Consider the following 68,133-nt stretch of genomic DNA (forward strand, 5'->3'; position numbering starts at 1 on the left):
AATAACCAAGTTAGCTGCAAATAGGGGCCCTTATTCCCCTCTTCAGAAAGTAATTACAGGGATAATAAATTACTGCTATTCTTTGACTCTTTGAAGGGGAGGAACAAGGGGTTTCTTCCGGAGGGAAGTGAGACAGAAAAGGAAGGAAGTCTTTACAGGGTATGTTAGTAAGCAGGTTACTTCTGTGAGTACCTGGGGCTCAGTCTTGCAGGGACCCTCCAAGAGACAGTGAATAAGGTACCCCAGAGTTTGCCCCCTCACCCCTCCAGGTTTCCCATGAGTTTTGAGTTTTAAGCTTAGAAGATGGACATATCACACACCAAACAGTGGCCCCGCTTCTACTTGACCTGGAAGGCAGCATCAGGACGCCTTGGTGATTGGAAGGAAAGGACCTTCCCAAACAGCCATGCTAGGCAGAGGGGTGTCCTCAGGGACCATGGGCTAAATCTTTGTGCATTCCATCCTTAGCTTCTTGAGAATAATTCCTGGAAATGACGCCGCTGGATCTGATCATGCATATGTTTTGAATTTTCCTCTTTGACTTAACAAACAAGTCATCAGTGTTCATAGGAGAAAATTTAAAAATCATAGACCACCACCAAACCCATCTTGCAGAAATAATCAGCTCCTACATTTTGGAGTATTTTCCATAAATACTATTTATTTGTTTGTTTGTTTGTTATATTTCAGTTTTCTCCAATATTTTATTTGGAAAAATTTTCAAACCTACAGAGCAATGGAAGGAAATACACAATCAACACCCAAGTGCCCTTACTGGATCCATCCCTTGTTCACACTGTGTCCTGTTTATGTCCTTCAAATACCTAGGTCTCCATCTATACCCATGTTTATATCTTCTATCATGCTGCTATAACCAAATACCATAGGCTGGGTGGCTTAGACGACAGATATATATTTTCTCACATTCTGGAGACTGGGAAGTCCAAGATCAAGGCTCTGGCAGATTCAGTTCCTGACGAGGACCCTTTTCCTGGCTTGCAGACGGCCGCCTTCTCACTGTGTCCTCACAAGGCAAAGAGAGAGAGCGAGCCCTAGTGTCTCTTCCTCTTCTTATAAGGACACTAATCCCATCATGGAGTCCCTGTCCCCAAGACCTCATCTAAACCTAATTACCTCCCAAAGACCCCACTTTCAAACACCATCACATTGGGGGTAAGGCCTTCAACATATGGATTCGGGGGGGCACACAAACATTTTAGTCCATAACAGTTTACATCTATATCTTTGTCTCTATATATACACAGATTTTCTTGCTGAATCATTTGAAAGTAATTTGCAGATGCCATGGCACTTTGTCCTTAAATTTTTTTGTGTGTGGCCATGCTGTGCGGCTTGCGGGATCTTAGTTCCCCGACCAGGGATCGAACCTGAGCCCTCGGCAGTGAAAACGCCAAGTCCTAACCACTGGAATGCCAGGGAATTCCCCATCCTTAAAAACTGAAGCAAGTGTCTTCTAAGAATAAGGACCTTCTCCCACATAATCCACAAACCACTATACACTAAGAAAATGATTAATAATTTCATAATGTCATTTAAGAAACTGCTTCTTTTCAAATTTCTCCAACAATGTCAAAATGTCTTCTGTAGATTTTTTTTCCCCTCCAATCCAGGATCCAATCATCATCCACAAGTTATATTTTATAGTCACATCTCTTTAATCTTTAAAAAGCTAAGACAGTTCCTTAGCTCTCTTGGATTTTTATAACTTTGGGTTTTTGGAACTTCCAGCTCAGTTGCCCTGTAGCAAATGACCCACACTCTGGACCATAATTAGATTCAGAGTGAACATTTTCAGCGGGAAAACGGTGTGTGTGGTGCTGTGTCTTTCCCTTGGCAACTCCATCAGGACACGATGTCGGTGTGTCCCGTTTCTGATGATGGTGAGTTTGATCACTTGGTTCAGGTGATGACCACCAGGTCTGCCACTGGAAAAGTGCCCTTTGCCCTTTTGTAATTGGTCAGTAGTTTATTCATTGATTGATTCATTCATTCATTCATTTATGTTTTTAGCAAATATTCCATGAATATCATCTCTGTGCTAGGCAGGGCTGTGCTGGGAACACAGTGGTGACCAAGACACTCTGGATCCTGCCTTCTCGGGACTCCCAGGTCACGAGGGAGACAGTCCATCCACAGATAGTGACGACCCACAGTGCGTGGACCTGGGATGGGGGAACCTGCATAACTCGTGATGGACCCAGCCTGGGGGGTCACGAAGGACTCCCAACAGGAGGAGGCATCTGAAAATTCAGGGTGGGTGTGGAGAGGAGTGAGTGTTGCGGGCAGAGGGAATAGCATATGCAAAGGCCCAGGGGTGGGAGAGAGCAGAGGGGTCTGGGCACTGAATGAACAGTTGGAAACTCCCCATCAACCATGGGGTAGATCCCATTGGGCCTTGTGGCCATTTTAAGGAGTCAGGACTTTTTCTGTGAGCAAGTAGAGGCCACTGCAGTAGGGTTTTCGTCAGGAGAGGGCTGTGGCTTCGGTGCATTTTTATTTTCTGGGACCATCACTCCGTGGGGAGCGTGGATTGAGAGGACGGTGCTGAACTAGTGCAGGCTGGGGAGCTGCAGGGGGCGCCGAGGGGCAGAGACTGGGATTCATCCGATCCGGCGACCAATCAGGTGAGGCGAGGGGCAAGGATCCAAGGTAACAGTGCTCAGGTCCCACGAGTACTGTGTCTGTGCGTGTTCACGTGTGTAATTACACTAAATGTTTATTTTTATGCTCAGTTTAAAGAACAAAACATTCTCTAAGGCTTATCATGCAAAGGAGCAATTCCCAGCCCCACGCTGCCCACTCTGTACCCTTTCTCCTGCCACAAACTCTTTCAGTCCTTTTTCTCTGTTTCTAAGTAGGTGCTTATCCTGCCTTACCTCGAATTTTTTTGTCAAAGCAGCTTTAAGTGAGGTATAAGCTTTAAGTGAGAGGTATAAGTGACACACAATACAATGCACGTATATAAAGTGTATAATTTGATGGTTTAAATTTTTTTTAAATTTTATTCAAGTGCAGTTGATTTACAATATCTAAATATCTATTTTTTCTACCTATAAAATACCTCTTTTATGCAAAGTAGTGTGTATTAGTTGATGTTTTGACATACGTACGCATCCGTGAAACCGCCACCACATTGAAGATAGTAGACACATCTCATCACTCCCCAGTCTCCTCAAGCCCCTCCCCCTGCCCCCCTCCCCTCTCCCCTCCCCCAAGCAACCTCTGAGCAGCCGCCTCTGGCTGCAGATCACAAACGTCAGGTTGCACTCACAGGAAACAAACTGTGGTTACCAAAGGGGAAAGGGGGAGAGGGATACATCTGGAGTTTGGGATTAACAGATACACACTGCTGTATATAAAATAGATAAACAGGAAGGTCCTACTGTACAGCACAGGGAACTGCATTCAATATCTTGTAATAACCTGTAATGGAAGAGAATCTGAAAAAGATACACATGTATAACTGAATCACTTTGCTGTACACCTGAAAGTATCACAACATTGTAAATCAACTATACTTCAATTAAAAAAATTAAAACGTGTCAAGTTACAGGGCCCATGGAGGAAGCAGGATCCTTCCTCCACGGCAGTTTCTCTTTGGCTTCTTGCAGCGAGGGCAGCTCAGGCAGTGGTAGGAGCCGAAGCTGTGGCCGAGGGTGCCCCTTGTGTGGAGTTTTGCAGTTTTGTTTTTTGTTTTTTAATTGGTGTAAAATTCACATAACATAGAATTAACCATTTTATAGTGAATAATTAAGTGGCATGTGTACATTCACCACACTGTACAACCATCACCTCTATCGAATTCCAAAACATTTTCATGACCCCCAGAATAAGAGTTGGTACCCATTAAGTGGCTACTCTCCACCCCCTCCCCCTCCAACTCCTGGCCACCAGCAATCTGATTTCTATCTCTATGGATTTGCCTGTTCTGGACGTTTCTTATCAGTGGAATCATACAATCAGAACTTTCGTGTCTGGCTTCCTTCAACTTAGCAACATGTGTTCAAGGTTCATCCATGTCGCAGCAGGTATTAGTACCCCAGTTCTTCTTTTTATGGCTGGATAATATCCATTGTACGGATAGACCACGGTTTGTTTATCTGTACATCTGCCAATGAACATTTAGGTTGTTTCTCCTTTTGGCTACTGTGAATAGTGCTGTGTGAAAAATGGATGTAACTGGCAGTCATTTCTAGGCTTCGAGAATCTGTCTGGAGGGCAGTGGAGCATCGTGGAGGAGAGTGTGAGCTCTGACACTGAAATTCCTGGACTCAAGCCCTAGATCCACCTCATACTATTGGGATGAGCTGGAGTTCACCGGATGTCTTTGTGCTTGACAACAGAACTTCCTCTGTGGGATTATTACGACATCGAAACGGTTAACACATGTAAAACACTTAGGGAGGTGCCTAGCTCAGAGGAAATACTAGCAAAGCATTGAATTTTTGTCATCATCAGTGAACACTCTGCATTGCCAGCGACAGAAACCATCCTGGGCCAACGGAAGCAGAAAAAGAATGTATTGGAAGGATATATTGGAGACCAAGGCTAGGAAAACCAGCAGGAATCTTGGAGGTCTATAGTTCAGGACACCAGTGTTGTCACCAAGAGACCCGAAATGTGTAATGGCACCTAGAACAGGGGTTTATTTCTTGCTTGTACAGCAGTTCTTGCAGGGGAGTCATGTGGCAGGACAGCCCTCTTCCTCTGCTCAGTCATTCAAGGACCCAGGCTGATGCAGTCCCACCATCTTCTTGTGCCTTTCAAGGTCACCCTGGGGGTCATGTCCACTCCAGCCAGAGGTCAGTAAAGAGCATGAAGGAAGAGGGCACAGGTTTTATGGACCAGGACTGGAAGTGGCACTCTATTCACTTCACCTCAATTCCCCTTGCCGGGACTTAATGCCCTGGCCACACCTAACCCCAAGGGGCACTGGGAATTGTAGTCCCTGGCTGGACCAACACCTGGCAGCAAGGCGTCTACCCCAGGTTGCCATGAGCACGAGACACTGGTGGACTCCTGAGGTCAGAGGACTGACAGCGCCGTGGGTACCACCCCACATCCGCCCTTCACCTGCCATCCTCCCTCCTGCATGACTCCTAGGCACTTCTGGCATCCTTGATACCTTGCTCAAGATTTCAGGTCCAGGGACTTCCCTGGAGGCACAGTGGTTAAGAAGCCACCTGCCAATGCAGGGGACACGGGTTCGAGCCCTGGTCTGGGAAGATCCCGCAGGCCGTGGAGCAACTAAGCCCTTGCGCCACAGCTACTGAGCCTATGCTCTAGGGCCCATGTGCCACAACTACTGAAGCCCACATGCCTAGAGCCGCAACAAGAGAAGCCACCGCAATGAGAAGCCCGCACATTTGCACAGCAGCATTTGCTAATTTCAGCGGGAGAGACTCTACTTTTTGCTTGCTTGTTTGTTTGTTTAAACAGCTTTGTTGAGGTATAACCTACATGCCATAAAATCCACCTGTCTTGAGTGGACAATTTATTTTTAGTAAATTTACGTAGTCGTGCAATTGTTACCACAGTCATTTTAGAACATTTCCATCACTGAAAAGATCCCTCAAGTCCATTAGCAGCCTCTCCCCATTCTCCCCTCCCCCAGCCCCTGGCAAACACTAACCTGCTTTCTGTCTCTATGAATTTACCTATTCTGGACATTTCATATAAAAGAATCACACACTACGTGGCCTTCTGTGTCTGGCTTCCTTCACTGCGCATAATGTTTTCAAGATTCATCCCTGTCGTAACATGTATCAGTACTTGATTCCTTTTTATGTATTAATAATACTCCACTGTATGAATATACCAGATTCTGTTATCCATTCACAAATTGATGGACTTTGGGGTTGTTTCCCCTTTTTGGCTGTTGAGCACATGTGTGCGACTGGCCGTTGTTTTGAATACAGCTATTCTAGTGGGTGTGAAATGGAATCTCATTGTGGTTTTGATTGGTATTTCTCTGCTGACTTTTTTTTTTTTTTGGCTGCGCCATGTGGCTTGTGGTGATCTTAGTTCCCCGACCAAGGATTGAACCGGGTGCCCCTGCAGTGGAAGCACCGAGTCCTAACTACTGGACTGCCAGGGAATTCCCAGCTATTGTTGAGTTTTTTTGTTGTTGTTGTTTGTTTGTTTGTTTTTGCGATACGCTGGCCTCTCACTGTTGTGGCCCCTCCCGTTGCGGAGCGACAGGCTCCGGACGCGCAGGCTCAGCGGCCATGGCTCACGGGCCCAGCCGCTCCGCGGCATGTGGGATCTTCCCGGACCGGGGCACGAACCCATGTCCCCTGCATCGGCAGGCGGACTCTCAACCACTGCACCACGAGGGAAGCCCCTATTGTTGAGTTTTAAGAGCTCTTTATATGTTCTGCAACAAGTCCTTTATCAGATGTATGATTTGCAAATATTTTCTCCTAGTCTGTGGCTTGACTTCTCACTTTCTTAATCTTATAAAATTCCTTTTTATTTAACAACTTTTTTTGAGGTATGACTTACATGCAATAAACTGTACTTATTTTAAGGGTTCACTTTGATGGGTTTTATCACAGGTATTTGCCATGAAACCACCACCATAGTTAAAAATATTTCCTTCACCCCCCAAATTTCCCTGTGTTCCTTTGCAGTCCATCTCTCCCGCCATACCTGACCTCAGGGAAGCACTGACCTGATTTCTATCACTGTGCATTCATCAAAATCCTTTTTTCTCCAAATGGCCAAAAAATATAATTGTTATTCTTCTTGAACTAATTTTTTACTTTTAATTGTGAAATATTGCAGACATAGAGAAAATACTATAACAAACACCCATGGACCTACCACTTAGAATTAATAGGTATTAACACTTTGCTCTATTTGCTTTGAGTTTTATTCCCTTTTTTAGGGACTAAAGCTAAAAAGCCTCACCCCATTCTCACTCCTTCCTCCTTCATCTGTCCTGAAGTTGCTATTAGTCCATGTGAGACTTTATACTTTTCCTGAATATATATGTGTGTCCATAGTGCACGTTCTTGTTTTTATCATGCTGTTTGTATCTTTTGGACCTAGTATTTCTTCTCGTTATGTTTGGGATATTTTTCTGTGTTGAAATATAAAAAACTCATTCGTTCTTTTAATTTTTTCCTTTGCAAATCGTGAGATTTATTAGTAGCAAAATATTTCAGAAGCGTTGGTAAGTTGGCAAAAGCGTGCCTGGGGATATGACACTGCTAGGGAAGCAAACGAGTAATTTCACCATTTTTGCTTTGTTTTGTTTTAACTACTGTGCTCGGCAAGCATAGCTTCATTTGTAGGTTGTGACATAAAATCCTCCTCAATTTCAGGCTGAGATTCCCTTTTGAGCCTTTACCTTTAAGAAACTGTCTAGATTTATGGAGGTAATTGACAGATGGATTCAAATTTTGGTTTTTAAACAAAAAGGAATGTGAGGAATTCCCTGTCCGTCCATTGGTTTAGACTCCACGCTTCCACTGCAGGTGGCGTGGGTTCAATCCCTGGTTGGGGAACCAAGATCTTGCAGGCCCCGCAGCGCAGCCAAAAAATATATATACATTTTCTAAAAATTAAAAAAAAAGAAAGGAATGTGCTGTCATCATGTCTTTGAGTCCCTTTAACACAGGCCGTGGTTGTGCCCGTCCCCCTCCCATTTTGAGTGGGGGCCTGGACTTTCTCAGTCCTGGATTCTGAATCCATTTTGCCTTTTCACAGACCCTCAGGGAGAATAGAGAGTTCAAGGTTCTATCACGACCCTGCTTCCTGCACCCAGGCAGGAGCCTGGGGGACATCATAAGACTGGGACTCCTTTTGGGAGGGGCCAGTGTAATTTCCCAACAGGAAGAGTGTTAAATAGGCAGTCAGGACACCTTGAAGTTAGATGTCTCAGGCTCGTCTGACAGGTGGCCAAGGCCAAGTCTGGCTCCCCATGGGCAACAGGGAGGAAACAGACTGACCAAGGGCATGGCACCAGACAGTGGCATTTCTCTGGGCCTCACCAGAGGCTGCAAGTGAAAGTCACTTGGAAGAGATCAGGAAGGTGGCTGGACAACTCTCGTTCATTTGGGTCATGAAAACTTTTTTTTTTTTTTGGCTGCGTTGGGTCTTTGTTGCTGTGCGCGGGCTTTCTCTAGTTGCGGCGAGCAGGGGGTATTCTTCGTTGCGGTGCGCGGGCTTCTCATTGTGGTGGCTTCTTTTGTTGCAGAGCATGTGCTCTAGGGCACAGGCTCAGTAGTTGTGGCGCTCGGGCTTAGTTGCTGCGTGGCATGTGGGATCTTCCCAGACCAGGGCTCGAACCCGTGTCCGCTGCGTTGGCAGGCGGATGCTTAACCACTGCACCACCACGGAAGCCCTGGGTTATGAAAACTTTTAACTGCATTACAGTATACCTAAAGCAAAGTGTACAAATCCTAAGTGTATAGTTTGATAAACTCACAGAAGGAACAGAAAACAGAATATAACCAGTCCTCCAGAAACCCTACCATGCCCCCCTTCTAGTCACTATGCCTCCCAAGCGTAACCACCATCCTGACTTGTAACCCTGTGGATTGAATTTGCCTCTTTGGGGACTTTATATCAATGGAATCACACAGCATGTATGCTTGTGTGGCCTCTCACTCAACATTGTGAGATTTATTCAGCTTTTCGTATGTCGCTGTGGTTCATTTGTTCTCATTGCTGTTGAGTGTTTCACTGTGTGCATCCTTTTTTTTACCAATCCTTCTATGGTGGGCATTTGGGTGGTCTAGAGTCTTTTTTTTCATAGCACTGAGGTGAACATGCAGGGACATGTCTTTCAGAGAACATGTGACAGGTTTCTGTGGGTGTCCACCCAGGAGCGGAATTGCCGGCTCATAGAGCACTGAATGCTAAATTTAGGAGTTGCTGCCAACCAGCTGCCAGAGTGGGTGTCCTCAATTACCTCCTCCGAGTCTGAGTGTGATACATCTTTGGCAGCACTTAGGATGTGTGGGTTTTTCATTTCAGCCATTCTGGTGTGTGTAGAGTGCTTTCTCCTTGTGATTTTAATTAATATTTTCCTGACATGTAATGAATAGACTGCATCTTTTCACACGTCTAGTGGCCATTTAGATTTTATCCTCTTAGGTGATTCAAGTCCTTCTCTACTGGCTGGTCTGCCAATAGAAGTGGTTAACCTCTTAATGGTTAGGATTCCAGGCTTTCCATGCTGTGGCCGGGGTTCAATCCCTGGTGTGGGAATTGAGATCCCACAAGCCACGCTGCGCAGCCCCCCCAAAAATAGTCCTCCTATTCCTTTGAGGAATAGGAGAACTAAAGCTGGAGGTGGAAAGATGGACTTCTGTCTTGCAATTTACCCCCTTCTATGTAGTCTAAATGATTCCCCCCATGTGCATGTTATTCTTCTAACTTAAAGGAAGAAAACCTAATTAGGTCAGCCTGGTTGCTGTGGAGGATGGTTGGAAGGGGTCAAGTATAAATGTTTTCAGAAATTCATCCCTTAATGAGCCCAAGGAACCTTATTTTTCGCATCAATTCATGTATCAGTGGATGAATATTAATTATTACTGCAGTGGGCTTATGTTGCATTTACAAGTGATCACAATGCTGGTAATCCTTGTTCACATGAGTAAGTGATTAGATAAGGAAGGAGTTGGCGTTAGAGCAGGCGCTGCAGCCCTGAGCTCCGTCTAAAGCCCCAGACCCCACAGTGAACACACGTCAGGATGGAGCGCAGCACCGTCGGCCCCACCTTCGGGGAGAGGGAAGGAGCCTGGCAGGGGGGTTGTGGGAGGGGCAGAAGGAGCAAGCTTTACACCCGCCCTGGACTTCTGACCGCTCCCACCCCCTCCCAGAGATTGCGGCCCCCCGCTCTGGACCTCCCCTCCAGGGCAGCAATTCTCATCCCCAGCCGATCACCAGAATCTTCTGGACGTTTTCAAAAGATGCCGTCAGGGCCACCCCTGGCCAGATAACTAACTGGGCATTCCGCGTGCGAGGCCCGGCGCGGGTCTTGGTTAAGGGGCCCATTCCCCGCTGGCGCCCGCGATTCTGGCTGCCGTGTCGCCATTGCTCCGACCCGGACACCGAGGCGTCGAGGGGCGGGGCTTGCATTCCCAGCAAAGATCCCTGACCCCTGTCTTCCCCCGCAGTGTACCACTGGGCCGAGATGCGAGCCAAGATGCGCCTCATGGGCTTCAATGCTGAAGCCGTCAAGCCGCTGAACGAGGCGGCGGCCGCCGAGCTGGGCGCCGAGCTGCTGGGCGAGGCCACCGTCTTCATCGTGGGCGGCGGCTGCCTGGTGCTGGAGTACTGGCGCCACCAGGCGTATCAGCGTCGCAAGGAGGGGGAGCAGCGCGCCGCCTGGGACGCACTGCGGGACGAGGGGGGCAGCCTGGCGCTGGCGCTGGAGGCCCTGCAGGCGCAGGTGCAGGCGGCGCCGCCGCGGGGCGCCCTGGAGGAGCTGCAGGCGCAGATGCAAGAGGTGCGCGCCCAGCTCTGCGTCCCGGACCCGCCGCCCGCGCCCCAGGCAGAGCCCACGCCCGAGGAGTAGGGGGCCGCAGGGCCCTGGTCTCAGACGTGACTGATGCCTGGTCTGACATGTCTGTCCCCACTGTCCCTTCCTGAACCGGCCCAGCTAATACCACCAGGTCCCTTTAGAGTCAGAAGGGATCTTGGACTGGGGCTGATCCAACCAGGCTTCTGGTCACCTCCCTACTAACCTGCCCAGTGAGGGGTACCTTCCACTGGGACACCCCCATCCACCGGTGGAACGTTCCAGCCCGACTCCCATTGCCCCACCGCATCCACTGGTTTAGCACTTTGGAATGGAAAAGCAGCGTCTTCCACTGGACCCCACCCACGCACCAATAGGAGGGCCAGCAGGGCACATGGACCATTTAATTTTGTCACTCACACCTCCAACTTACCTGAGGAGTGGTCCTTTCCCTGGGACCCTCATCCATTACACCAGGACACCTCATCCCACTTCTTCACTGGTACCGACCATTGTAGTGAAAATATAGAAACCTCTGATGGACTTCCCCACCCCTTGACCTTCCATCTACCTCACTCTTCTGGGGGGGCAGGGAATAGGATGGATCTTGGTGGGCATTAGCTCCAGTGGGTCTCCCTGTGGCTCCTCTAGTCCACCACTGGTGCATTGACTGGGGTCCTCCCCTCTTTAAGTGGATCATTCCAACAGATCCCTCCACCCTTTCCTCCATCCAGATCTCCTCTTCAGAGTACTCAGGGATTCCCCCTTACTTCTTGCCTTTGAACTGGACACCCAGTGTCCACCCCAGTCCTTCATGCAAAGGCTTCCTCCACCTGCCCCCTCAGCCCTGAAGTTCACCACCTCCAACCAAATGGAATAATTCCACCAGGTAGTGTTGTTACCTACCTCACCTATCCCCTGCCAACCCACTGAACCATTAAAGGGGATGTGTTGCGAGCTCTGTTATTTCTGAATTCTATTTCTTTTTAGACTCTAAGTGTTGTATCATTTAAGGAGCTCTGGGGGAAAGTCATCTTGAGAACGTGTCCGAGAACCACGATGTACATCTGCAGAACGGGTGGCAGGCTCACTAAAATTAGAGGCTGGGAGGGATCTGGTGGGAAGGGGCCAGTGTCATCCTTTGAGCCCTTTCCCAGATGGGGAAACTGAGGCCCAGGGGAAGCAAAGGGTCTTGTCCAAGGGCACACGGTCAATGAAGGACTGCCCCTGGCTTTCTCTAGGGTGGTGAAGTGGTTGGGGCAGGGTGGGAAGGAGTGAGGAAGCCGTCTGGTGAGGGGCACAGAGAGGAAGGGAGGCAGGAAGGCCGAGAGGGGCCAGGGGCCACCCTAGCTGCAGGAGTCTGAGGGCAGGTTCGGGTGGGAAGAAGGAAGGTGAGGGGAAGGCAGATTACTGGGGGAGGAAGGGACACACCCCCATCCTCATGAGAGCAGCCCTTCAAATCACTCCAGAAATCTTAGCATTTATAAAAACTGGCAGATTTATTCCACAGGGGCCCATTTTCAAGAAGCTAAAGGTGAAGGTGGGAGAGGGGAGGTTTCCTCCCCTTTTCCTTTCCCCCTCATCTTTTTTTCCCCAGGGGGTAAAAATGGCCTGGACCCCAAAACCTACCGAAATAAAAAACCAAAAAACTGAGGTTCTAAAAAGTTACAGCATCTTAATTCCTCATAGAAAAGGGGAAGGAGCCAGAGGGAAGGGAGGTCCCTGGGGTGGGGGGCGGTGCCCCCAGCCTGATGGGACAACCCCCCCCTTAAATAGCTGTCCCAAGTGGGACAAGCCAGGGGCACAGCATTTAAAAACTCCCTACATCCCATTTTATCAAAACCAAAGAGAAAAAACATTTCCTCCCCCCCAAACCTAAATATATATATATACTTTTTTTTCTTAAAAAACAAAATTTCAAAGGCATTAAGCGTTAAAGTGAATCTAGAACAAGGGAATGTGAAATTCCCTCCTTCCTTCCCCCTTACTGTGGGGTTAATTGGTACATCCCCAGCAGAGGAACCAGCCCCAAGAGGATGGCAGAGGGGAAGGACCAAAGGGAGCAAAGGGTGGGGGCCTCCCCAGCCAATCAGCAGCCAGTATGGGTGTGGGCATGGTGCCAGGGAAGCCACACCCCCTTGGAATTTTCCAAGTGAGATAGGGAGTGGGGAAGACGCATTCCTGTGTAGTCTTCAGCCAATTCCAAGTCAAGTTGAGGCAGGGAAAGCAGGGTGACAGGCGGAGGGCGTGTGCGGAAAGGAGAAACTGGATCTTCTGGGGCCCTGTGGTCAGGGGGAGCCCCGCTTCCTCAGCTCCTGGACAAAGGCTGGAAGGAAACTGGGCAGAGGTCAGGGGCACAGCTTCTTCCCCCTTCCCTTCCAAAACAGGGCTTTCCAAGGGACATGATGCCTCCAAAATAAATAAATGTTTAAAATAAAAAACCACCTCACCTTCAATTATTTCCTCTTTCACTTTCTGCAGTTCCTTCCTCACCTCTTCCAGAAGCTCCTGCAAATGATGGGGTACCAATCAGGAAGGGTACTTGGACTTGCAAAAGTGAATCTCCCTTTTCTTAATGACTGAGGGGCCAGAGGAAGGAGGTTCAAGACCCCTATTACACACACACCATGACATCACTGGCAAGGCCACAAAGTGAGAATTCTAGGGGAGAATTCTGGATCCTTGGAGCCAGAAGGAAAGTACTGGAGAACATCCAGTACCAAGGCTGGCAAATACATTGCAGTCTCCTGCCACCTCCAATCGGTGATAAATGTCTGGGGCCAGTGTACTGAAAAGGATTCTGGGTACTCAACAGAAGTGAGTCCAGTGATAAGATTAGTAAGGTCTGTCATGGGCACTGGATAAGGTGGTTATGGTGTCTGTGTCATCCCTGACATGATCCAATCTCTCTCCATTTCTCAGATTGGAAAACTGAGGTTCCCAAGGCCTTTTCTAGAATCACATGGCAGGTCAGTGGCAGAGTCTGGACCCAGATCTCCTTTCTATCCCCCGGACCTCACTCCCAGTCCTTTCCCCAAGCTACCTGTTTCACCCTCTCCAGGTCTGACTCATCATTGGAGCTGGGCGTAGAGGGTTGGGCCTCGGAAGTGGTCACTGAAGAAGATGACTTCATCCTGGGAGAGTTGGTGTGGTTTGGGGCAGAAATGAGGTTAGAGAGAGGGTCTGCCTCCCCTGCCTCCCATTCCAGGGGTCACACAGTGTTCTTCCCTACAAATTTGGCAAATTCAACTATTTTTGGGGGTGGGGCCCCAGTATTGATGGCCCACCTTGGCAAGGTTGTGCTGTTCTTCTCCCAGGGTCTCCGCACAGATTCTGGGGGACAGGCAATAAATCAAAAAGATCAGGGACAAGGAATGCCCTGCCTCAATCTTTCTCCCCGAGCCTCATCAGCCCCTGTTCAAAGAACCATCTCAGGAGACTACAATCCCCAGCACTGTTCGTACAGACTCTCCCATCAAGGTGTGTTATATGTGAGAAGCGGGCATCCTGGGACTTTTAGTTCCTGTGACTAGACTGGGCTCTCACTCACCACTGTGGGCTGGGACTCTGGCCTCTGGCTCCTCCTGCTGGTGGGAAATAAAACTGTCATGAGCCAAGGGCTTCCCTGGTGGCGCAGTGGTTAAGAATCCACCTGCCAATGCAGGGGACACGGGTTTGAGCCCTGGTCCGGGAAGATCCCACGTGCCACGGAGCAACTAGGCCCGTGTGCCCCAACTACTGAGCCTGCACTCTAGAGCCTGCGAGCCACAGCTACTGAGCCCATGAGCCACAACTACTGAAGCCCGCACGCCTAGAGCCCGTGCTCCGCAACAAGAGAAGCCACGGCAATGAGAAGCCCGCACACCGCAACCAAGAGTAGCCCCCGTTCGCCGCAACTAGAGAAAGCCCGCGCGCAGCAACAAAGACCCGACGCAGCCAAACATAAATAAATTTAATAAATTAAAAAAAAAAAAAGGCAACTGTCATGAGCCAGCCCCCCACCCCCGACGCCGCACCTCTGCTCATTTTCCTCCTCCACCTTCAAACCTAGCCCATCCCTGTCACAGCCCCCTCCCCGATATTCCTACACAAACGGTACATCCTAAGGGGTATATGGCAGGAAGAGCCCCTGACCCACATTGGCAGATTCATCCTTGGCGGTTTTCTCCCCAACTTGTGTGGCTTTCCTTCTGTAAGAGAGAAAGGCAAAAACAGATGGCTTCAGCCCTCCCTCAACCACTCAATTCCCTTCCCCGGAGCTCTAGAAAGGTAGATTCTAGCGTGCAGACTTCTGGAATTTGTCAGGGCAAAGAAAATTTTAGTTTTAGAAGTTCAAAGAGAGTACTGCTCTTGAACTGGGGTGGGGCTCTCCGATTCCCACGTTTGGGAGTCACACAATTCTAAGGGCGGAGTTCCCAGGTTCTGAGGCAGGATCTCCTAAGGTCCTAGAATTCTGGGGTTTAGAACATTCCAGAGGCTACCTGGGTGGTTGCAAACCTCAGCCATCTCAGGAGAATGCAATCCCCATCATTATATCCCAAACCTGGCTATCAAAGGGCGAACTTTCACCCAAAGAAACCAACTAACTGGGCATCTGAGCCCTCCCCCCACCCGGCCCTACTGAACAGGAATCTCCAGGTGATAACTGCTGGTCTGAGGGGTGTGTTCCAAGGGCTTTCTGCGGCTATTGAGGGCTCCAGGCTCAGGCTCACCTCCGGGCCAGCATGGCATTCATCTCTTCCATGAGCCCCCCGCCCGTGGTTCGACTGCTCTCAACTTTGGGGGCCAAGGGCCCCCCTGAGGCCTCCTCCTGCTGGAGAAATTACAAAGAGGTGGGGGCTTTATAGGCGGGCCTCCTGGCCTTCCAGCCCTCCTGTGAGGCTCCCAGGAAACTCTGGCCTCATCCCATTATAATATCAGGCCCCGTCAACCCACACCCGCCTTGCCTGCCCCCTCACCTTGCTGACTTTCCTGAGTTTGGCTCCGGCAATGGCTGCGGCCAGGCCGGGGGCCCCAGTCCCTCCACCACTGGGGCCTTGTGCTGTGGGGAGAGGGGGCGCAGGGGGTGGGCCTCCCCCTGCTCCATGCCCCCCAGCCGAGGAGAGACCAGGGGGCGGGGGGGGACCCGGAGGAGGGGGAGGTCCTGGAGGCGGGGGTGGTCCCCCAGCTGGGAGAGCAGCTGGGCCTCCTGTAAGAAACACGAAAAAGGAGGGGTGCTGAGAGAGAAGCCTTATTCTCTCTTGTCCGGCTGGCCCACCCCCTCCTCTGGGGCGGTCAGCCGAGCCCCGAGGCCATTCGAGCAATCACCTGCGTTGGAGACCCTGCGTTCCCGCTCCACGAGCTCTGACTGCTGCTGCCTGGGGAGGGAAGGCGAGCTGCCATCACTCAGAGCCCCAGGCTGGCCAGCAACTTCCCGGATCGCCCCTCAGAGGTGTCCAGCAAGGCTGGCTCCTAAGCCCCACTCCTGTCCTCCATTCCCCAGGGGCCAGGAAAGGGTTGCAGGGGGAGGACAGGGACAGAGCGAGAGCAAGAGGCGAGCAATCCAGTCATCAGACTGTCGAGAACACCCGAGTACAGAACACCCAGGATCCTCTGGACAGCCAAATTCTGGGCTCTGGGAATCTGGGGGACCAAGATTTAGAACACCAGAGTACAGAACACCCAGGATCCTCTGGGCAGCCAAATTCTGGGCTCTGGGAATCTGGGGGACCAAGATTTAGAACACCAGAGTACGGAACACCCAGGATCCTCTGGACAGCCAAATTCTGGGCTCTGGGAATCTGGGGGACCAAGATTTGAAGGGTCAGGAGGTTCTGCAACTCTGGGTGTCAGGAGTTTTTCGAACTCCAGGAGGTGGGGGGTTTCTGAAAGAGGTCCATTTCTAGTCCCCTGGGAGTTGGAACATTCTGAAAGCTGCAAGTTGGAGAGGTCTGAACTCTAGGAGTCAGGGGTTCTGGAACAATCTACAACTCCGGCAGCAGTAAGGTTCCCCACCCAGGGACTGGCCCCACCTTTTCTGTTGCTCCATCTCCTCTGGGGAGGGGCCGTTCTGGACAGACCAAGTGGGAGGTGCTGTAGGCGGTGTGGGCGGGGGCGGAGGCCCACCTCCTGGAAGGTGAGAGTAAAGGGTGCTGAGTCACCCAGGAAGCGGGCGCCACCCCTCAGCACGTTCCCTCGGCTCTCCCGGGCCTCCCAGGGCCTCTGCGATGAGGGGTCGGCACGAGCTTCCCCTGACTGAGCTGATGTGAGGTGGGTGCTGGGAGGATGCCCAGGTCACAGGCGGAACAGCAAAGGCCCGGAGAGGGGAGCTGCTTGTCCCAAGTCCTGCAGACCCGAATTTGCAGGAACAAGGCTTGAAATCAGGCCCACTCCGGCATCCAGGCTCTTAGGGCACCTGTCACAGCCGCTCAGACTGCCCCACCTGAAGACCCAGGAAAGGCTGAGAGCCCCTTCCTCACCCCGCCTCAGGCCTCTGGCTCCCATGTTATTTTTCTGTGCCTCGAACAAGCAAGCCCTTCCCCACTAGCCCTGAAGCCGCTCCAGGAAGCAAACACCTCCGCCATTTGGTGATTTGTGACCCCAGATGCATAGCTGTCACTTTGCTCCTCAAAGTGTACTGTTTATGGACCGGGAGCCTTGGCGTCACCAGGGAGCTTGTTAGAAATACAGAGGCTCGGGCCCCGGCCAACCCAACTGAATCGGAATCTGCGTTTCTCCTAGATGATTCGTGGGCACATTCCAGTTTAAGAAATACCAACTGGAGGTTTTTTCTTAATACTGTTGCCTGAAAACTAACCGATGATGACGTAAGTCAGTATAGTGGTTACCTGGGGCAAGGGCACAAGGAACTTTCTGGAGGCTGGAAATATCTGTGTCTTGATCTGGGAGGTCACACAGGGGGTGTGCATGTGTAAAACTTCCTGGAGCAAAATGTACTCTTAGGAACCATGCATTTTATACGTGGGTGCACTCGGGGCACACAGGAACCCACAAAATCCTCATAATAATTCTCCACAGAAGTTGTGAATTGGCCTCATTTTCAGATGAGTAAACTGAGGCCAAGTGGTAAAGTGGCGGCCCCAGGCCACACGGCAGGGCTCGGTGGTCCCCTCTGCCCACTCTCTCTAACCTTCCAATGCCTCTAGGGCGCTGGCCATGCCGGCGGCAAACTGTGTTGCATCCTCCTTGCTGCTGAAGTTGAGGCCCCAGACCTGGCGGGCGTCACGCCACTGGTGGAAGTTGGGGGTGGCCTGGTTATACTTGACACCCCGGACGATGGCACAGTTGATGACCACCTGGCGGGGGGGGAAAGGGGGTGAGGAGTGGTGGGGCGCAGCGGGTAGAGGGGGCGGGGAGGGAAGCCTCACCTGCTGGTCTGGCTGCATCTTCCGGCCGACCACCCGGAAGGAGTTGGCAGTGGGGTTGTGATAGATCTGGACGCGGCTGAAGGCCTGGGGGCCCGTGCCAGCAGGCAGCCATCGCTTGTTGCTGTCATCATAGAGCATCACAGTGGCCCGGCTGGAGCAGACAACCGTCTCACTGCCCAGAGGGAGGAAAGGGGAGAGAGGCCAGTTAGCTGAGGGGAGCCTGGCACCCTCCCTCCAGGGGCCGGTCACCTTCTCCATCTGGGGCCCCCTGGGAGAGTAGAAGACACAAAGACGGTGTGAGAGGAAGAGGGACCCATGGAGAGGCAGAGGAAGACAGGCAGACGGGGAGAGAGGGCTGGGGACAGACCCTCGAAGAGGCCCAGACAGGGAGACTAGGAGAGAAAAGACAGACGGGATAGACAGACAGACAGACTGGGAGAGTTAGACAAAGAGACAAACAGGGGATGTGAGACAGACAAGGAAAGAGACAGACAGTCAGATGGGGGGAAAGAAGACAGGAAGAGGAAGAGTCAGACAGACTGGAAGAGACAAACATACAGACTGATGCAGAGAGAGAGCTGAGAAAGGAATCAGACTGACGTAGCGGAGACAGACTGAAAGACAGACAGACAGAGGAGTAGTGGGGGAAAACAGATGGAAAGGCAGGGAGCAGAGGAAGATACAGAAATGGAGATACAGGCAGATGGAGAAAGACAAAGAGATGGACAGAGAGACTGAGGCAGTCAGAGAGATGCAGAGTGACAGCTGGAGGAGGGGGCCCGGGAGAAGCGGACGGAAGGGGCGGGGCAGGAGCTCTGGGCAGTGCTGGGAATCAGCCCCTGCCTGGTTCCCTTGGAGCCTCAGTTTCCCCATCTCCACTGTGGTGCTCGGAGCCCCCCCTTCCCCCAACCACCTCTCCCCACTCTGGAGGAGGAAGCTGAGGCTCAGGGAGGGGAAGGGTGAGGCTTGCAGCAAGTTGGGGACCAAGGCTAGATCCCAGGCTCTTCCACTCCCCGCTGCCAACCCCATCCCTCCGGCCCCCCGGCGCCAACGGCCATCAGTGGACACTCACTGCTCCGTGTCAGGCAGGGACCCAGACAGCCCCGGCCCCACCCTCCAGGGCAGGAGAGCAGCACAGTGGTGTGTCCTGTCCGCAGATAGTGATAATCCAAGACCAGGCCTGGGGTGCCCAGAAGGAGTGCCTGCCCCAGCCTGGGGATCAGAGACTTCCTGGAGGAGGTGACATCTGACTTAGCCTTGTGGGGAGGGGGGTCAGTAAACTGGTTCAGGGTTCAGGATCTGATATCCACAGATGTAGGTTCAAATCCCCGTTGGGCCACCTACTCCATATGACTCAGGCAAGCAGCCTTCCCACATGAGAGAAGGCATCTTCCTTGCCTGCAGACTGGGGAAATGACAGACCCCACCTCCCCCAGGGCAGTGGGAGAAGTAGATGAGTCTGGACATGTAAAGTGCTTGGCATGTACTGAGTGCTGAGTAACTGTCAGCATCCTTTCCACGGGCACCCTGCACAGGTACCACTGGGTCCCTGGACAGCCACATCCCTCCCACCCGCTACCAGTCCTTCTGGGGAGGTTCAATGCCCTCCTCCCCCAGTGGGGAAACTCAGGCTCCCAGACAGGAAGTGACTTGCCCAAGGTCACACACAAACCAGGGGGAAGCGATGGTCCCCACCCCCACCGGACTTTTTCCTGAAAAGAAGAAGTTGGTGGTCAGAGGTTTCCGGGGAGAGAAATTATACCCCACAATGGCTCTGTCTCTACCAGGGCTGGGGGCTGGTGCATAACACTGACGCTGTAAAAGACAAGGCAGGGAAAGCCCCTCAGCAAACCCAGATCCGGGTTTCTAGGCCAGGAAGCTGAGGCCCCAGACCCTCCCCCCAGGTTTACATAATTGGGGCACCTCCCTCTTATCAGGCACTTCAGCTGCTCAGATGCCCTAAGCCCTTTCCTCAGAGTCTCTCATTTTATTCTCACTGCAGCCCTTCTAGATGGGCTATTTCATCCTCATTCTGCAAGGGCTACAAACAGAGGCCCAGAAAGGTTGCGTGACTCGCCTGTGGTCACACAGCTAGTAAGTAGCACAGCAAGGGTTTGAACCCAAGCCACCTGGCTCCCAAGTCCACAATCTTAACCACCGGGGACTGTGTGGGCCCTACCCAAACACCAGGTGCTGTTTCCAGACAAGTGCAGCCTCAGGGGCTCTTTCTGGCTTCCACTGCCCCTTGCAGGGCAGGGGTAAGGCCTCGCCCACACCTGCCACCCACACCCAGGGCAGACTCTGCCCAGGTGCCCCGGGCCTTCGTTGCTACCCAACCCTGGCTGCACTTTGCTCTCCCAAGCAACCCTGCCCTGCTGAGTCTCTGGACTGGCCAGAGAGCTGGATGTCTGCAGAATGACCCCAGACTGGTCTTGTCCCTCTCCAGGCTGTGGTGTCCCCATTATAGCAAAAGGATCCTGTTAAAACACAAGTCAGATCGTACCCCTCCTCTTCTTGGAAGCTCCCGTGGCAGCTCCCACAGAATTTTTATTCTGGCCAAGTTCTCTCCAGGGCCTTCGTGATCTGTGTGATCTCTGATCTCATCCCTTCCTTCCCCCCGGCTTGCTGTTCCAGCCCCACTGGCCTCTGCGCTGCTCCTTCAACGTGCCAGACACATTCCTACCGCAGGCTGGTGCTCTTGTTCTCCCTCATCCTGGATTTTCACCTCCTTCAGGTCGCCACTTAGCCGACACCTCTTCCAAGAAGCCCTCCCTGACTACACTATCTGGAAAAGCTCCTCTCCCTCTCATTGCATGTCCCAGGTTTCATAGCACCTGATCCCTGCCTGACAGATCCCTGTCTCCCCTACCAAAAGGTCAGGACCATGAGGGCAGGGATTTTTGTCCTTTCTGTTTTGTCCTTTCTGCTGTGTCCTCGGAACCTAGAATCATGCCTAGGACATAGTAGGTATCCAAGAGTTGTTAAATTAGCCATCTATAAAAAAGGAAAAGTTTTTAACAATGGCAGCTGATATTTATCGGTTAGCCTGTGTACCAGACATTGTTCTAGGGTACTGAGCTGCAAGTTCCACAGTGAACCTTGCAATGACCTCATGAGATGGACTCTGGTGCTCACCCTTTTTACAGATGAGGAACTGTGGCCACAGAGAGGTGAAGACAGTTATCCCAGGTCGCGCAGCAAACAAGCAGAGGGGCTCATATTTGAACCCAAGTTCCCCACCACCACCACCCCCCCGCAATGTTCTTAACCTCATTTAAAGATGAGAAAACAGCTAAGCTGATTTTTTTTTTTTTTAAGGCAAGGTATAAAGTGTGTATCAGAAGTATTTTTTTTTTAAAAAAGAAAAGGTGGGGAGGATATAAATACCTCTGCACACAGAGTGGTGATATATGCAGAAGCTGCTTCTCAGGTGACTAACCGTGGCTGCCTCTGAGGCACTGGGGACCTGGGGGCCTGAGGAGGCAGGAAGTGGACATTTTGTACCGTTTACCTTCTTGAATTGCTTGATTATGACTTTTCTTTTCATTTTGTTTTAACACGGGCTGGTATTACCTATAAAAAATGAATTCATTACTTAAGTTCAAAAAATAAAACTATAAACTAGGCAAAAAGCTAGAATGGAAAAATCCCACAGCCAGGAAGCAGGGAATGAGATGGAAATGGGGTCTGCCTAATTCCAGTGGTCTCTGGGGTCTCATACCCTCAATTTGACATGAGAGCCTTAATCCCCAACCAGCCCAGAACTCTCCCACAAGTCCTCCCATTCTGGTAAACTCTAGCATGTGGTAGATAAAAGAAGGTTCAAGTCACCCCCTCACTGTGTGGCTTCCCGTCTCTGAACCTCAGTTTCCAGCCCTGGAAACTGTAACTCACTGGGGTTTGGTAAGGATTGAAAGAGATTTTAAAAAGCCCTAAGCACAGGACTTGGAATTTGGCAGAGGATTCATATGAGGGAGCTGAGAGGCAATATAGGAGGGAGAGAGCTTCTCATCACGGGAGGCAATCAAACATAGTCACTCTAGTTTACTCAAACCTTCCATATTAGAGGCTTGCCCTTCCTTTCACCCCTTCATCCTATAGCCCCTTAAACCGCAAAACTTGTGATCTACCCCCCAAAGCCCCAGGCACACACAACTTTTCCAAACTACAAATCTTTGAAGAAACCCTGGATAGAAACTCAGATGTAGGGTCTGCAGGGCTTGTATGGGTTCACTCTAGTCCTTCCTCCCTGACAGGCCTCAGTTCCCCATAAGTGATTAGGAAGGTAACTGGGCTCCTTTTTGTTTATCATCATTATCGTAAGTGTTTGTACAGTGAAAGCACGTTACTTGTATTATTATTTTTTTTTTAAGGCCACTAAAGTTTTGATTTTCCTTTTTCTCTAATAGTATAATACTCTGGAAAGAGGCCTGGGTTCAAATTCAGGCTTGCCCACTTCCAATCTGACTTTAATAGGCAATTTGCTTAATTTCTCTGTGCCTCAGTTTTCCCATCTGGGGAAGGGGGACGTTTCTAACAGTATCAATCTCTTAGAATTGTTGTGAGGATTAAATTGAATCAGGCACCTAGTACAGTGCCTGGCACAAAGTAGATGCTTGATCAAATGGTCTCTCATTATTTTAAAAAAAATAAAAACAACAATAATAATTACTATTATTGGAAGAGGAAAGAAATGAACCACACACTTCTTGAGTCCCTTCTGCCCTGAGATTCTCAGACCTCTGCCCCACTTCCCAGAATTCCAGCTCAGAGTCCCAGACACAGCAGACACTCAACAAATATTTGTCAAACTGGGAGAAAAGGAACTGTATCTTGTAATTTTCCATCTTAACATCCTCTCTTCCAACTGCCCCCAAGACTGTCCCCAGCCAAATCAGCCAGAAGTCTGAGGATCCCAGCCCCCTCCCCTCCCTCAATACTGCTTAGGAATTTCTGAGGGATCTTGGGCCAGGCCTTTCTCTCTTTGAGCCTCAGTTTCCCCAGCTGCCCCCAGACAAGGCCATGGGTCTTTCTGAATCCTTCCTAGCTGTCCTGGGAGAAGGGGCACAGCCCAGTAAGTCGGGTGTGGCCATCAGAAGGGAAGACCCCTCAGGAGGTGGGAGTAACTCTCTGGTGAGACAGGCATCAGCTCGACTTCTGCCCACCTCCCAGGAGGTGGGAGGTTTGGTCGTGGCCAGCAGTAGGGGGGCCTTGTGGGAGGGCCAGGGCCTCGGGGACTGGGGGCGGGGAGGCTGGCCCAGACATTGCTCCTGTCCTTTTACGGTCTCAGCGAGTGAGGCAGCACTAACTCGGACATCCGCCATCCGCCTTCCACCGTGCCTGGGACCGGAAACGCGGCGGGGTGGGGGGGAGGCAAGGGGCGGGGCTGGGGGGCGGTGGGAGAGGAGAGCCCCCCCAGGAAGAAGGTGAAGGAAGAGAGCCTGACTCCCGAAAACCGCCCCCTCTCCCGGGGCAGACTTTGAAGGGATGTTGCTATAATGGGGGAAAGGGTAGGCAGGAAGTCTTGTGGGTGTCTGTGGGTGCCCCCTTGCTCCAAATTTTCCAGCAATCCCTTTACAGCAGAAGGAACAAATGTCCGAGGGGGATCCTCTACTGACCGTAAAAAGGAATGCCACCCTATGTCAGAGGGCAGGGGTATGGGGAATGTGGGAGGATGTGGGCACCAGGGGGTTAATCCCCAGCCGCCCCCAGGGGCCTCCCCCTCGAGCTGGGGGCTTTGGGGCAGGAAGTCCCTGACAGCGTAGAGGAAGGGAGATAGTATTGTCAGGCTCAGGCCTCAAGGGAGAGATTATGGGGGGCCCGGGGAAAGGGAGAATAAGGGGGGGCTAGTCGGGTCCCCCAGCCGCACGGGCCCCGCCCTCAGGTGAGCCCAGGAGTTTTGAGGGAGGCCCGGGAAAGACAAAATCCCTGGGGTCCCTTCGGCCCCCAGCCCCTAGGATTAAATTCCTGGGAAGATAGCTGGAACTCTCTGGGAAGCCTGGGTCCCTTGGGGAGAGGGCTATGACCTTGACGCTTTGCAACGCCCCCTCCTCCAACCGCACAACTCGGGACTGCTGGGGAAGGGGGGGGCGGTGTTGAGAGAAGGGGGAGGCGCCGTGGTGGGGAAAGCAGCCGGCCCACGGCGCTCTTTGCCGGCCCCTCCCCACACCAGCTGTCTCGACAGGTGAGTCAGGAAGACAAAGGCCCCCCTTCCCCCAGCTGCCGCGCCCCCTCCCTCCCCAGGGCCGTGCAGGTTGGGGAGAGGGGCCGCCCTTCTGGCCCGGGGCCGGGGAGCCGCCCTCGGCCCAGAGCGCTCGCTCGGTCCTAGGCACAGCCTGTTTTAAGCAAATTGTGGGTGGGGAGCGGCGGGGGAGGGGAGTCCCAGCCAGACCCTGGAGGCTGCGTCTGGGTCCGTGGATCCCTCCACACCAACCTCCTCCACAGGAGGATGAGCCCCCCAAATTTAGGGGGTTAAGTAACCCCGAAGTTAAGGAGCAAGGTCGCTCTTGGGAAGACTTTTTCCAGCGCCACGTAAAAGGGGACCCCCGAAAACCAAAGTCTACGTCTCAATCTCTCTTCCAGGTCCCAGGGACCCCCAAACCGGCCCCCCACAATCTCTCTAGGAGCCGGGTTGAGATTTGGAGGGAGTCTGAGCCCTGCCTAAATCCTAGCCTCCCTGCGGGGAGTATTTGCCAACTTGAAGGTCCTCTGAAAAAGTCTTTTAAAAATTCGGGAGTCCTTGGAGCGCCCCCAAATCTAAGGGCTCCCGGGAGAACCTCACCGGCACCACGCGGAGCCTTGAGAGTCAAGGGGAAGTGGTCAGTATTTGGAGCTCGTCAAAGGGGGCTCGGCCTCAAATCCGAGGCTCCCAGTGCCCAGTCCCCAAATACCAGCCCGGAGCAAGCTGGGGGGAGGGGGACAAAGGCGGGGCGGGAGCTCGCGCCGGGCGGGGAAGGGTCTGAAGGCAGTTCGAGACTCACCTCATGGCTGCTCGGCGGGCGGGCGGAGCGCCCACGGGGTAGGTGCTCCCGGGGCGCCCCTGGCTTGAGGTTCAGGGGTTCAGGGCTGGCTCCAGGTTCTGCTCAGTCTCCCCCAGGGTCCCGCCCCATAGAGTCCGGCTTCCTGGGGGGAACGTGGACAGGGCCGGGGCGGGTCCTCGGGCGCCTCCTCTCTCGGGGGCTCTGATCGGGGGTCCCGGCAGCAGAAAGGGGGTGCGGCGTCCCCTCCCCGGCGCGCCCACTCGGCCGGCGGCGGCTACAATGTTACTCTTACTACTGTACTTCTCTTCGCTACATTTCGTTCCAAAATTCCACTCCCCGCACCCATAATGCCCTGCGCCTTAAAGGGGCCGCGGACCTCAAGGCGGTGAGGTTGAGGGGGGTGGAGGGCGCTTAAAAGGGCAACGCGGAACCTTAGACTTCCGCTATTTCCCTCTTCCCCAACGTTACTGCATAGCGATACACTCTGGGGGTCACCCCCCCAAATTAGAGGGGAAGTTTGATGGAGGGGAAGGGATCCTTCCTTGATCCTTCGTTCTCTCCCACGATGGAAATTCTTAGGGGAATATCAATGGGGGCACAAGTTCTTCTCACCCTCCCCATCGACTTCTCCATTTCTTTACATTCTACTCAGTTTGGGGGGCGAAGAGGACCTTCTGGTCAAGCATAGATTCTCTCAAATTTTGTCCCTTAAATCCTGCCTTCGGAGCCCTCAACGGTCTCTCTCCACCAGTTTATGAGGGATTACTAAGGGGCGAACCCCCTCCCCCGCCGAAGAGCGGAATGGGTGGGGAGGGGGCCCACCCCTCTCACTGCCCCCCCCCCCCACTCTGCCCGCCCTGGGAAGGTGAGGAGGAAGTGGGCCGAGGGGGCGCGGCTGGCCGCTGACTCACAGCCGCAGGGTGTGTGTGGGGCGAGGCGCGGGGGGGGGGGGGGTTATGGGGTGTGTGTGTGCGGCGCTGGACCTCGGTGGGAATGGGACTCCCAGTCCCTGTGTGAATAAGGCCCCTTGTCCCCTCTCCACGCACGCCCCGCCGTGACTCAGTTTCGTCTGCGGAGGATGGTGGGATCATCCAGCAATCCGAGGGAACGGAGGTGGGGGACCCTCCCTATGCCGGCTCCCGGGAGCCCCCTCCCCCCACGCGCCAGATTCGGGCTGAGTCCCAACACCCTCCCAGGCTTCCGCCACTGGTCCTGCAGACTCCGCCTTACGTAACGTCACCAATATGTTCACGCCCCTCTCGTAGAGCGCCACCTGGCCTGGGTAAGGTGCCTTAGGCTGGGGCAGGAACCTGGGGAATCAGTTCGACATTTAGAAATGGATAAATTGAGGCCTGGAGGCAGGAAGTAAATCGGGTATAGCCCTCTTGCCTGAGCCACCAGGACTCCAGTGGTGCAAGGTATGAGTGTAAAACAACTCTTGGGGCCCAGCTGACTAGGTGAGGGAATCAAGATTCCCAGGCTTTATTTTTCCAAGAGGAATCTGCTGCTGGGTGCTGTCCTGATCTCCTTCACCTCATTCTTCTAGGCCATGCTCTGACATTAATTCTTCTCTGAAGAATGGAGTAATCCTCTCCCCTTATCCACCCCACTCTGGGAAACCTTGAACCCTGATCTATGGTAGGTTATAATTGTTTTTCTGTGTGTCTCCTCAGACTGAGTTCTTTGGGGACAGAGGTAGACTTAATCAATTTCTGAGCCTTACTAACCCAGCCAGGCCCAGAACAGCAGCTCAACACACATTTACATTTATCCAACTGCATGAAAACCCCAATTCTGTGTGACCATGGGCAAGTCCTTTCTCCTCTCTGGGTCTCAGCTTTCCCATCTGTGAAATGGGAGGGGTGGTGCTTCTGTGTGCCACCTACACTATAGTCAGCAAACTTTTTCTATAAATGTCCAAATGGTAAATACTTTAGGCATATTAAACATAGGGCCTCTTTTGCATATTTTTTTACAGCCCTTTAAAAATGTAAAAACCATTCTTAGCTCAAGTGCTGTACAAAAGAGGTAGCAAGACCCCTGCACTAGAGAAACTCTTGCATATGTACACAGGAGCCTGATCAAGGATCTTTACGGCAGCAGTGACGTAAGGGCAAGAAATTGGAAACAACCTAAATACCCATCAAGAGGATGACGGATGGTGAAACCATTGCACATCTCTTGTTTGAAGTGCTGAGTAGCAGCTAAAAAGAGTGAGGTGTGTGAGTGGCATGAAAGAAGTTTCCAACACATTATTGAGTAAAAGGAAATAAATTGCCAAATGATACATAGGGTATGAAAAAAATCAAGGAGACACCTAAGGTACCATATACATGTGTGTACATGCCCAATAAAAGGTCTTGAAAAATCCACTCCAAACTCACTGCAGGGGTTACCAGTAGGACACAGAATGGGATCGTGGAGAGTCTGATGGTCATAATCTCAAGCCTCATCTTGAAAATGCTGAGTTCAGTCCTGCCTCTAGGCTTTCACACTGGCTGTTCCTTCTGCCTTGGGACCCTCTTCCCTGGGGTTTTGGCATGGCTGGCGAGTTCTCTGTTAGGTTCCTGCTCAGTTGTCCCCTCCTCAGAGGTCTTCACTGACCCCCGTCTAAAGCAACCATCCCCAGGTGGTGGCAGTGGGTGAGGGATGGAGAGAGACTTCATTGTATACCGTTTTGTGCCCTTTGAATTTCAAACCAAGTGAACTTCCACCCATTCAAAAAATAACAATGTAAAACACCCAGCATAGCTCCCCTAAGACATTTTCTTATCACGTCCCCCAGCTTCATTTTCCTTGAGACACTTGTCAGTGTCTGAGATGACCTTATTTATGGGTTCCCTTGTTTGCTGTCCCCCCCCCACTCCACCCCACACACTAGGAGTTTCTGGGGGCAGGAACCTCAGTGGGTCTGCCAGGTTGATGGCCTGAGCAGGGCCTTGCACATAGCAGATGCCCCATACGTATTTGCCAAATGACTGGGCAAATCATGTGTGCGGGATTTTTTCCACAAGAAAAATGTATTTTGAATTATGTAATTAAAATTTAATTGTAAAAACTTTCCCCTACCTCCCCTCCAAACAGATGAAAATAGGAAGGGAAGAGAAGGTTATTGAACTGGGTGATTTTCAGGGTCCATTCAGCTCGAAATATTTCAAAGACATTTGGTTTTGGGGTTTTGAGGTTTGGGGTTTTTTTGAGTTTTTTTTTTGGGTCTAGCTGGTGGGTGGAATTTCCCCTCTCTCATAAGACTGTCTTATGAGAGGGAAGTAGGAGAAAGGGAAATAAACATTCTGGGGTTCCTCCATTGGTTTCTCTTCCTTCCGCTAGTCTGCATAGCAGGGGAAGGGGAGTTTTCTTCCTTAATTCCATTGAGGCCCCAGCTGGGCAGAGGGTCCCTAAAGGATGACAGCTGTCAGGCCTCCAAGTCCAAGGCAGAGCTTGAATGGGTGCCAGTGGGCTTCTCAGCCCCATTCTGTCCCATCTGTAACACAAAATGTGGAAGATGGTGAATAGGAACCCCTTCTTGCCCCTCAGCATTTACTCCCCTGTATTCTGGAAGCACCACTCCTATTTTTCCTTTGAGGAACCAGCATTCCCTATCTCTCATTTCCTCAGTTTGGGGTGGAGTGGACCCCAAGGCCAAGCGCTAGAGGATGGGCCTGTGACCCCAGCCCGGCCAATCAGAGACACAGAGACTGGTCAGGCACATGACCCAGTGTGGCCAATGAGAACCAGCTCTGGAAGCACGGCTGCAACTACTGGGAAACTGGCATGCTCTCCCCACTGGGGATGTTAGGCTTCTGGGATGGAGCAGCAACTCTCTGCTACCTCATGTGGAGACCCTGCCTGGGAATGAAGCCAACTCAGAGAAAGGAAAACTAAGACAGTTCCTGATGACATCATCTGACAACTGGAGGCAGTCATGCCTTAAGTCCCTGTACTCTTCAATTACATGCTTCTGCATCACCACCACCCGCTCCCCCCCCCCACCAACCATCATGCCTAGCACAGGACCAGGTGTGAGAATTTATTACTATATCAGGTAAGTTCCTGTCCCCTCTGGCCTCAGTTTCCCCATCACTTAAAGAGGTGGCATGGGGGGGGGTGCTGAATTACATGCTTCTAAGAGAAACATTCAAGAACGCAGGGTCCTTACCACCCAGCGCTCTCCTGAGGCCTGGCAGAACTGAGAGTAAGCGTCAGCGATGACTGTGGCCCTGGAGAGCAAAGGAAGGCCTTCAGGAGGGGACCCTCCTCCTACCACCCATCCTCCCATTCCACCCCACCCCACCCCAACTCACTTGCAGTGGAGCCCTCCCCCAGGAGGTAAATCCGGGATGTCCTCAGAGGCCAGAGTCCTGAAAACTGTGTTCAAGCTGGGGGGCTCCTGGCCAAAGGCACACAGCTCTGAAAAGGAGGCAAGGATTGTGAGAGTTAGTTACCCTGCTTGCTGACCACCCCTTCCGCCGGGCTCCTGGCACCTGCTCACCTGCAACCCTGCGTCCCAGGGCTGCATCCAGCACTAGCTCCTTCCTGATGGCCTCCTCACAAGGCCTGGGGGCCCCCGGGAAGCAGACCAGGATGCAGGTCATGTTGTCCAGGCTTCCCTGGAGAAGGCAGAGAAAAGAGAGCCTGGTGGAACACGGTTGAATGCCCCAGCACAGGGCTCCATGCCCTAGGAAACAGAGTTTCCCAACACTCCCCCTTGCTCTAGTGCCCCCTTCCCAATCTGGTTATGCCCATATCTCTAAAGTCCCTCCCTTCTGTCAGTCTAAACCAGGCCTCTCACAAGGACCAATTCCTTAGACCACGCCCTCTCACTGTCCTAGCACCACCCTATTAAACAGAGCCACTTCCCTTTTCCAAAGCTCCTCCCACTCTGCTGTTGAGCTGTTCTTCCTTCTGCCGCTAGTCACACCTCAGGACCCATCTTTAGGTCTAAGGGCTGTCCCATTCCAAAAGCCACGCCCTTTCTCGTAAATCCCTCCCACTTATCTATCGAGAACTACAACTCTTCCGTATTGTCTCAAGGCTTCCCTCAGTCTCCGCTCCCTGCACATTTTGGCCCTGCCCCGTTCCAGCAGGCCCCGTCCCCTATTTGGAGTCCCACCTCTCCTTTTCTAGTTTTACTCTCGCCTCTGCATCAAAGCTCCTCCCCACTAAATCCCTTAGGTTCTTCCCTCTAAGATCTCAAGCCCCGCCCCCAGGACCTTGCAAAGACACGTGTCCAACAGCTGCGCGCAGAGAAGCTGTGGGGCCAAGCCCAAGCAGAGGCGAGACGCTACCAGTCCCGCCAGGGCAGGGCCAGACATCGCGTCCCACACGCCATCAGAGGCCAGGAGCATGAATTCGTCCTCTGCTCGGCGTGCCAGGGCGGTCACTTCAGGCTCCGCGGAAACGAGCTGCAGTTCAGGGGGCCTTCCCGGAGCCTCTTTGTAGGCAAAGTCTCCCAGTGCTCGGGACACTGCCAGAGAGCCCTCGAGGCGCCGGCGGCTGATGGTGCCGCCCGCGTCATGGATGCGGTCGCGTTCCCGGGGATGGAGGGGCCGATGGTCTTCGGTGATGAAGGCCACGGCGCCGGCGCGACTCAGCACCGCGCGGGAGTCACCGCAGTGCGCCAGGTACAGAAAGTGCGGGGAAACCAGCAACGCCAAGGCGGTAGAGCCTCCCGGCTCGCCGCGGGGCCAGAGCGCGCGCAGGCGTGCGTCTGCGCTCAGAAAGGCGCGGCGCAGTGCTTCGCACACGCCCTCGGGCTCGCCGGGCGCTGGGCCCAGCGCCTCGAGCACATAGCCCGGCAGGTGGCGCGCACCGAAGAGGGCGGCTCTCGTCCCACCGTGGCCGTCGAGGATCGCGAAGAAAGCCCAGCCCGGGCCCAGCCCGGGTAGCTCAAGCCAAGCGCAATGCGCGTCCTCCATGTGTGCGCGCCACCCTTGCACTGCGCTCGCCCCGAAGCTCAAGCCCCAAGACGCCGCCGCACCCCCGTGCGGCCGCTGGGCGCATCGCGGCGCGTCCAGGAGGGACTGAGGCCCGTCGGGAGAGCTGCGCCTCTCCTCTGCCTCCTCCACCCTCTCTTGCTTGCGAGCTGGCCAGAGGAGACGTTCCAGCAGGCGGGCAAGGGCCGCCATCCTTCAGCCTGGGGATCAGGAAAGCTCCACCCTCTGCACCTGCTAACAGCCCCGCCACCCCGCCCCCGTCACCTCCACTAATCCTCTGCACTGTGAAATTTTAAACCACCTAAATCTCCTTCCTATGCCCTTGACTTGCACTCAAGTCGAATCACTAGAAGGGATTGAACTCTTCGTCCTCCTCTCTTCCGCATTTTCAAAGTGAGGGTTGGGGTTTGGGTCAGGGAAAAAGGATAATAGTACCAAACTAGCATTTACCATGAGCTACACACTGTTATACATCATCATCTCCAATTTACCGAAGAGGAAACTGAGTCACAGAAGTAAACAGTGTTACAAGGAAACAATCTCTAGAATCCGTTTTCTCAACACAACACTCGGCTTCGGCTGCCCAGCCCGACTCTGTTCAATCGCTGCCCACATCAGTGGTCCCATCCGGGTTTCAAAAGCTTTAAATGCTTAATTTTGTTACTTCGACCCCTCCCCTCTCCTCGCCTCACTCCAGGTTCAGCTCACCTTCTGGGCAGCACCACCACCCTTGATTGTTCTGCCCTATTCCCTCTAGGCCACGCCTCTGGCTCCTCAGTCTCGGACTGACCCCACCCAACTCTGAACAATTCTAAATTGGCTTAAACCTCCCCAAGTCTGAGTTCCTCCCCTTGTCTCAAAACTTTCCGAGTAGTTTCTCCCCGCCCCCTTTCCCACTCCCATTGAGAATCTAGGCTTATACCTCTACCTCTCAGCGGTAAAATCTTTATACCCTCCCCTCAATGCCACCTCTAGCTCCACCCCAACCCACTCTGAGGTCCACGCCCCCATCCTCTCTCCGCCTAGGCTCCTTCATCATTTCCCGGAGCCCCTCACGCTACCCTCGGTCCCGCTTCTCTCCCCCTAAAGGCCCCGCCCTCTTCTGTCTAGACCCCGCCCTTCAGACCGCCTTCCAGGCCTTCTCGACGGGTAACCTACGGTCCTAGCCCCGCCCCTCTATTAGGAAGGCCACGCCCACCTCCATCCTCCCGGGTGTTTCCCCTCCCCCTCGCCCTCCCTCATGTTCCGCCCCCCGTTCTCTGGCCCCGCCCCCGGGCCCCGCGCTGCAGTCGCCCCACAGCGGCCCCGCCCGCCACCGCTGAGCCGAACCGAGGGCGGCGGCGGCGGCGGCGGCGGCGGCGGCGGCGGCGGCGGCTGCTGGAGCGGCCCGGGAGGAGGAGGCAGCGAGGATGGCGGCGGCAGCGTCCTGGGCGCGGCGGAGATGAGCGCTCGCGGCCCCAGGCCCAGGGCGGCGTGGCCGGAGTGGGCGGGGGTCCCGATGCAGGCCCGAGGGGGGCCATGGGGCAGGTCCTGCCGGTCTTCGCCCACTGCAGTGAGTAGGGGGAGGCTCAGGCCTGGTGTGGGGCCCAGAGGCCCGGGTGGGCTCCTCCCCGGTTTCCCCTCCGACCTGGGCCGCGGGAGAGCGGAGATGGGGAGGAAGCGAAGGAGACAAAGGAAGCTTTCCCTCCCCACCGTGTTCTAGCGGCGATGGGGGCGACTTGACCCGGACAACCTGAGTGAGACTGGGCAGAGGCTGGGGGCCACTGAGATAGCCGACGGGGGGCGCTCTGGGCCCTTGAATGTGCCGCGGGGCTCCGCCCGGGGATGAGGAAGCTCTCCGGGAGCTGTCCCCTCGCCCTGGTGCTGGCCACAGCCAGCGGTGAGGGGATTTGAATAGAGGGGTAGAGCCACGATGGAGAAGAGGGTCTGACTCCCCCCTTCCCCCGCATCATCCATCTTCGCATCCCACCTCCGTTTTCTCCCCAGACTCAGAGGCAGCCCCGACCTCGCCCGAATTGTACAATCCCCTGTCCCCGGGATACAGCCATCCCTGGGTTGGGACTAGGACTCCTGGGTCCTTAGGTTTTACCACCAGGTCTCTGATTCCTGGCCTCCTATTCCCTAGCTGAAGAAACGAGGTGGGGGCGGGGGGGCATCTGATTTCAATCTCCAAACGGTACTGAGCATCTCCTGTAGGCAAAGCCCCAAGCTAACTCTGAGAGGCTGAATTCCATAATTGAAAACGCCTTGCCTGAGCCTTATGATTTCTGAGCCCAGGACTCTAACAGTCCTTGTCTAACATGCTCTGTCTCACACCCCTATGGTTCTGACAGCTGGAGATTGAAACGCCGACCTCGCCACTTGCATGTCTTGGGAGTCAACCTGCCAAAATTCTGAGAATTTGTTATTTCAACATTTTAGAGTATCATCCCAACATTCTAATATCTTGTCCTTACCTGGGCTTACAAAGGAAGGCCCTACGTGATCTCCCCACCCCCACCCCACCCCGCCTTTCCTCTCTGCCCTCATCTCCCTTCCACCTCCCCATCAGTCACCCTTTTCCAGTCCCATCTGCACACTTCTCAGTTCCTCAGATATGCAAAGCTTAGTGCTTGCTTCAGGGCCTTTGCACTGGCTTTTCCCTCTGCCTGGAAGACTCTTCCCTAGATATCCACATGGTTTCCTCACATCATTCAGGTTTCTGTTCAAATGGCATCCGGGAAGTCTTCCTCACCAACCTGTCTGAAATAGCACCCCCTTACTTTCTCTTCCCTTACCTTAATTTTTCTCCACACACTTAGCACCCAACATCATAAGTTTAATTGTTACTGTCTATCTCCCCTATAGAGTGTAAGCTCTATGAGACTAGACATTTTGTCTGTTTTGTTCACAGTTGTATCCTCAGGATCTAAAACAGTGCCTGGCATGTATTAAACACTCAATTAATGGTTGTTGAAAGAATTAATTAATTGAAGCCTCCTAAAATCCCTAATTTAAAGACACTAAGATCGAGATTCCTGGATTTGAACTTCTAAGACTGAGCTTCAGACAGCAGGGATACTAAGGTTTTACAGTCTGTGTACAGAATGTTCTAGAGGTCCTGTAATTAAAACTCTAAGATTCCTTAATTCAGACAGGTTTCCAGGACTAGCACACTACTTCTGTAACTCGGGCAATCTAAGCTTCTAAGAGTCTTTGATTCTTTCCCTCTTGCAGAAGAAGCTCCGTCTACAGCTTCCTCTACCCCTGACTCCACAGAAGGTAAGCAGAGAGGGAGGGTGTGAGAGTGGGACTTGAAGGGGCTCACAGCTGGGTAAAGGGGTTAAGGGGAGTGGGCTAGGGTCTTGGTCAGAGGAGTTCATGCCCTCCTTTGCTCATGGCAGGAGGGAACGACGACTCGGATTTTCGGGAGCTGCATACAGCCCGGGAATTCTCAGAGGAAGACGAGGAGGAGACCACATCGCAGGACTGGGGCACTCCCCGGGAGCTGACCTTCTCCTACATCGCCTTCGATGGCGTGCTGGGCTCTGGGGCCCGCAGGGATTCAGCTGCTCGCCGCCCACGGCCCCAGGGCCGCTCAGTCTCGGAGCCGCGAGAGCCGCCCCCGCAACCTGGCCTGGGCGACAGCTTGGAGAGCATCCCCAGCCTGAGCCAATCCCCGGAGCCGGGGCGCCGTGGTCACCCCGATTCTGCCCCTCCAGCTGAGCGCCCCCTGGAGGACCTGGGGCTCCAACTGGACCAAGTGGGCTGGGCGGCCCGGGGAGCAGGGTCCGGGGAGGACTCTGCCACCAGTAGCTCCACCCCACTGGATGACGAAGAGCCCGACGGATCAGAGGTTGGAGAGGCTGGGAAAGGTGAGATGTCCCAGGTGCTGGGACCAAAGCCACCAGGGGTGGGTGGTCTCTCCTTAGGGCACCTCCATGGTGAAAGCTCACAGCCTTCTCTCTCTAACGCACCAGAACTGGACCTACAACTCGGACTCGCTCAGTCCTCGCCGCCTGAAGTCTTGACGCCACAGCCCAGCCCTGGCTCTGGGATCCCTCAGGCCCGTACCCCATCTCCACATCGATCTCGGGATTCGAACTCTTGGCCAGATGAGCCCTCGCTGGACAAGAAGGAGGAGGAAGAGCCGTGGGGAGGGCTGGAGCGGGAGCCAATCACGGGGCAGTGCCTCCATAGCACGGACCAATCAGAATTCACATTGGAACCACACTTTCTAGGTAAAGTGCATGAGGGAACGTGCTCCTTTGGACTACAGCGAGGGTGGAGGATTGATTTTTAAAGGGACCATCCTCTGGAAGGAACAGAGGAGAATGGAGAAGCGAGGAGGTATTGCTACTGGCAAGACATTGTAAACTCCACCCTTTAAAAAAATTTTCCCGTTACCTGAGATTGCTATTGGCTCTTTTTAAATGGTTCCCCCTCCCACTTGAGAAGTTAGCCCTCCCACCTGAGAAGTTGGAAGAAGCATTAGGATTGGCTAATTGCTAAAAAATAATCCCTCTTTTGGAGTGCTCCCCCTAGAGGCTAATTTTGGACAGGCCAAATCCCTGAAAAAATAATGCTCTTTTCTGAATGTGGCCACCGGGCAAGTAAAAGTAAACTCCGTGCGTTTTAAAAACTCTCCTCTTCCCTGACCACATGAATTGGCCAATTGTAAATAGACCCCGCGTTACTTTAAATAGTATGCTCAGCCTCCACGAACGGTTCCTATAGGTAGGTTATAGACATCACTGCTTTTGGCTGTTTACAAAGAGAGCCACCCCGTTTTGGAATTGTTCCCACCTCAATGGAGAGTCATTGGCTGGGTACAAAGGGGCCCCTCCCCCTTACTCCCTCCCTCCGGGTTCCACTGAAGTGGGCAAAATCCCTGAGAAGCAGCAGTGTCTGTAGCCTCTCACTCGGAGCCGAGATGGGGAGTAAAGGTGGGCTTTCGGGGCGGGTTGGGACGCGGGCGCTGGGGGACCGTGGAAAGGGACCCAGATTCACTTTTATCGCCCTCAAATCTGGGGGATGTTTCCTCTTGGTCCCAGATTCCCCAGAGCGGCAGGCTGGGGCTGAGGGGCTGCGGGGGTGTCTAGGGAGGGCGTGGAGGGAGTATGGGGTCCCCTCTCTCTCGAGCCGGAGCTTTGGGGCCCAAGAGCAGCGAGGCCCCCTCCCCCAGCTTCAGGCCCAGGCGGTGCTGTCACTCAGTAGCTGGACAGGCCAGCACAGCTGCCTGAGAGGCACCCTCCCCCCATCGTGCCTAAACTTAGACCCCGCCTCAGGCGACCCGGCCCCTCCCCCACCACTGGCTCAGGCTTTGGGGACCCTGCAGGGGAGGGGTTGAGGGGAGGTCTACCCTCGTTAGAGGTAGATGGGAGGATGTGCATAGGGAAGATACAGAAGTGAGGAGAGTCAGACTCTGAGGGGGACTGGTTGGGATGGGTCAGTTTGATTGGAGTTAAGGGTGGGAGGATGGAGACTGTCTGGAAATAGATGGCAGGGTACTGGGCTCTCAGTTCGGGGCTCAAAGCAGAGCCGATTATAGGGACGGCTGTTAAAAGTTAAGATGAGTGAGATGAAACGTTGAGGTCCAGGACAGAGGCTGGGCTTGGGAGGTGAGTTTAGGATCTCTGAAAGGGGTCAGAAGTTTGAGTTAGGGCCTAAGAAGGAGGATGATGTTATTAATACATTTAGGACTTCGATGTATGTGTTGGTAGGGGTATCAAGGAGACGTGACTTTACACCTGTCAGGGTGCAAAAAATAAAAAGAACAATAACACCCATTGCTGGGCAGGATGCTGGGAAAAGATCACTTGCGTGTTGCTCATAGAAATAAGGATTGTTACACTCTTGCTAGTAAGCAATCTGATAATATTTATGACATTCAAAAATACATACTTAGTCCACCCAGCGATTCGACCCCTGGCACTCTATCTCAGAAATATAACCTCCCGGAGGTAAGAATATCTGCAGGAGACTGGTGCTTGTAGTACTGTCAGGGAAGAGGATGGGGGAGGAAACAAAGTAAACGACCCAGCAATAGCTGCATGGTTGAACAAAATGAATGATGGTGTAGCCACACCATGGAATATCGTGTAGCCCTTAAAAAGAATGAATTAATAGCTATTCCCGTTGACTAGGAGGGAATTCTAGGAGGAAAATAGAGTGAGATATGCATGATGCAGAAGATTGATTTTTCACCCAAAATTGTGTTCACGCATTATCTATGGGCAGGAGTAAGCTTGAGGGGACTTGCTAGACAGTTAACTTGGGTTTTCCAGGAGGCAAGCATGCAATAAAAGAAGCTAAATAAAAATCCGGAAATTGGGTTAAGGCTCTGACAGTATGTCGAGAGGTGATGTTTCAGCCCCGAGACAGGAAATAGGAGGTCAGGAGGTCAGCCAGGCCAGCTCCAAACCCCAGCCTGATTGCCGCCCCCTCCCTCCACAGTGGCAGACCTGCTGTACTGGAAGGACACGAGGACGTCAGGAGTGGTCTTCACAGGCCTCATGGTCTCCCTGCTCAGCCTCCTGCGTTTTAGCATCGTGTCCGTGGCGGCCCACGTGGCCCTGTTGCTGCTCTGTGGCACCACCTCTCTCAGGGTTTACCGAAAAGTGCTGCAGGCCGCGCACCGGGGAGACGGCGCCAACCCCTTCCAGTGAGAGCCCGCAGCCTGGCCCCCAACCCTGACCTCCGTCCGGACCTCGGCACTGACACTAAGTCATGACCCATGACCTCAGATCAGGCGCTGACTTCTCACCCTGGCCCTGACCCATCCTGTTCCTGTCCCTGACTCCAACCTGACCCTGGCATTAAACCAGACTCTGACCCTTGACTTCCAGCCGTAACCTCAGACCCTAACCCCTTACCCTTAATCCTTGATCCCGTCTCCTGACCCTGACCTCCACCCTAGCATGCTACACCTGGCCTTACTCCCCAACCCTCACTTCTTGCCCTTGACTCAGCCACGCCTCTCAGCCTGGGTCCCATCCACCCACTGAGTGGCCTCACACACCTCTGTTCTCTCAGGGCCTACCTGGATGTGGACCTGACCCTGACTCGGGAGCAGACAGAACGTATGTCCCAACAGATTGCCTCCTGTGTGGTCTCTGCGGCCATGCAGCTGCGGCATTTCTTTCTGGTAGAAGACTTCGTGGATTCCCTCAAGGTGCCCCGAAGCCCCACACTCCCTCCTGGGTCCCAACATTCAACTCCCTGCCCCTGGGGGGAGGAGGGGAGAAGGGCCATTGCTGGGGAAGTTCCCAGCCCAGGGTGCACCCCATAGACTCTGCTGACCCCGACCCTCACCTTCAGCTGGCCCTTCTCTTCTACATCTTGACCTTCGTGGGTGCCGTCTTCAATGGTTTGACTCTTCTCATTCTGGGTGAGCTGGGAAAGCTGTGAGGGGCGGCGCGGGGAGGTGGGTTGCTGGGGTCTGCTGGAGGACAGGGCTCTGAATGGAGCTGTTAATCTCCCTGGAGAGCCCTGACCCCCATCTCTGTGCCCGCAGGAGTGATCGGTTTATTCACAGTCCCTCTGCTGTACCGGCAGCACCAGGTAAGTGCGACAGGCCCTCAGTTGGCAGTACCCTGGCCAAACAACCCCCCCACACACACACAGCTGGGGTCCGTGACAGATGTCCCAGCCAGAGACAGGAGGACAAGCTGGTGTTCCCACCCCTGACAGAATCAGGCTCTGACCGACACATGCTAGGCACAGGTGGTCTGCCTGCTGCCCCTCCTCCATGCAGCTAGAGTCTACCTAATTTGTTTCCACAGCCAGAGACAGGCATTTCGATAGGTGGCCTGTGACAGAGCCAGGATCTGACACATTCCAACCCAAGGCAGGTAGACTAACTAATGCTTCTCCCCAACAATGATCCAAGGTCTGCCTTGACACGTCCTACCTCCAGAGAGGCAGCCTGACTGGTGTCTTCTCTCCCTGACATAGCACGAGGCTGAACAGCACTCTTTCTAGCCAGAAACAGGCAGACAGATGAATGCCTTCTCCTGATACCCCGATACCCTGTCTCCCCTGATACCACCAGAGACTGACAAACACATATTCCACTTGCAGACAGACAGACAGACTGACGCCGTCTATCCCTACACATAGTCTGGGTCTGACTGACACTCATCCCAGCCCAGAACACTGACAGAACCAGGGCCAACTGACATATATCCTATCCAGAGACAGGCAGATGGACCAACATTCCATTTTTGACATTCTCCGGCACAGCTGAGAGCCAAACGATACACGTTCCTGCCAGGGAGATAGCCCTAACTCCCTCACATGCCGGAATCACTGAGGCTCACAAAGTCAGTTAACACTGAATTAAACTAATATTTAAATCAATCCACTCAGGGACGCGACAACCAACACTAACACCCTCTATTCTTACGCTGCCCCTAAACACACACACACACACACAACTCACTCAAAGATTAACAGTAGTTCCCAGGACGCAAAGCCACTGGCAGATTCTTGTGTGTCTACCTGACATCACTTCCCACACAGAGTGTGGTCCAATTGACTTGACACTTCACCTTGGACTTCTGATTTCCAAGGGTATTTTATCAGGTTTAGAGTTGATGGTGGAGTGGTGGGCCACTCCTCCCAACTCCTGATCTAGGGGTGGGGGAGGAAGCAGCTTTCTTAATGAAAAAGGGAGAAGAACCCCCTCCAATCTCTCCTTTCACCCCTTCTTGTCTCCCCAGGCCCAGATTGACCAGTATGTGGGATTGGTGACGAATCAGTTGAGCCACATCAAAGCTAAGTAAGGGCATGTGGTAGAGACGGATGGGCTGGGGAATGAGAAAACTCGGGAATGCTCCTCCGCGCCCCCACCCCCAATATTCCCTGTCCCTAAATCTCCTGGGGCTGAGTGCCTGCTTTCCTTAAAAGGTGAGAGCCAGTTCCATCTCAGGCCAGTAGGTGGAGGGCAGGGGCTGGCTTGGGCACTCAGTTCCTCCATCGAGTTTTTAGTTCCTAGATACTACTTATCCTGTCGCTTGCCCCACTCCTTGACTCCACCTGTTTCTCCCTCAGGATCCGAGCTAAGTTCCCAGGGACCGGAGCCCTTGCCTCGGCAGCAGCCGCAGTCTCCGGATCCAAAGCCAAAGCCGAATGAAAGGGGTGCCTCTGCCTGCGGGACGCCTGCCCCCACCCCCTGTAGCCCTCTGCCCTCCTCCATTTCCCTTCCATCCCCACCCTCTCCCTGCCTCATCCCAAGCCATTTCCCAGTGGGTGTCAGGATCGCTCACACCAGGGAGTTTGCGCAAATTGCCTGAGTGGCCAGGACTACGTTTCCCAAGAGGCTCTGCTCTAGGAGTCTTGGAAAGGCGAGGCACCTTGGCCACGGGGCCTGCTGGGACTTGTAGTTGCCTAGATAGGGCACACGCCCTGCACTTCCGGGACCCCACCGCTGGAGGCGCCGTGAGGGGGTGGTGTCTCCTGGATGCCACTGGCCCCAACGCTGGGGCTTTGCATGGGGCCCAGGGGAGGCCTGAGCTTGGATTTACACTGTAATAAAGACTTCTGTGGAAAACCCAAGGCCTCCTGTGCTTCCAGCCCCGTCCAGTTTACACCTTCCTGTACTGAAAAGCAGGTAAGTGATACTCAAGGAGGAACCTTCCCCATCTCTGCGGAGGAAGAAACTTCCCCTCTGCCATCTGAGAGTTGGCTGATCCCAGGGCTAGCCAAACCTTGACAGCCACTTTCCATTCCTGTGCTCAAGGCAGACATCGCGAGTCGATCCCCACACTCTCCCTGCTGGGCAACCATTTCACCTGAGTCCCAGAACCATGTATCCAACTGCCTAATGGAAGACTCCCCCCTCAAACATATCTAAACCTCTTCCTTGTCCTATCTGATTTCCCACTCAGGGGCATCCCCTCCTGCCCAGCCAGAGACCCAGGTATGGCCCTGGACTCCTATTCCCTCACCCCCCACATCTAGTCAGTCAGCAAGCCATGTCTTTTCTCTCTCTCCAACCTCTCCACCCGTTTCTCTCCATTCCAACTGCCTTGGGAATAAGCACAGGGCCTCGTGGCCTCTTTGGGCCTCAGTTTCCAAAACTAAACTGGGGGAGGAGGAGGCAGGAGACTGGAGTCTAAAGACCCACAGACCTGGATTGAACCATCTTCACTTTTTGGCTGCGTAACCCTGAGCAAGTGAACTCACCTCTTGAAGGCTCATTTCCTCAAATAGAAAATTGTCGCCATAAACTACCTACATGTAAAGCCCTTGTTACAGGGCCTGGCATAGAATAAATGTCCAGTAAACAGAAGCTGCATTGTTAGCTATGGCATTGTTTCCCAAACCTCAGTCAGCCCTCAGGACCTTGATGATCTTTATATCACCTGTTCTGCTATTTGCCTAATTTTTTCTTTAAATTGGTTTATTAAAAAAGTAAAACAAATGTCTTTTAAAAGGAAATGTTACTCCACCACCAAGGAAGTCAGTATCGCTTGCCAGAAATAGAAGATAACAGTTAAACACGAAACTACTACCATTCAAAATGTTTGGGGGCTTGCCTGGTGGCGCAGATGGTTGAGAGTCCGCCTGCCGATGCAGGGGACACGGGTTCGTGCCCCGATCCGCGAAGATCCCACATGCCGCAGAGTGGCTGGGCCCACTGAGCCTGCGCGTCCAGAACCTGTGCTCCGGAACGGGAGAGATCACAACAGTGAGAGGCCCGCGTACCGCAAAATAAAAAAAAAAAATTATAAAAAAAAGAAATGTTTGTGCATCGCCTAAAATCTTGCCTCTTGTGATGCATGTCACATTTTAGGAGATAGATAATGATGTTACAGGAGTAGTAGTTACAGCCTCGGGTTTTGTATACAGGGGTTGCCTAGCAGCAGCTAGCTAACTGAAAGAAACAGGACTTAGGGGGGCTTCTCTTAAATCTGAATTTGCCAAGCAGGGGTAGTGTTTTAAACTTCCAAATAAAAGAGCAACATTTACTAAAGATACTTTTATTCATACTTTCCATAAGACAAAGTGTCCATTTGTCCGTCTCAAAGAAAGGAGGAAGATGGACTGGTTGCGATTATGGGTTCAGGAATGGCTAAAGCCCCCAAGCCCATCCTTGGTACCCCCACTGGAGGCAAGAAACAGGTTGGAGATGGAAACAACCTTTATTGAGTGACTGCCAGTTGCCTGGTGCCATGTCAGGCTTCTATAGCCAGCTGCTCGTTATGATTCCCCCTAGTTGCACTAGTCTTGTTTTCCAGATGGGGAAACTGAGGCTCAGAAAAGGATAGTGATAATATTCTTGCATTCATCCTACAAACATTTAGTGAGCATCTGGCAAGTGCTCAAGCACTCTTTGGGTACCAGGGATATAGAAATGAACCAAAGTGGTTAGGACTCCGTGCTCTCACCGCCTAGGGCCTGGGTTCAGTTCCTGGCTAGGGAACTAGGATCACATCAGCTTCGCGGCGTGGCCAAATAAACAAAGAAACAAAATCCACCGAAACAAAGTCCACGGTTTCATGGAGCTGATATTCTAGCGGGAGCAGCCAGACAATAAGCAAACAGAAGTAGAATATGGCAGGTGGTGATCAGGGTGATGGAGAAAAGTCCAGAAGGGGAAGGGGATAGAGTGACAGCGCTTGCTATTTTAGATTGGGTGCTCAGGGAAGGCTTCATTAAGTAGTGATATTTAAGCAGAGGCCAGAGTGAAGAGAGGCAGTGAGTCATGGGAACATGCGGAGGAAAGGAGATTCAGTCAGGGGGATCAACAAACGCAATGGCCCTGAGAAGGGAGCATGCCTGATGGGTGCAGCAAGAGATCTGTGAGCCAGAAACCGAGTATATGAGGAGAGAGGAGTAGGAGATCGGGTCCGAGGAGTGCAAAGGTCTAATCATCAGGTTTGTAAGGCTGTGATGAGAGCTTTGACTTTTACTCTGAGACGGGAGCCATTGGGAAGGTTTCATGTCGGGGAATGATATTGTCAAAGGATCACTGACTTGGATTTTAAAAGGATCACTTTTTTTGTAATAATATAATTACAATGGCACAAGTTCTGTTCTCCCAAGTGGATGGGCTGTGTGGATAGGGTAGGGTACTATCCGTTTCTACGCCTCACTTTCCTCGTCCATAAAATGCAGATGCAAAAACTGATGATCTCTAGTGCCTAAGCTCAATGGGGACAGAAATTCTGTCATCCCCAGAACCTAGGACTGCGTCTGGGACTCTAGGTGCTCACTGAACATGTGAAAAAACGTAGGGCTCTGTAGATCGCTGAAGTTCCACAAAAGAACAGCAGGTGTCGCCCCAGCCCTATAGCCGCCAGCTCGGAGCCTCCGGGGCTGGGCTAAATCAGACTCTAGCAGGAACCCACCCACTCGAATTCGGATTTTTCAGGAAAGGGGCCTCTGAATGCCGAATTATGAATCTTTTCTCTTAAAAAATGGACTTCTTACTTGGAAAAAAGGGGCTTCTGGCCCTTTAACAGCCAGAAGGGAGGGCTCCAGGTCCCCTGGCGCCGTTTCCCAGAATGCGCGGCGCAATGCAAATGAGACAGTTTCTAAAGCGACAATGATTCAACTCATGAGGCAAACTCAACATTTTGGAAGGATATGCACCGTAATGAATAGCTTGGGAGAATTTATGTATATTGAAGTCAACAGTCTCACACTCTCCGAAACTACATCACCATAGGTTAAAAGAGTGGAAATTTATGGGCTTTATATAGCTGTGTGGGAAGGACAATTAATCGCCCGGATGATCCTCAGTGGTCTGGGGTGCAGGCTTCAAACCTGTAGCTGTCTAGCGACAGAGTGGTTCAATTCCACCTTTCGGGCGTCGTGTTTCCTTCTCTCCTACGAGCTCTCTGTTATAGAGTGGGAATTGACCCGGGGAACGTTGTTTCACTTCTGCGCTCGGCGATGCGTTTCTCTTTTTCCGCGAATAACAAAGAACTCCAAAAGATTAAGAAAAATTCGTCTACACTCTCTGTTCTAGGATATTTAGTTTGAGAGTGATCCTGGATTCCTCCCCTTCATTTGCTTACTCAGTTATTCATTTACTCACTCATGTACTTAATCACGCATGCACTTACTAAGCAAATATTTATTCATTTGATCATTCATTCATTCATTCACTCATTCAACAAGTATCTGCGGGGTGGTTGCTCTATGCCCGGCTCTGCACTGAGCGGTCCTGGGGACACACTGGTGACGACAAAACCCTGACCCTGACTTCATGGTGCTCCCAGTCAAGTGGAGGAGACAAACTTTAAACACTAATCAATTACCCATTTAATTAACAACTACAAAAGTGATAAGTACGGGGAAGGCAGGCACAGAACCTATGAGGACATCTTACAAGGAGACCTGAGTTCAGGTAGGGTGTCAGGGTAATAGCTGAATATACACCTGAAGGATGAGAGAGTGGATTAGCCAGCAGAGAGGGGGAATATTCCAGGCGGGGAAACAGGGTGGTCCCAATAACAGCGATAAAGATGGTGATAACTGCATTTTACTCTGCGCTCAGCGCTGGCGTGTACTAGCTCACTGATTCCCCTCAGCCCCATTCTGCAGCTGAGGAAACTGAGGTTCAGAAAGATGAAGTCTCTTGTCCAAGGTCACCCAGCTTTGGGAAGCCTCCAGCCCCAGGGCTCTCAGACCTCTGGCCAATGCTATTTACCACTGCCCTGTGTTGTCTTTCCCAAATCAGCTACTCACCACGTCCTGTCTGTTCTGCCTCCTCAAAGTCTTTTGAATCCTTCCCCTCCTCTCTCTCCCACAGCCCTGGTCCTATTCCAGGCTCCCCCTCACATCTCAGTGTCCTCACCCTAGCCTCATCTCTGATCTTCTGCCTTATCCTTGCCCCTTTCCTCTCCCAGCTACCCTCAATCTGGCAGCTAGAGGAGTCTTCCTAAAGCACAAACCTGTCCCTGACCATCTTATACTCAAAACCTGCCAGAGCTCCCCAGCACCCTCAAGAGAAGATCTAAACTCTTAGACTGGAATTTCAGCCTGCAGAATCTGCTCCCTGGTAACCTTTCTCTTCACACCTTTTGTTCTAGCGCCTGTGAACCTCTAGCTCCCTCAATGTATCAAGCCCTCTCCCCACTCACAGCTGTTTGCACTCACTATTTCATTAGACTCAGCCTTTTTCTATTCCCTTCTATGCTGTCTATTTATCCTCTAAGGTTCAGCTTAGCTATCCTCTCCTCCAGGAAGTCTTTCCTGACTCCCAGGTCAGGTTAGGTGCCTCCACTGGGCCCCTCAAGTCCCATGGACTCCCCCAACCCTGTCCAATTTAGCTCATCCCTGACTATGAACAGGTCTGTGTCCCCCACTGGACTGTGAACCTTAGGAGGGGGGAGCCTGGGGCTGTCTCAGTCTCTGCAGTATCCCCAACCCTGCCCAGCACAGGGCTGGGTACACGATAAATGCTTAGCAAATTTTGTGAATTAACTAAGAAATTAAGTAATTCCATCCTGACAGATTCCCCTGCTTAGTCATTTACTAAGACACCTGACCTCTGGACCAGTACTTCCATTCCCAGAGTGCTTGCTGCTATGCAAATGAGAGCAGGTTTGGCTCTTGCAATGGGGATGGCTCAGCTGTATCTTTGGACAAAGTGGCAGTGGTTTTGGTTTAGTCAATCTTGGTTTGTCCCCAGTATGTTCCAAACCCAGAAGAAGTGATCATGTGAAAAAGCAAAAGCCAACTGATCTTCATGGTAAAAGTGATCCAAGTTTTGTGACTCATATAACCCTGAGGAGTTGCCACATGCCTGAGTGGTCTTCAGCAGCATGAACCTTTTCTACCTCTAACTTTTGCTCAGACAATTCCCAGAACATTACAGGGTCAAGTACAATAAGTTCCCTACATATGAACCTTCAAGTTGTGAGTTTTCAAAGATGTGAACATTCATTTGCACGCCTAATCATGTAAGTTAGTTCATGTGCAATGATACACGAAGGTTGCAGCAGCCGTTCAGAATGCAATCCAGTGCTACCATGTCATCTATGACGAGAAAAACAGAGAGACTACCTAGACATCACTGGATGACTAGCAAAAAAAGCTACTACCCAGACGTCACTGGTTCGTTTTTTCAAGAGGGTAGATAGAATTGAAGCCAGCAAGAAACCAGAACCTGTGCCATCAACGTCAGGCGTGAGTGACATTGCAGCTTGCCCTCCATCTCTTATTGTTGACGATCCTTCAGCTCTACCATCTCCCACCTCCTCTCCCTCCTCCAGTCAGTAACTCTTCTTGCCTCTTCACTCCATGCCGGCCCCTGTATGCCAGCTGTTGTACTGGACTACTGTACTTTCCAAGGTACTGGACTGGAAAATTTTAAATGTTTTATTTTTCGTGTTTATGTATTATTTGTGTGAAAAGTATTATAAACCTATTACACTGCAGTACTATGTAGCCGATTGTGTTAGCTGGGTACCTAGGCTAACTCTGTTGGGCTTATCAACAAATTGGACTTAACGAACGCCCCCTCGGAACAGAACTTGTTTGTATGTGGGGGGCTCACTGTATAAATTCTTCCCTCAGCAGGAAACTTCCCTGACCTTTAGCATTCTGGTATCAGACACCTCATGGCTTATATTCTGCCTCATTACTTCTTCAAGGAGGAGGTACAGCCTGTGTGTGTGGGAAGTCCTCCTGACGGTCTAGCCTCCCTCCATCCTGCTGTTGGCTGATTCACTAGTAAGAGTTCCAGCGTGTGTGTGTGCGTGTGCAGTCCCATAGCAATCTAACCTCACTCCTTCGTGCTGAAAGGAAGGCAGGCGATGGGTGTCAGGAGCAAGCAGACCCTGAAGCTTGGTGGATGCACTTTTAAGAGCTTTTTATTGGCGACAGTGCAGAACCACGAAGGGGAGGGTAGCGGCCCAGTGCCAGCCAGCCCCAGCCCCCCCAGGGGTCAGGTGCAAAATACAAAAAGAGAATCACAAATACAGCATGGGGTGGGGGTAGTTGGATATTCAATAAATTGTGGTCTGCAGCGGCAGGCCCTGCTCACAGCTTCACACACACCCAGAATCCTCAAAGATACAGATTACAAAAATCTATAACCCCACAGGCTTACTCACAAAAATAAAATCTCAGGTCCCCAACGAACCCGGAGTCGGAAGACCGCTGGAGGATCAGGGACAGTCAGATGGAAACGGTCAAGTAAAAACAGGCAGAGAAAAGACAGAGGGGAAGGGACACTCGGGAAAGAGACAGCCAAGAGGGCCAGAAAACAACCAGAGGGGCCGAGACAATCAGAAAAAAGACAGCTAGAGACAGAGGCAGCCCAAGACAGGCCGCCTCGAAGTTTCCAGAAGCAGTGTTTCCAATTCAACGGCATGGCTTTGAGGACCAACATGACCTAGAACAAGGTTGCGGAAGCTCTCACATACGCGCACACACACACCCACATATAATATATTTATTTATACATAATAGATATAAGTGCCTTTCGGAAATCAGGAAAGGGATAAATAGCCACGGGGCGGGGTCTGGGTTCAGGGCGGGAGCTGCGGGACGGGGCAGTGGAATGTTCTCCATGCAGCACGGAGGGCGGCGTGACCCACCCGATATTAAAAAATATCAATTGGCCTCATGATAAAATTCTCATGAGGTGAAACACAGGGAAAGGCGGGGGGAGGAGGGAGGGAGCCGAAACCAAGAATTGGGGCTGGGGCAGGGGGAGGGGAAGCTGGGACGGCGGGAGCCCAGCCCCTTCGGGTTCAAAGCCTCAGCCTTTAAATCTTCTCCGGAAAAACGTCGGACCCCCTGGCAATCTCCCCTTGCTCCCTTTCTAGAAAGGATGTGGGGTGCCGAGGGGAGGGAGAAATTGGCGTCCTAGGCTGGGTTAGGGTGACAGGCCTTAAAGGAAAAGGCCAGGGCTTGGTCTGGGGGGAGGGGCGGGGGTCCTGAGGAGAGAGGCCACGCGAATGGATAAGTGTCAGCCTCTCTCGATTCTGTCACCCCCTTGAGTCAAACTCATTTTGAGGGGAGGAAGGAGGCAGGTGGGGGAGGGGAGACCACGGAAGGGCTTTGGGGAGTGGGCGGCACAGTCCCTCCGGAGGGGTTCTGTCCCACCGGGCTCCTCCCCCCGCCCAATCCGGCCAACTCATTTCACAGTATAAAACACTCCCGCGGGACAGGCACCACAGCACCCACTGTGATGTGGTGGGAATCAGAGAGGCCCAACAAGGAAGGCCCGGAGGGGAGGCTGACGGGAGGTGGGGGAGGGTAGACTAACACTGTAATCCAAAAGGAGGGCTGGGGGCTGAATGTGCGGGGGACCCTTAGGGTTCAGGAAATTTAAATCAGAGCCAGCCTCGCTGGGGGGGAGCAGCTGGACGGTCAGGGAGGGAGGTTCACATTTCAGACTAAGTCTGGGTCGGGGCGCGGGGGGGGGGGAAGGGGATCATCATAGGGGGGCATCAACTTCCCTTTAAAGGGGGGCTCAATTCAGGGGAGGATCTACCCACATGGAAATGTTGGATAAATAAGCTAAGGTCGTGGTGGGGGGCGAGCAGGGAGAACCAGCCTGGTCACCCCTTGAAGGGTGGGCGTGGGAGACTCTTTGGGGGTCCTGTGGCATTTCCTTGTTGGGCCTCTCTGCAGAGGACTACAGCTCACCCCAAAGCCCACCGCCAGCACCCCTTTCCCTCCAGCCCAAAGGTGGGCATCACCCCCGCCCCCACTCCCCCATCCCCAGAGGTTGGGTTGAAGCCAGACGGCCGACAGGCAGCCGGGGGGGTCGGTGTCCATCCCCTCCCCACCCCCTGTCCCCAAAGTCACCAGCTCTCTGGTCTCGCCGGGCCACAGAAACAAGAGGCGGCACAAAACACAAGGAAGTCCTCCTGTCCGACGGCAGTGGCAGCTGAGGGTCAGACAGGAGAGGCAGGGAGGCCACTCGCCCGCTTTGTCTCTTCCCCTCTCTCCTCCTCATCCAAATCTCTCTCTCCCTTGTGTGTTTGTTTGTTTTGTGTCTAAAGAGTTCACAGAGCGAGAAGGGAGGGCGAGTTCAGGGGGTCGGAAGGCTGGTCGTTGCCGCTGGTGCGTTGGGCGCCGGCGAACGCGGAGACCTCCGGGCAGGTGAGGACAAACGAGGAAGTGTACGAAGGGTTAACAACGGGGAAGGGGTCGCCGAGGACTTGAACTTCACTGTGTGTAAAGAGAGAAGCTGTCAGGTTGGGGGGTGCGTCTTGGCTGGTCTGGAAGGGCAGGGGCGGTGGTGGCGGGGGCGGAAGCAGCCAGCTGAAACCATCTTCCTTAGTGGATGCTGACCCCGGCAAATCTCTCACCTCCGCCAGCGGGCCCGGCCCGGGCCCCTCTTCGTAGGGGATCTTGCAGCCCGGTTTGTGGGCCACCAGCACAAACTCCAGACGTTCCTTCTCCTTTTGGAGCTCGGCGATCTCCGACTCCAGCTCCGCCTTTTCTTCCTCCAGTTGGTCTGTCTCCTGAGGCCCGGGCGGCCAGGTCGCAGAGAAGAGCGAGGAAGGAGAAAAAGGCCGTGAGCGACTAGAGAAGGTGAGTCATGGCTGAAGCCATCTCTCCTAGACTGACTGCGGAGGCCCAGGGTTGGAAGGCAGCTCTGGACTGAAAGACCCCCTGAGATGGAGGCCTGGTGTGCTATGGGACTTGGGGCAAGGGTCTTGCTTTCTAGGAGCCTCAGTTTCCCCATCTGTCCAGTGGATGGTTGGGAAAGGGCCAGGTACACATAGGAAGTCTCTGGTTGCAAGAGGCACTCAGAGGTTTGTTGAGTGAGTGAACGATTGTCATATGTTTCTAAGGCCACCTCTTCCCCTCTGTTACTTTTCCCCCTCTGCCTCCCAGGGAAGAGACCAGGTAGCTCAGGGAAGTAAAGAATTTCCCTGATTTAGCGGGGAAACCCCTGCAAGTATAAAGTAGAAAACTCTCAGACTGAGATAGGGCATGAAAATAGAGGGGCATCGTGGCAGAGGCCACCAGTCCAAGCTCTGAGAACTATGGGTGGCTGGGGCAGGTGGTGGGGGAATTGATATAGAATCAAAGAATTTCGCTTCACAGACTCTCCAGAATGTTACATCTAGCAGGAACCTGGGAGATTCACTGAGGAATTGAAGAGATGGAGAAACTGAGGCAAAAATGGGTTATCACTTGCCCAAGACCAAAAAGGGGAAATGACTGGAGCGCCCCTCTATTAAAGTTCGCTCATGTGTCCCCTCAGGATGAAGTGAAGGCCAGGCAAGTGGTGTGTGTGTGTGGAGGGGAGCTGGGGTCATAAACCAGGACAGGAAGCAGCCAGGAGTAGGTGAGAGCCTGCGTGTATGAGCTGGGTGACCCCGTCTGTATCTCGTTCCACATGTGGAACCTCTGGTTCTCAGTCCAGGATAAGGGCACACAGGTGGTGGTGGGTAACAGAAGATGGGGAGAGAGCCCCCCTTCAGCATACCCTCACCCCACCCCAGGGACCATCCTCACCGCCTGGAGTCGGTCAGTCAGCTCCCTTCGCCGGTTCCTACACTTTGCTGCTGCCAGTTTGTTTCGTTCTCGGCGAACCCTTCTCTTCTCCTCCTCCTCTGGAGTGAGCTGAGTAGGGGAGATAGAGATAGTGAGATTTGGGGGACATGTGTTCCTCCCCATCCACCCCGAAACTCCTCTTCTTCAAGAATCCCCAGGAGTCAGAAAAGAACCTTCTAGACCTCACTGACTGTGGGGAGGATGATAGGGTTTCTGCAGCATCGAGGCTGCAGATGGTCCCTCACCCCAACAGTGGGAAAGTTCCTGCCTCTCTTGCTTCTTCCCCCGCCCCCTCCCCCGCCCCTGCACCCAGAGCAAGCTCTGATGCCCTTTACTCACCGTCTCCTCTCGGGGTCTCCTAGGCCGGGCTCGGGCTGGGCGGGGCCCAGGTCCAGTCCCAGGTCCACTGGTGGTTCCGCTGGTGGAAGGCCCACCACTGCCACTAGCTCCGCCACTGCTGTAGCCACTTATGCCCGGCGTGGAGTAACTGGTTCCTGGCATGTCATAGGGGTCAACGGCTGTGGGCTGGGAGGCCAGTGGCTGCCCCTGGGACTGGGCCATGGAAGAGATGAGGGTAGGTTGCACGAGCCACTGGAGGTCCTGGCTGGTTGTGATCGCGGTGACCGTGGGCACGAAGGAACCGGGCATTTCCCCAAGACCGGCGCACTCCTACAGGGTGACACATACACACACAGGCGTAGACACACAAACAGAGACACCGACACACACACACCCAACACACATACACACACCGACCCTGTGAGTGAGCACAGGGCCAGCGGGTGTGGATGTGTGTGTCACAGGCAAAAAGCCACAACACCCACCCTTCCACTACACCGTGACGCAGTGGTTAATGAGAGGATTTCTGTGCAACTGGCTTCTACCTCCTCCTTCTTCCTCGGGGAAAGGTTGCACGGTTCCAGCGGGTGGTGAATCACACCCCGGGTTGGTGACTCTTAGGTGTGGGGGGTGGGGAGGAGGCTGGACACAGCCGGGTGACAGAACCCCCGGGATGGAGTCACAGCCACACACACAGCCACAACACCCCACCCCCACCCCAGAGGCAAGGGGAGGGAGAGGGAGAGGCCTTAGGCTAAGCCTCCCTCTACACTCACACACATATACACACCCCTCTGAGCGAGGGGATGAGAGACTGGAGGGTCCATGAGACCCCCGTGCAGGGGCGGGGGTCCCAGTTAAAAGGGTGTTGGGGGACGGGCCTAGGAGTTTACAACAACGTTTCAAGTAATTGTCTCTCCCCAGAGTGAGACTGACAAGCGACAGGTTACGGTGGGCACACAAGGAGAGGAAGTGAGCAGCCAGGCTCCCTCAGACTGTCGCGGAGGTGGAGTGGTGTAGGTCCCGAGACCCCAAGCCCAAGCACCGTTCATCTCCCCCACCCCCAAAATGTAATCCTAGAACTGCTCGGAAGGCTTAACTACTCTCCCAGGGGGCGTGGTGAGGGACAGGCTGGCTCGCTGGCCAATCAGCATCCTGGAAACCCAGAGGGGGCGGGGCTCCTGGAGACCACCTGGCTGGTTCGCCTAGGGCTAGCGGTTCTAGTCCTGTCTTCGGACAAACCGGAGACACCCGGCGTCGGGAGCATTAGGGGTGGGAATGTATCTGTGTGTGCCTGGAGAAGTGGGTGACGGTCACTATGTCTCCCAAAGAAATTCCGGCACACAGACACCCTCTGACCCTGAGAGCAGAGGGACAGGATCCCGGCAAGGTCCTTGCGGACTCATTGGATCGCAGAAGATCGCTCCTGTGGCGACAAGAATCCCCTCGCTCTTCCTCTAGAGGCCCGTAAAAGAGACCCTAGTGCCGAAGAACCACGGGTTCCGGGGACGAACTGGGGGAAGGAAACTGCACCCTACAAATAGGAAGGGAAAGTTGATTGGCCAAAGCTTGCGCCGCGGCGGCCAATCGGAACGCCGGGCTGCCCCCTCCCTTAGCAACGTGGCCCCGGCGTTCCAAAATAGAACGCTCCCGGGACGTCAGGGGCGGGGCGGACGAAGGGGGCGCCACGCGCCGTGCGTGCCCCGCGTCAGACGGAGGATTCCAGCGCGTCAGCCGTTACGCACGGGTTCCCCGTTACGTCTCCGCGCAGGAGGCGGAGGCAGCGCCACTGAGGGTTCGAGGCCCGCCTTCCCACTGGGTCGAGGGTGACCCCGGCGCCGGAGTAGGCGCTCGGATGGAGGAGGAAAAAGGGAGGAAGCTACTGGAAGCTTCCCCGGGATTTCCCCCACCTGCCTAACCGCGCTAGCTTCAGGTTGGTGACCTGAGTGGGGGGCAGTCCCCGAGCCGGCTAAAAGTTCTCAGCCCTGCTACCTCATACACGTTGCACTGAACGGCGTACTCACCCCACCCCCAAAGCTCACCCCTCTGTGCTCCCTCCCTGCGTTCCACGCACACAACCAATTGCAAGCACGTCCGGACTCTGCAGTTTGCAGAGTGCGCCGTGAGCCTATCCCCTCTCAGATCCTGGATTTTGACGCGTCTTTATTTGGGGTGGGGGGATTGCTCGCTCCACCCTTGACTTTAAAAAAATTATAAACCACAAAGCATCACCCCAACCCTCTAGAACTTACCTGGGAGGCGGCGGCGGTGGGTGGACTGCCGAAGGAGTCCACCGAAGACAGATATTGAGACTCGGCGGAGGGTGAGGAGCTGCACCGGGAGCCGGAGTCGTAGTCTCCGGGGAAAGCTTGAAACATTTCCCTGGGCACAGGGGGGCCCCTGTGACCACGCTGAGGTCGCCGGGAAGCCAAGGCTATGGCCGGGTGGGGGAAAGAAAGGTGAGAGTCCGGGGAAACTCGGGATGGGGGCAGCGTCCCGCTCCAACAAAGGCAAAGTTTCTGTGTAATTCTTTTGCGGTGCCCAGGCCCCCACAAGATGCCGCTGTGCCTCCTGAAAGTCCAGGCTCCGTAGGACCCGGGGGCGAGGGGGGATCGCTCCCCCAGAGGCGGAAAGCTCTGTCCTGCTGTACAGAATCTGCTTCGGGTGCGGTCCCCTCCACGCGTCCGGCGGGTCCCACGGGGGGAGGGGAGTAATAAGGAAGACGAAAAAAAGTAAGTCGATCCTCCAAAATAAAATGTAGAATTATCTAGAAGAATCCGTCCAAAAACTTTCCGGAAAAATAATAAACTGAATTTCACAGCCCCCAAGACGAAGAACCACTACAATCAAGTCCCAGCTCCGCGTATCCCAGCCTTGGCCGTAGCTCTCAGTCTTATGAATGAAGCCCAGAGCCGCTGTATTTATATGCCCGGGGCCCGGCCCCCCTGCTTACGTCACCCTTCCCGCGCTCCGCGAACTTCTCAATATCTCCGGCCCTGGTGAACCCAGCCACGCACCGTCCGGCAACAGGCCTGCCCTAGCCTCGATCTGATCACCTGCATCACCCTCGCGGCCCTGAGGGTCTTGGGGGCTGCGTTCTGAAGCACTCGGCGGGAGGGGATCCCGGCCTGGTCTCCCCGGAGTTCCTGTGACGCAATTAGCCATATAAGGAGCTTGGCCGGCGCCGCTGAGTGTTTGTTTGGTATCCTAGCAATTACGTCAGAGGGAATCCCTCGCTCGCTCGTGCGCTCGCCCCGCGCGCCTGCGGAACCCGCCCGCGCCTGCGCAGTGCAGCGCCGCCCCGGGGGCTGATATTAATAGGCTTTTAGACTGACCCAGCGGAGGATCCCCACAGGGAAGACCCCAGATGAGGGTCCCCCTCACCTCTGGCCGCCCCTCCCATTTCCCCTGGTGGTGCAGCGCTCTCTCTCAAGAATAAGGTCAATCTCCAAAAGCAGCTCTGGCTCTGTGGTGTAGTCACATGGGCGGGGAAACTGAGTCCCGAACCGGGTGGGAGGGGCTGTGATGCTCCAGGTGAAAGTGGAAGTGGGGGTGGAGTCCCGAGGCTCATACCAGCTTCTGCCCTGACTGGCTGTGCGACCTTGAAAAATGTCTTTTCTCTCTGAGCTTCAGCTTCACTTTTCCCGGATGGACAAAGGATGTGTGTCTTGGACCCTGCTGCCCCCAGAGATCCGGCGGCGTTTGGGAGGTACGCGGGTTTGGTGGGGATGGGGAATAAAACAGGGTGAAGTGTCCCTCCTGCTGATGGTGTTGTTAACCTCTCCTTTCTACTTTATAATTCTATCCGTAGTCAGAAATAATGTATGTGTGTGGGGGCATAATAAATAATAATAGTAATAATAATGATGATGATGAAATAATAATAATAAATGCCATGTATTTAGCACTTACCAAATACCGGCTCTTGTACTAAGCCTTTCAATACAAGATTTACAATCGTTAAAACAGCTTTGGAAGTTTAAGGGAGGAAAAATCTTCATTTTATAAAAGAGGAGAATGATAGAGAGTTTGTGACTTGCCCAAGATCCCATCTCATCCCATCCCATCAAGAAATTCAAACCCAGGACTCCTATTCTCTTCCTGACTTCTGAGAGCTGCCTGGTTCAGTGAAACTCCCTGAAAAACCTGGGTGTTGGGATTGTTTAAATGACAGTTCCATTGGTGGGGAGTTATAAGCCTTGCAGACCTATCCTGTCTGCTCGCAGCGTACACTGTTGTAACCCAGGCTCAGCGGGGAAAGCTGCTTACCTAGCCACCGAGTTAGGAAATGTAGTTCAAGAGTCTAATTAGGGTATTTCAGACACCACAGCCTCCAACTCTTAGGCATCCACTGGTAAGGATCTCACTAGCTGCTTCAGAAACCTGACTTCCTGGCACTTCCCTCCCAGTGCAGAGCCTGGCCCAGCCAGGGCACAGAGGGTGAAGCACTTTAAAATTGTTGAATCCCACAGGCCCAGAGAGGGGGAGGGCCTGGCTCATGGTCACACAGCCGGTATGAAGCCAAGCTGGAGGGGTTGCGTGGTTCCTAATTCCCAGGAGAGTCTTGATTCTCTGTCCCAATAGTGGGGAAGGGGTAGGGAGACCTGGAAGGCTGAGGGGACAGGGGGACAATACAGGGAGATTGAGGTTTCCAGACAAAAGCCCAGCCTCAAACACCTCTTCCCCCACGCCCCCTCTGTCTGCAACCAGTCTGGGAGGAGGGATGGGGACTAGGAGATGACACGGCAACCACCAGCAGGCAGTGACTCGGCCCCAGCATCAGACAGGGAGTGACCCCTCATTCCTGTCCTGTCCAAGCCCCTCATCTCCTCTCCCACGGAATAAAGGAGACACACAAATACCTACCCTAGCTGCCCAAAGACCTTCACACCCCGCCCCAGGTGGCCCATACATCCACACATATACTCACAGGGGCACACAGGCATTCAGACATCCACCCACAAGCGGCAACACACACCGCCACACAGAGAAACAGCTTCACGCACACACACACCTGCAGACAGAAACACACACCTTCACATGGTTACCGACACACGTGACACACACATCCTCACTATAGATGCACGTGGTGTTCCTCACACACAGTAACAAGAGTAATTCTTCTGAGCACTCATATTAACTTATTTAATTCTCACAACACTCCTATGAGGTAGGAACTATCATTTTACAGGCAAGGAAATGGAGGCCCAGAGAGGTGAAGTCACTTGCCTAGAGTCACACAGCAAATTAGTGGCAGAGCTGGGATAAGAATGTAGCCTGCGGGGCTTCAGAGCCTTTGCTTTTAATTATTATTAAATGAGTTATATATGTCGATATATTCACACGCAGATGGTCACACTCATGCAGACATTGGACATTCAACCCCCGACAGGCAGACCCAGAATCTAGGTGGCCTGGGCTTACATTCTGGCCCCACCACTTAGTAGTTGGGTGAACTTGAGCTAGTGACGTCTGGAGCCTCAGTTTCCTCGCTGGGGAAAGGAGGGCAGGAATAAGGCCCAGCTCGTGGGGCTGGTGAGGGGATTATGTGAAATGAATATCAGTAAAGCTTTGGGAACATGCCTGGCACATTGTAGGCACTTGTTTTGTTTTGTTTTTTAATTTAAAAAAAAGTTATTTATTTTGTTTTTGGCTGCATTGGGTCTTCGTTGCTGCGCGCGGGCTTTCTCTAGTTGCGGCAAGCGGGGGCTACTCTTCCTTGCGTTGCACAGGCTTCTCATTGTGGTGGCTTCTCTTGTTGCAGAGCATGGGCTCTAAGCGTGCTGGCTTCAGTAGTTGTGGCTTAAGGGCTTTGTTGCTCTGCTGCATGTAGGGTCTTCTGGGACGAGGGCTCAAACCTGTGTCCCCTGCATTGGCAGGCGGATTCTTAACCACTGCGCCACCAGGGAAGGCCTTATTTTGTTTTTGAAACAAAGCTATGCAGACCTTTGCAGACCCTCATAGAACCGTGACCTTTGCAGACCCTCATAGAGACGTGACCAGAAGCAGAGATACACAAGATCCCATTATGGCTTTCATGGGTCCAGGCACTTTTGCCTTTGTGGGCCTCTTTCTCCATAATGACATCTTTAAAATTATTTATCATGACTACATTGGTATAAAGACAAATATTAAATATTAAAACATTTCATTTGACCTAGAAGTTTAGTTCTTCCTTGATTTTAAAAGAAATTAAACACTTTCATGGGCCTCTAAAATTATCATGGGCCCTAGGGCCTAAGGTAAAAATTGGCCCTGGAGACACACACACACACACACACACACACACAAACACACTCACACTCTCACACACACACAGAGTCTTACTCAAACATGCACATGGACGTGAACACCTTGCCCCCAGAGCATGGCATGGGAAAGGCAAGTCTTTTGTCATGAGGCTGAATCCCAGGGAAATTCCAGGAGGAGGAGGACTTGAGTGTAGAGGAGAGGGCAGGACCCCTGCTCTGGCTCCCGAGGGCTTGGATCTGTGTGTGGGGGAGCAGGCAGAGCCCTCAGCCTTCTGCCCCTTTTGGGGGTGGGGTGGCAGTGCCAGCTCTGTTTGCTCAGAGCATCCTGTAAATAGCCCCGGGGACCCAACTCTGCCAAAGGGAGCCCTCAGCACATTCTTCCATTATTCTTTTGGCAAAACCCTTGCTACTCTGTTCCTCAGTTTCCCCATCCATAAAGCAAGAAGGTTGGATGACCATGGGCTCTGAAAGTCCTTTCCAGTTCTGAAATTTCATAATAAAAATGAGGAGGAAGATACGGAAAGTAAACATTTAGCTCTGCTCACATGCATTATCTCGGTTAATCCTCATAGCACATCAGCCCCATAAGTAAGTTATTGTCCCCATTGTACAGAGAAGCAAACTGAGGCAAACGGAGGCACAGTGCTTCTCAGCTGTTATGTGAAATCAAGTAAGCTGGGGAATCTGGTTACAGCTCACATCTGGTATAGTCTTTTGTGCTTCCATGCAGCCCCTGGGTGATGCCAAGGCTCCGGCTCCAAAAGAAATGTCTGTGAGTTTCTGAAGCACGAGAGGAGTCGGGTGTGCATGTTTGGGTGTGTGTCCTGCTGTGACCTCCGTGAGGGTAGAGCCCAGGTGGTTAGTAACTGCTGGCTTCTCCATGTCCAGCATTGAGTAGTGAGTGTTACTGGCTGGCTGGGCCCACTCCCCACTGAGCAATCCTGGTTGCCTCCTGGAGGGGGTGTCTGTGGTGTTTCAGGGAAGCAGAGTGGTCCAGATTGGAAACTCTTAGCTTGACCCTCCCAATACCCCTGCATCCTGCATTCAAACTCCTCACTCACCACAGCCCACAAGGTCCGGCATGACCTGGCCTAGGCCGACCGCTGCAGCCTCCCCTCCCCCTCCTCTTTGCCACGTTCTGCACGCCGTGGTCTCTCTCTCTAGTCTTCAGGGACTTTGTATGTGCTCTTCCCTCTGCCTGGAGCATGCCCCTTTTTCCTCCCTCTAGCTCATACTCTCTTCCTCCAGTTCTCAGCTCCTGTATCCCCTCCTCCAGGAAGCCCTCCCTGGGTCAGTACCCCTCCCCCTGAGAGCCCCTCTCCCCTCTCTGCCTCTCTGAGTTCATTACTGTCTGGGGACAGTCTGGTCTTCTTCACTGGTCTATATTATTATTATTATTATTATTATTTTTTGGTCTATATTATTATTCAGGCCCGGGCCAAGGCTGTCCAGGTCATGGCCAAGTTCCCAGCACAGTGCCAGGCACTCAGCAGGTGCTCAGTAAATATCTGTTGATTAAATGAATCTTCACCATCCACTCATTTATTCATTCATAAACTCTGACAGACTGCCTTGGACAGAAACATATCTGTCTTGCTCAGATCTGCATAAATGCCTACAGGACAAGGCACACAGATACACAGCATCACACACTCAGATCCCATTATTGTGTACACTCTTTCCCATGTATGCTCACAATTATACACACGCACAGTTTCACATGTGCGGGCATGCAGACACAGCTAAGTAGAGGCCACCCTCAGATGCTGGCTTGTCTCAGGCCCTGGTCCAGGTGAGCTGTGGACCCCCTCACTGTAGGGGCCAACCTCTCACCCACCGCAACCCAGACCCTCACAGTGTGGTGGTGTATCACTGACTATAACTACTCCAGGCATTGGGTGGCAGGAGTGCTCAGGGAGGCCTGAGCAAACCAGGAGGACTTCCTGGTGGAGGCGTTTGGACTACTGTAAAGTCCTGAAAAGATTCAGATAAGGAGGGAGTCCCGGAAAGTCCCTCTCTCCCTACTGTAGACATGTAAGACCAAAGAAGAGGAAGCAGGAGACTGTGGGAAGCTAAAAGGAAGGACTGGACCAAGGTGGTGCAGATAACAGTTTTGGAGACCTTTCCAGCTGCACTTTGAGTGAAAATAATATGAGTAGAATTAATAATATAGCTGGCAATCACTTAAGAAAACTAACCAGGTGCCAGGTGCTACATACAGATCCACTGTATTTTCTTGTTTAACTCTTCCAATACCATTATAAGGAGGGCACTAGCTGTGTGACAGCAGACAAGTAACTTCAGTTCTCTGGACCTCAATTTCCTCATCTGTGAAGCGGGGTTAATAATAGCACCTCCCTCCCAGCATTTTGAGGAGTAAATGAGTTTGTATGTAAAAATGCCTAGAACAGTGCCTGCCAGAAAGTATATTCCCTGTAAGTATAAGCTACAATGGCAATTATTATTATCCTCACTCAACAGATGAGTAAACTGAGGCCAGGAGCCCTTAGGGAACTTGCCTGATCTGTGGATTTCTGTGGAGTGAGGGCCGGTTACAACCCAGGTGGTGAGGCTTCACAGTTGTGGGTGGACGGAGGCAGGGCCTCCCCGCTCTGGGGTGTTTGCATGCGTGAGCGCACGTATGGTGATTCCATTGTTCTCTGCGCAAACATCCAGACCCCATCCCACCCCCAGCAGGTCAGCCAGCTGCTGGCCACAACCCACAGCCTCCCAGTCATACCCGAGCGGGCTTCCTCTTCACGGCCCAGGGGCCTCCCCACCGGCTCTCCCCCGCCTCCCCTTCTTGCACCTTGAGGACGCCTGCGGCTGGACTGGGTGGTCTCAGGCTGGAGCTGCCCCGTCCCTGACTCAGGCCCCACGCCCCCTCACTGACCCGAATGCGGCCTGCCCGGCCCCCGCAGCCAGACGGACACGGGTGGGGGGGGGCGGTTGTCAGGGGGGGGTTCACAGCGGGCCACGTGCCCGTGCCGCCCGGGGTGGCTGAATTCCACCTGTGATTCAGTCGGCTTGTCTGGGCCACTGGGGGGTGCCCTGGCCGGTGATGTCAGCGGCCAGGTATGCGGCCGGGGTTTCTCCGAGGTGACTCAGGCGCCGGAGCTACCCTCTCCCTCCTGCAGACACTCTGGGCAGCTCTCCAGGGCCGGCAGCCAGCAGCCTGACCCTCCCTTCCCGGCCTCCTCCACGCCCTCCACACCCTCCACACCCGTGAGCTGTGGGAACAGCGGGTTTGGGGACAGGCACCAGGCAAATCTCAGAGGCTAGGGGCCCACCTGGTGGCAGCCCACCAGGACCTCCTCACCTCCCCTGGAGACCAGAACTCACAGGTTATTGTAGGATGAAATTCATTCATTCATTTAATCAGCCATTCAAACACATGTTCTCAGCACCTCCCCTGTGTCAGGCTCTCTAGGCAACAGAGACAGAGCTGAGAACAAGACAGAAATTCCTCACAAAGCCCCATATTATTGCTATTGTTACCCCCTCCCGAAATTCCACCAGCCTGCAAGACTCAGGCTGGTTTCTGTTCCTCCAGGCAGCTCTCCAAACAGTTCCAGTTACTTTTAATCCTTAGCCCCCAAACCATCCCTTGAGGGAAGTCCTTTCAGGATTCTGACCTTCAACCAGCCTGCTGCAGCCTTTTCTTCCCTCTTGGACTTTACTCATTCCCAGTCCCATTGAATGATTTGAACCTCTACTTTCCCCAAACTCTGCCCCTCCACTGCCTTCCCCAGAACCTGAGCTTCACAGTGATGATCATGATTGGCCTTGCAGACACTGAGCGCTCCCTAGGTCCTTACACCAGGGTCAAGACTTAGAGACACAGCTTCATTTGGTCACAGCCACCCCTGGAGGAGGCCTGTTGCCATTTTGTAGGAAGGAAACTGACACACAGAGGTATTTTGGTACCCACTAGCTCAGAACCACGCCTGAGTCTGTAGCTCGGATTCTGGACACATGCATACAGGGGCACACAGAGAGGAAGTAGTAATACTGCTGACAATCAAGTGTGGTATTTTGTAAACATTTATTCTGCGCCGAGCACTTTCCAAATGTTCTCTACGTGAACTCATTTACTCCCCACAGCAGTCCCATGAGTGAGTACAATTATTATTCCCATTTTACAGATGAGAAACCTGAGGTACACAGAGGTCCTAATGCTAATACAGTTCAAGTCCACAAATATTGACTGAAGCTCTCCTATATTTCACACAGTGTGGTGGGTGCTGAAAATTAGAGCTACACAGCCAGATGCAGCTACAAAGCTGGAAGGCACACACAGGAGACTGCCACCCAGAAGCACAGAACCATTCACACAGTTACACAAATGTGTGCACTTGACATGGACACACATGAGTCACTGATTCATTTGCTCAACAAATAATTACTGAGCACCTACTGTGTGCAGGGCAGTGCTGGGGACCCAGTGGTGACCACAATAGCCCTGGGCCCTGCCCTCATGGGGCACGCAGCCCAGTTGGGGAGACAGTAAACAAACAAATATATAATGAAAAATTGTGATAAACACTGTGGAAAGAACTGTGAGAGACAACTGGCTGACAAACAGTTACCTGCATAGTTACACACAGATGACTGTACGTTGAGATCCAGAACTACACACATACACACACAGCCAGAAATGCAAGCTAGAGGCAAAACCGTACACATCCATAGGTACCTACACACACATTGTTTCATGTATAACCACACAAAAAGACTCTCACAAGTACACACACGCGAACATATACATGAACACAAGTCAGCAGGGTTCAAATACCCATACATCCAGATACACAAATGCAAACTGGAGAAACCACTCACTCAGTCCAGCAGTTGCTCTCACACACGAAGAAAGCCTTCCTGAGCATGCTCTCACACAGGAAATCCCAGGTAGACACATTGTCACCGACAGAATCACTCACCAACAGTCACAGCCATTCACAGTCACACACCCAATTTCTTCTCTCTCCTTGGACATTCGCCCCAGCCCTGGTCACATGAAGCTACTGAATGGGGGGTGTCGGGGGTGTGTGTTGGGGATGAGCTATTAAAACCTTCCAGCTGTGGACAGCTTCCTGGACACGGGATGGAAGGACCTCGGGCTGCTTGTCTGATGAAAGAGCCTCCAGAAAGACACGCAAGAAAAGAAAACCCGAGGGGAGCGGGGAAAGGAACGGGAGGGAGCTCTCGCGCTGTGGCTCTGAGTGTGTATGGGCGCGCACAGGTTGTTCACTGTGCCTGTCTCCACTGGTTGGGACCCCAAACGGAACAGTGCACCCGGAAACCCAGGAGTCGGAGGCAAAAGCAGCAGGCCAGAGAAGAGTGCTTGGATCTATTTCAGTTGTTATTGTTTGGGGGAATATGAGACAGCCACGCCGCAGGAGATGCTGGACAGACAGACATGCCTGGGACGAGGGGGCGCAGACGGACAGATACCCAGCGGAGGCGGTCCCAGGTCAGACAGGAGGAGCGGGTGACAAGCAGACGGCGGCTGTCTAAAGGGAAACCGGCAATTTGGGGACCTGGTTCTCCCCCGCTCCCATCACCGCAGCGCCCCCCCACCCCCCACCACCAGGCTCCCGGCCGGCCAGTCTGTCCGCCCTGGCTGGTCCTGGTTGCGCCCTGTGCGGCCGCGCGGCCAGGCCCGGGACAAACAGCCTTCACGTTGCTAAGCGACGGCGTTCCACAGCCCGTCGCGTCACCGCGTCTGCGCCGGCGGGGGGAGGGGGGTGTGCGGAGACAGTGGCCGTGTCGTTTGTTGACGTTGCCTGGCAACCGCCGTGGCGCTGCCGGGCAACGCCGGCCGACTGTTCCTTCTCTTAAAGGGCCAGGAACACTTTACTGGATCCAGCTCGGACCGCGTCGCGGGACTGAGGCGCTGCTGGGAGAGGGGAGGGTTGCTCCCCAGGTGTCGGGGAGGTTTAGGGGATTGGAGACCGGGTTATGCCCTCTTGGAGTAGAGGAAGAATACGAGGCAGGAGCTGTTGCTATTTGGACTAAAGTTTTTGAGATGTTAGTGTAAGATGTTAGGTTGATTGCACATGTGCATAGGCGCACTTGTGGGCACGCACGTCCACGGGGCAGTAGGTGGCAGAAATAAACCGATAGAGAGACCTGGGTTCAAATACCCACTCTGTGACCTTGACCTGTAACTTCCTTTTTCTGAGCCTCTTTCCTTCCTGAATTGGGAGTGAAAACATCACCCGCCTCCAGAATTGTGACTGTATGAAATCCTGTTAAGCACTTAGTACGTAGTAAGTGCTCCGTACATAACAAGTATAATTATGTTATTTAACAACTGGGTTCTGTCCCTTCTTCACTGGGGTTTGGAGTAAATGATACGGTGTTTGTAAAGTACTTACTGCAGCACGGCGTGGTTAATACGCGGGGGCTGTCATATTATTACCGATATGTTTATTATTTCCTCCAGCCTGTAAAGGAGCACATCACAGGGCATTGGCAGTCATTGCCTTTCTTGGTGTCTTGGGGCGCAAAGGCAATGGAATCAGGCAGATGAGGTTGGAATTCTTGTCCTACTGGACCCTGGCTGTGTGACCCCAGAGCAAGTGCCTTGCCCTCTCTGACCCTCTACTTCCTCCTCAGTGAAACCTATGATCTCTCACTTCTCACAGAGTCACTTCCAAGTAACAGTCCTGGGTGAGGGGTCCCCTCTCATTGGGCGTGTCAGGTCACTGCCCCACGTCTGCAGCATGACTCATGGGGCTATGTTATGTAAAGCTCCTAGATTCTGCACAGAGGGCAGGTTATATAAATGTGTTTAATGTGCATCCTACATGTAGGGCCTAGGGAGGGAACCTGGCTTGGTAAGCCTGCAATTGCCAAACTATGGCACTGGTTGCTTCTAAGAAGTAGAGCCTCTAAAATGTGGGCCACATGTATACTGTTGAAAACGTGCCCCTCTTGGGGTCTCTCTATCCCCCGAAATGACTGTCTGTCTCTCAGTCTCTGTCTCTTAATATGCCTCCAATTTCTCTCTGCATCTTTCTGACCCCTGTCTCTCTGTCTCTGTTGCACCATCTCTGTGCATTTCTGTCACTCTGTGTCTCTGTTCCCCTGAGTCCCTTTCTGGATTTCTGCCCCCCTCCCACTCCCCTTTCTCTGAGTCTTTATCCATTTCTGGGTCTGCCTCTGTGTCTTTGTGATTCTCTTTTATTATTTAATTTAACTCCCAAACTTGTTCCCATCGATTCTGGACGGCTCCAAGCCCCTCACAGCTGAGTGCTGTGGGGTGCTGGGATGGTTCCTCTGCTCTCTGGACCTCTGCTCTTCCCTTTGTGCAAAATTAGATGGAGTAGCCAGTGCAAGTCCCCATCACCTGGGGAGCTTGATAAAAGTGGATTGCCCCAGTCCCACACCCAAAAGCTGTGGGTCGGAATCTCAGAGAAAGAAGTGGCAGAGATTATGACGTGTGAGATCCTGCCTGAGTAATTCTGAGCAGCTGACCTGAGGCCTCCACACATGTGTCCCGATGCCAGTTTTTTTTTTAATGTTTTTTTAAATTGAAGTATAGTTGATTTACAAGGTTGTGTTAGTTTCAGGTGTACAGCAAAGTGATTCAGTTTATATATATATATATTTTTTTCAGATTCTTTTCTCTTATAGATTGTCACAAAATATTGAGTATAGTTTTCTCTGCTATATAGTAGGTCCTTGTTGGCTGATGCCAGGTTCTGATGTCACATAATAGGTGAGGTTCTGCGGAGACATGTGGCCAGGGACAAGAGTGATTTCCCCTGCAGGTAGAGGGTCCTGAGTGTGAGGAGTCAGAGAGAGACAGATCTGGGGGTCAGGGTGGGGACAGAGAGAGACAAAGATAGCAAGACAGAAAGAGAGAGAGAGAGAGAGAGAGAAAGAGACCAAGAGATATGGAAACACAAAGAGATAAAGCCAGAAATTGCGTTTGCCGCACATCACCTGAAAAGGTACCTCCACGGGGGAGGGCCACGTACCTATCTGCCTGTGAGTGTGTGACTGTATCAAACAGGTCACTGCAGGCAGCACTGGGGTGTGCCTGGGTCCAGTGCTGGGACTGAGTGCGGGAAGCGGATGCTGGCCTGGGAGGTTCTGGGTGTACCCTCTCTACATGTACATGCCTGCCTTTAAGCAAGTGTTCCAGGCCAGCATGGGTGACTACCTGACAACCGGAACACCAGTCAGGCAGCATTCTCCATCAGGCCACCACTTTCTACGCCCACTGGGTGTGGTTGACGAGGATATAGCTCCAGGGGTCCTGGGGCCCACATGGATAAGTTTAGGTATAGTTCCAGACTCTGAGGGTGTTTTGGATTTGGGAATAGCCAACCTAATAGAGGGGTACCATCTTTGGAGCCAGACTGAGCTGAGTCCTTGGGCAAGTTGAGTGACCTCCTGGGGCCTCAGTTTCTGCATCTGTAAAATGGGGATGATAAGGACTTCTATGAAGATTTTGTGAGCACCCCCTAACATCATGGTAACTAATGCCATCTATTGAGGGCTTGCCATGAATGTGCCTGTCAGCAAATTCTACAGCTCTATGTTCAAACACCTCCAGAATCTGATCCCTGCTGCACCTTCCAAGTCACCATCACCTCTTGCCTGGACGATTGCCTGGGGATCCTCACTGGTCTCCCTGCCTCCACTCTGGCCTCCCAAAGTCTATTCCCCACATACAGCCAGAGGGATGCTATTTAAATCAAAATCAGTCCATGTCCCTCTTTTGCTCAAAACCTTCCCATGGCTCCTAACTCACTCAGAATAAAAACCAAAGCGCTCACCATGGCCCACAGGCCCCGTGTCTCTGCCACTCCCTCTCTCCTTGCTTTCTCTGCTCCAACCACATGGGCCTCCGGCTGTTAATCCAACACACCAGGCATGTTCCCACCTTAAGGCCTTTGCACCTGCTTCTCCCTCTGACTGGCACGTTCTTGGCCGGGATATCTGCAGGCTCCTCTCTCACCAACTTCCAGTCTTTGCTCAAACATCACCTTCTCAGGTCGGCCTTCTCTGACCACCCTATTTAAAACGGCTGCCCCAACCCTCCCTCCCTCTCCACCTCCCCAGCAATGACCACTTTCCAGTGTGTTACGTAATGTGCTAATTTGTGCTTGTATATCGTCCATCACCTCCTTCCCCATTCCCAAAGTGGAAGCTCCCACGAGGACAGGGATCTTTGTTTTGCTCTGTTGAATTCCCAGCACTTACCACAGTGCAGGGCACATAATGGGTGCTCGATAAATATCTGTTGAACGAATGAATGACGGATGGGATGTGCCAGGAGTGTGCCACGAGCTCCAGGTCGGTGAATTCACTGAATCCTTACGACAGCCCTATTGTCACGACAGCCCTCTGTGCTGGGCGCTACCCATTTTACAAATACGGAAACTGAGGGTCAGAGAGGGAGGCCCCTGAGACAGAAGCGCAATGGCCCAGACGATCTGAGGCAGATTATCCTGCCTTCAGGGGCGTCCCTGCGGAGCCGTGGGGTGTCTGTGTTTAGCCTCGCCATCCCCGAGTTTATTTCGGGGCCCGGTCTTTGTTTGCTTTGTCGCGCGGTCTCTTTATCACTGCGCCCCAGACAGCTCCCTGTGGCTTCAGTCTCCACGAATTTCTCGAGGTTTTCTGGCTCCGGGGCCCTGAATCTCTACTTCCGCGTTGCCGTCTCCCCGGGTTTCTGCGCCCTGGGGGCCTCCGGAGGCGAAGGCCGTTGCCCTGTGAGCCCGCCCCGCCTCCGCGCGCAGTCTCGGCCTCGGCGCGGCTGGGCTCGCAGCGGGCCGCCCTGGGGCGGGCGGGGCTTGTTGCCCGGAGACCAATGTTTTGCCGCTGCAAACTGGGTCTCTAGGCCACCGCGGGAGGGCGGCCTGGGAACCGGAGACGGGCCTGGGAGCGGGCCGGCGAAGGGCGCGGGCGGCCGGGGGCCTGGGGCCGGGGGACCCGGCGGCTGTCTGGAGCCGGGAGGGTATGGGGGACCCGATTTGGCGGGAATGAAGTAGAGATACTGGGGCAGTTTCGGGGAAACAAGAGAGGGCTGGCATTAGGGACGAGAAAGAGTATTCGGGGTCTGTTTGAGGGAGGTGGGAAGGGGTTTGGGGGAGACAGATGATGGGGGAAGTTTGGAGGAGCCAAGGGAGGAGATTGGGAAGGCGGTGGTGGGGTAGGAAGTGGGGGCTAGTTTGAGGGACCCGGGAGAGGGGCCCGCGGATGGGTGAGTGAAGGAGGGCGTGGGAAACTGGACGTTTAGGGGATTCAGAAATCACAGGGGACTGGTGTGAGGGCAGGGAGTTTGGGTAGAGGACATATTTCCAGGCTCGGGGAAAGAGGTGAAATTTAGGGAGGACAAGATGTGAGGGTAGAGAGTTTGGGGGAGATAGGGATTCTTGAGGAGAAGGAGGAGGCTTAAACGGGCCGGAAAGAAGGGTGAATCAGAGGAGAGGGTGCCCTTGCCACTTCCAGGCTCCTGGCGGGAGGGCCTCTCCCCGCCCATTGTCCCCAGCCTGGCCAGGACGTCCGGCGACATCCCTGGGGACGCGACGTCGGGGGGGTTATGTAACAGTGCCAGGCCCCGGGGAGCGGCGGAAGTTAGGACTCCCGGGTTCCTCTCCACGCCCCATCCCAAGGGAGCGGCACGGGTCGGGATCCCAGAGCGGCTTGTGACATCACACTTGGGCGGAGTCCATCAGAGGCACGAACTCCTTTTTTTGCTCACCCCCACCCCACTCGAGAGCGAGGACTGAGATCTGAGACCCTAGGTGGGGAGGGGTATCCCTAGCAACGCCATTGGCTGAGGTGGCCTGATGGCTGTTAGGCGAAAAGGTAAACTGAGTCCCAGAGAGTGCTGACCCCTTTCATTTGATTCAGTCATTCAACAAAGATGTATTGAGCCCCTACTGTGTGCCAGTTGTGTCCTAGGTGATGGGGACCCAGCAGCAAACAAAACAGATGTCCCTGATCTCAGCAGCCTCTGGGCTAACCCCTGATTCTGAGCCCAGACCTACTCCATCCCAGCCAAACGTTGAAACTAGACCTTCTTCACTAAACAGAACACCAAAACGTGGATCCTCTCACCCAACTTCCCCTAGTGCAGGGGGCAGAACACATCTCTCAGCTGCTGAGTCCCTGGTCTCTAAATGACTGCATCCCTGTCACCCCCACCCCCTGTGGCCTGTCACTTCCTCCCATCCTCATCCCCCCCATGGGGCATGACTAGAGATGCTGGTCATAACAGGCAGGTGGCGAATCACTCAGACGTCATAACAGCCGGCTGTGCTATCACCGTGTCCCTGAGATGTC

General features: G+C 53.1%; 5 protein-coding genes and 1 non-coding gene across 8 annotated transcripts; 3 read left to right on the forward strand and 3 right to left on the reverse strand.

Annotated features, from left to right (window-relative positions):
- The first annotated feature begins 10,159 nt into the window (after window positions 1–10,159).
- On the forward strand, window positions 10,160–10,552 carry LOC136140208 (optic atrophy 3 protein homolog). The gene has a single exon (XM_065898290.1). It carries the CDS (start codon window positions 10,169–10,171, stop codon window positions 10,550–10,552), a length of 384 nt encoding a protein of 127 aa, XP_065754362.1. The 5' UTR covers window positions 10,160–10,168.
- A 1,423-nt stretch (window positions 10,553–11,975) lies between these two features.
- On the reverse strand, window positions 11,976–25,132 carry VASP (vasodilator stimulated phosphoprotein). The gene is made up of 13 exons (XM_065898903.1): window positions 24,843–25,132; window positions 17,863–18,034; window positions 17,625–17,790; window positions 16,507–16,603; window positions 15,803–15,852; window positions 15,454–15,683; window positions 15,208–15,308; window positions 14,634–14,685; window positions 14,046–14,082; window positions 13,783–13,828; window positions 13,539–13,629; window positions 12,946–13,003; window positions 11,976–12,821 (listed from the first exon to the last, which is right to left on the reverse strand). Exons 1-13 carry the CDS (start codon window positions 24,845–24,847, stop codon window positions 12,784–12,786), a joined length of 1,143 nt encoding a protein of 380 aa, XP_065754975.1. The 5' UTR covers window positions 24,848–25,132; the 3' UTR covers window positions 11,976–12,783.
- A 3,125-nt stretch (window positions 25,133–28,257) lies between these two features.
- Window positions 28,258–30,970, reverse strand: PPM1N (protein phosphatase, Mg2+/Mn2+ dependent 1N (putative)). Its single transcript, XM_065898291.1, has 5 exons — window positions 30,056–30,970; window positions 29,335–29,452; window positions 29,147–29,252; window positions 29,002–29,062; window positions 28,258–28,326 (listed from the first exon to the last, which is right to left on the reverse strand). Exons 1-5 carry the CDS (start codon window positions 30,968–30,970, stop codon window positions 28,258–28,260), a joined length of 1,269 nt encoding a protein of 422 aa, XP_065754363.1.
- A 1,125-nt stretch (window positions 30,971–32,095) lies between these two features.
- RTN2 (reticulon 2) lies at window positions 32,096–40,310 on the forward strand. Its single transcript, XM_065899753.1, has 10 exons — window positions 32,096–32,330; window positions 33,995–34,039; window positions 34,162–34,632; window positions 34,738–34,998; window positions 37,214–37,421; window positions 37,793–37,931; window positions 38,078–38,147; window positions 38,274–38,320; window positions 39,481–39,539; window positions 39,812–40,310. The coding sequence occupies exons 1-10, from the start codon at window positions 32,297–32,299 to the stop codon at window positions 39,891–39,893; spliced, it is 1,416 nt and encodes a 471-aa protein (XP_065755825.1). The 5' UTR covers window positions 32,096–32,296; the 3' UTR covers window positions 39,894–40,310.
- A 3,180-nt stretch (window positions 40,311–43,490) lies between these two features.
- Window positions 43,491–43,577, forward strand: TRNASTOP-UCA (transfer RNA opal suppressor (anticodon UCA)). The gene has a single exon. It is a non-coding gene; the product is annotated as a tRNA-Sec (tRNA).
- Window positions 43,578–48,676: 5,099 nt separating this feature from the next.
- Window positions 48,677–52,960, reverse strand: FOSB (FosB proto-oncogene, AP-1 transcription factor subunit). Of its 3 annotated transcripts, XM_065898782.1 has the most exons (5): window positions 52,831–52,960; window positions 50,579–50,908; window positions 50,201–50,308; window positions 49,042–49,197; window positions 48,677–48,901 (listed from the first exon to the last, which is right to left on the reverse strand). In XM_065898782.1, exons 1-5 carry the CDS (start codon window positions 52,954–52,956, stop codon window positions 48,899–48,901), a joined length of 723 nt encoding a protein of 240 aa, XP_065754854.1. In that variant the 5' UTR covers window positions 52,957–52,960; the 3' UTR covers window positions 48,677–48,898. The 3 variants fall into 3 exon arrangements, with proteins under 3 accessions (XP_065754854.1, XP_065754852.1, XP_065754853.1); XM_065898780.1 differs by having other exon boundaries at window positions 48,736–49,197; window positions 52,831–52,956; XM_065898781.1 differs by lacking the exon at window positions 50,201–50,308 and having other exon boundaries at window positions 48,736–49,197; window positions 52,831–52,956.
- Window positions 52,961–68,133: the final 15,173 nt, after the last annotated feature.

Source organism: Phocoena phocoena, chromosome 20, assembly GCF_963924675.1.
Source record: "Phocoena phocoena chromosome 20, mPhoPho1.1, whole genome shotgun sequence".
Classification (NCBI taxonomy): domain Eukaryota; kingdom Metazoa; phylum Chordata; class Mammalia; order Artiodactyla; family Phocoenidae; genus Phocoena; species Phocoena phocoena.

Excerpts from the sequence above, each read along its gene's own strand:
- LOC136140208 (XM_065898290.1), top strand. The coding sequence starts at position 10,169 with ATGCGAGCCAAGATGCGCCTCATGGGCTTCAATGCTGAAGCCGTCAAG.
- VASP (XM_065898903.1), bottom strand. Across the intron at positions 16,604-17,624 it reads CGCCCTAGAGGCATTGGAAG|GAGGTGGGCCTCCGCCCCCG; the intron begins GTTAGAGAGAGT and ends CTCACCTTCCAG. Across the intron at positions 13,004-13,538 it reads ACCTGGAGAGGGTGAAACAG|GAGCTTCTGGAAGAGGTGAG; the intron begins GTAGCTTGGGGA and ends CATCATTTGCAG.
- PPM1N (XM_065898291.1), bottom strand. The coding sequence starts at position 30,970 with ATGGCGGCCCTTGCCCGCCTGCTGGAACGTCTCCTCTGGCCAGCTCGC. Across the intron at positions 29,063-29,146 it reads GGGGGAGGGCTCCACTGCAA|GGCCACAGTCATCGCTGACG; the intron begins GTGAGTTGGGGT and ends TTTGCTCTCCAG. Across the intron at positions 28,327-29,001 it reads CCTCAGGAGAGCGCTGGGTG|ATGGGACAGAATGGGGCTGA; the intron begins GTAAGGACCCTG and ends TTTGTGTTACAG.
- RTN2 (XM_065899753.1), top strand. The coding sequence starts at position 32,297 with ATGGGGCAGGTCCTGCCGGTCTTCGCCCACTGCA. Across the intron at positions 38,148-38,273 it reads TTTGACTCTTCTCATTCTGG|GAGTGATCGGTTTATTCACA; the intron begins GTGAGCTGGGAA and ends CTGTGCCCGCAG. Across the intron at positions 38,321-39,480 it reads TGCTGTACCGGCAGCACCAG|GCCCAGATTGACCAGTATGT; the intron begins GTAAGTGCGACA and ends TTGTCTCCCCAG.
- FOSB (XM_065898780.1), bottom strand. The coding sequence starts at position 52,956 with ATGTTTCAAGCTTTCCCCGGAGACTACGACTCCGGCTCCCGGTGCAGC. Across the intron at positions 50,909-52,830 it reads CCACCGCCGCCGCCTCCCAG|GAGTGCGCCGGTCTTGGGGA; the intron begins GTAAGTTCTAGA and ends GTCACCCTGTAG. Across the intron at positions 49,198-50,200 it reads TGACTGACCGACTCCAGGCG|GAGACAGACCAACTGGAGGA; the intron begins GTGAGGATGGTC and ends CCCGGGCCTCAG.